The sequence below is a fragment of the Phaseolus vulgaris genome, chromosome 2 (assembly GCF_051622355.1).
Source record: "Phaseolus vulgaris cultivar YP4 chromosome 2, ASM5162235v1, whole genome shotgun sequence".
In the NCBI taxonomy this organism is placed as follows: Eukaryota; Viridiplantae; Streptophyta; class Magnoliopsida; order Fabales; family Fabaceae; genus Phaseolus; species Phaseolus vulgaris.
Genome location: NC_143499.1, coordinates 28,907,946 through 28,968,893, shown reverse-complemented (window position 1 = coordinate 28,968,893; position 60,948 = coordinate 28,907,946). Strand labels below are relative to the sequence as shown.

General features: G+C 32.7%; 5 protein-coding genes across 13 annotated transcripts; 4 read left to right on the top strand and 1 right to left on the bottom strand.

The window, feature by feature from the left end:
• The first annotated feature begins 1,352 nt into the window (after nt 1-1,352).
• Nucleotides 1,353-6,854, top strand: LOC137811275 (uncharacterized). Of its 4 annotated transcripts, none has more exons than XM_068612956.2 (10): nt 1,353-1,505; nt 1,989-2,038; nt 2,140-2,336; nt 2,691-2,808; nt 3,806-3,883; nt 3,972-4,095; nt 4,196-4,734; nt 4,843-4,979; nt 5,365-5,451; nt 6,528-6,854. In XM_068612956.2, the coding sequence occupies exons 2-10, from the start codon at nt 2,018-2,020 to the stop codon at nt 6,634-6,636; spliced, it is 1,410 nt and encodes a 469-aa protein (XP_068469057.1). In that variant the 5' UTR covers nt 1,353-1,505; nt 1,989-2,017; the 3' UTR covers nt 6,637-6,854. The 4 variants fall into 4 exon arrangements, with proteins under 4 accessions (XP_068469057.1, XP_068469056.1, XP_068469055.1 ...); XM_068612955.2 differs by having other exon boundaries at nt 3,969-4,095; XM_068612954.2 differs by having other exon boundaries at nt 1,989-2,053.
• Nucleotides 6,855-8,642: 1,788 nt separating this feature from the next.
• LOC137811273 (UDP-Glycosyltransferase superfamily protein) lies at nt 8,643-19,863 on the top strand. 6 transcript variants are annotated; one of them, XM_068612949.2, is made up of 19 exons: nt 8,643-8,906; nt 9,242-9,275; nt 9,401-9,470; nt 9,551-9,679; nt 10,404-10,608; nt 11,055-11,189; nt 11,381-11,485; nt 11,658-11,756; nt 13,425-13,554; nt 14,829-14,879; nt 15,043-15,153; nt 15,929-16,038; nt 16,286-16,454; nt 16,959-17,045; nt 17,355-17,426; nt 18,296-18,409; nt 19,170-19,231; nt 19,317-19,431; nt 19,533-19,863. In XM_068612949.2, the coding sequence occupies exons 1-19, from the start codon at nt 8,812-8,814 to the stop codon at nt 19,650-19,652; spliced, it is 2,013 nt and encodes a 670-aa protein (XP_068469050.1). In that variant the 5' UTR covers nt 8,643-8,811; the 3' UTR covers nt 19,653-19,863. The 6 variants fall into 6 exon arrangements, 5 of the variants coding, with proteins under 5 accessions (XP_068469050.1, XP_090154636.1, XP_090154637.1 ...); XM_090298510.1 differs by having other exon boundaries at nt 8,721-8,906; nt 11,087-11,189; XM_090298511.1 differs by having other exon boundaries at nt 8,725-8,906; nt 11,648-11,756.
• A 1,290-nt stretch (nt 19,864-21,153) lies between these two features.
• Nucleotides 21,154-37,469, top strand: LOC137811272 (putative sphingolipid transporter spinster homolog 2). The gene is made up of 16 exons (XM_068612947.2): nt 21,154-21,609; nt 21,803-21,934; nt 22,016-22,117; nt 23,100-23,204; nt 23,315-23,390; nt 23,494-23,568; nt 25,008-25,110; nt 25,198-25,260; nt 26,466-26,511; nt 28,020-28,111; nt 28,320-28,396; nt 29,459-29,572; nt 30,452-30,571; nt 35,464-35,592; nt 36,419-36,497; nt 37,096-37,469. Exons 1-16 carry the CDS (start codon nt 21,557-21,559, stop codon nt 37,215-37,217), a joined length of 1,488 nt encoding a protein of 495 aa, XP_068469048.1. The 5' UTR covers nt 21,154-21,556; the 3' UTR covers nt 37,218-37,469.
• A 3,680-nt stretch (nt 37,470-41,149) lies between these two features.
• Nucleotides 41,150-41,638, bottom strand: LOC137809323 (multifunctional methyltransferase subunit TRM112 homolog A). Its single transcript, XM_068610452.2, has one exon. It carries the CDS (start codon nt 41,537-41,539, stop codon nt 41,150-41,152), a length of 390 nt encoding a protein of 129 aa, XP_068466553.1. The 5' UTR covers nt 41,540-41,638.
• A 5,006-nt stretch (nt 41,639-46,644) lies between these two features.
• LOC137809322 (uncharacterized) lies at nt 46,645-47,475 on the top strand. Its single transcript, XM_068610451.1, has one exon. It carries the CDS (start codon nt 46,645-46,647, stop codon nt 47,473-47,475), a length of 831 nt encoding a protein of 276 aa, XP_068466552.1.
• Nucleotides 47,476-60,948: the final 13,473 nt, after the last annotated feature.

Here is a 60,948-nt window from a genome sequence, read left to right as displayed (position 1 = left end):
CGTTCCAGGGATGAAACTGCACGTGAGCAGGGGGCTCCCAGGACGGGTAACCCCAGAGACTAGGTGCACGAGGTGGTACCTAGGTGGTTCTCCCGTTAGAGGTTGCACTCCAGTAAGGAAGCCTCACGCGCTAGATTGCCCTAAGAGTGGGTAATAGCGGCGCTAGGGCCCACCCTTCAGGGAACCTATTTTGGGTAATGGAAACAGTGGAAACCCTAGACTATATAAAGGGTAGTAACAAACCTAGTAAGGTACGCTATTTTTTTGTGTCGCTTCACACACAATTTACACAGAGCTTTTACGCTTAACAATTTTGATGTTTCCTAACCCTAAGATTGACTTGAACGTTAGAGTGCAAACGACCTCTAGGGCACCCATTGTCTTTGTGATTTCAGGTGTTTGATTGAAAGAAAGGCACGAACGAAGGCACAAAGAATCGGACATGAGAGTGTCGTGAGACGTACGAAGGCACTTGAGTCAACCGACAGGAACAATAAATAAATGATTTCTCGCGTTTCTTTCTGCATCCATCATCAAAGTTCAAATCAAATAGGTTAAATGACCAAATATTTTATTCTAATTTTAGTTTTTTTTTTTCAAAATATATTCTTAAAAGTTTATTCTGAAAAATATATTTCAAAACGTATTATATATGTTTCAAAAAATTATTCCAGATTATTTTTTGAAAAATGTTTTCTTAAAATTTTAGACGTTTTTCAAAAAACAGTTATGAATCCTGGAAAAAATCTGGAAGTTACTTAAAAAAATGGTAAAATAGTGTTTTTGAAAATTGATCTAATTCGTTTCGGGCAGTTTCTTCTTGCTCTCCTACATTTTTCTTCCTGCACCCCCACATGTTTTGCAAAGACCAAAATGTACTTGAATTGTATTTACCTTTTTGCATTTTGGATTATGAAATTCGGTAAAATTTCAGATTGAAACTTCCAGTAAAATTTCGGGTCCACCAATCCGTAACAAAAAAATGCATTTTGGATTCAGAAATCCATAATTAAAAAAAAAGCATTCTGGATCCACCAATCCGTAACAAAATTAGGCTTCTGGATTCAGCAATCCGAAAATCAATAATTTATGCAAGATTTGCTTCTAAAACATCCCTCATCCAAAAAAAAGAAATGAATCAATTTCGGATTGATGAATCCATAGCACACTCCCAGATCCTAATTTCCGGTAACCACGGTGCCCTTTTCCAAATAAAAGATCAAGGCAAATTTTGAGATTTAGAAAATTTTGGGGGTGCAGGAAGAAAACTGTAGGGGAACAGGAAAAAGAAGCCTTCGTTTCGTGAATGGGCCCAAATACACCTGTAGCCTTTTTATACTTGGATGTGGGTTGGGTTGGGTTTGATTGAGGGGGGCGTGGAGGGAAATAGAAATTTCTGGAACGACCAAGAAAAATACCTTCCCCTTGCTTTCCCTCCCTTCCAAAATCTTCATCTGCATATTGCGCCAATTCACAGTTATCACAACACTGCACACAACAACAAGGTATGCTCTCTCTGTTTTCTCTTTCTCAACTTTTCACCATTCAATCCCCTCTCTGACATACGTAACCTCTGTTCTTTATTCCACTAATTCAATTTATGCTTATTTTGCTTACCCTCTCCCACCCAAATTCTTTTCAACTTAAAGAATTGTTTTCGTTCATGTCTTTCTGACTGTGTCAGTTTTCATATCCTTCGGCTGATCCTCCTCGTGTGTGCCAATTTGGGGGAACAATCAACCCAGTATTTTTTTTTGTTTGTTTTTAAGGTCCTGACAAATTGTTTTTTTCCGGAACCCTAATTTCTCTAAATTTTGATGCTGGAGTACTGCGTCGGTCATTTTGGTTTTTATATCCCAATTTTAACACTGTCACTTGCAGTGGCTGAGCATTTCTGCTTCGAACCTAACCTCAATTTGCATTGGTACCGAGAGATAATTCCTTCAATCATTCAATCTATGATTTAATGTCCAATTGTTTTGTTGCAGTTGGATCTCACCTTCTTCATGAAACCGCAATGCGGGGCTACGATAGAGATGTAAGTGACTTTCAGGTTTGAGATTCCCACTATTTATTGAATCAGCGTGCATACTGTTTTATGCAGCTTTTTTGCCTCCTAATAATCTTCAAGAACCACAGGATTACGATGATTATGAGGACGATGGACTGGAGGGAGGGTACGAATATAAGGAAGAACCTCCTAAGCCGACAGAGGAAGAACTACATTACCTCAAACTAAGGCAGAAGTTGAAAGAATCGATTAGAAAGCAGATGAAAAAGGAGAATAGTAGTTTCCTTTCAGATTCTACCAGAAAGAATAAACTTCCTAATGATAAGTGAGTACTGCTATCATCTCTGGCATATACATAGTCATGAATGCATAAACCACCATAAATGTAAAGGCTTTGATGAGTTGCAATTCTAATAAATTATCCTATATTAATACTGATTAAAGCTGCATAAACCACTTTAAATGTGAAGGCTTTGAAATAGTGCGATTTTTTGTGTTACCAAATTCATTTGCAACCTTCACTTACCATAGTGTGCAATTCCATTGGGGCATGCTGACATTTAGTTGATGAATTTGCTTTTTTCTTGGTGATTTTACTAAGTTTGATGAACATTGATAACATTGTAAAAACAGGAGCACTTTTAAAATATTGTCTTCAATCTTCTTCTTGTTGCTGCAGTTATGGGTCCTTCTTTGGCCCTTCTCAACCAGTTATTGCTCAGAGAGTAATCCAAGAGAGCAAGTCATTGCTAGAAAACCAGCATTTATCATCTAGGCTTTCTAACTCGTCCAACATTGTATGTATTCAGTGCCTTTGATTTTTGTATTCCTTTTTAAATATTTTTTTATGAAGTTCTGTATTTACCCAAGCAATCTTCATTTTGAGTTGTTATGATTATTGTATTGTCAAGTATTTTTAATGTGATTTCATTCGTTGGCCTATTGATTATTTGGGGTCATATGTCAACTGCACTTGTTTCCCATTCAGTAATGTAACAAAAAATTAAACCAATAAAGAAAAGGAAACAAACAGTAACACTAAAAAATGCTTCGTTGAAATATAGCATTTGATTCCTTACCTGCTCTTTCCTGCCATCACATGATTAGAGGAAAGCCTAAATGAGTTCTTGATGGGTCCTAAGAAAACAGTAAGAGAGGGAATGAAAAGGAAAAAAACAGAGTTTATTGCTCTGCCAAGGAAAGAGGTTCTTTCAAACAACTGAAACACAGTTCTCATAGAACATTTCCCTAATTCCCCTAACTCTCCTATGTAATTCTATTTAAAGGCCCCTACTCATCACCGCTGTAACAATTGTGATTGTCACTTGCCCTCTTAACCGACGACTAATACATGTCTTCTCCAGTATACGTCTAATATATGAGCCTCTTAGTTCCTAACAGCTTTGATGGTTTATATATATATATACACATATATATATATATATACATATTTTAATTTGTATTATTTAATTTGATGTATAAATTTATAACTCTGTTGATAAGTTTTTTGAGATTGACATCCAATTGTGGAACTCCCTTAAAAGTTACCAGTGAAGTGTGAAAATGGTCTGAGAATTGGCATACTCTGCTTCTTTCTGTGTATGCAAAACTCAGCTTTTTTTTTTGCTAATTTGTCCTGTATATTTTTTTAGCATTCTTCAAATTGTAGTAGTGATATATGTTTGTTTGCTTAATGCCTTTAGCTCCATGTTTTTCTCATTACTGGGAATAAGTAGCAGCTAGGTGTTCTTTGATGTCTTTTTTGTAGCTTTCTGATATTAATTCTGTCTGCAGAACAAAAGCGCAAATAAAGTATCTAATGGTGTATTGAACTCTTCAGTTCATCGTAATATTCCACCCAAAGTCAGTGAGGTATTGTGGCTATTGTATAAAGCTTCTCTCGTAGCTTTTAAGCTACAATCTTCTGAAATGATAGTGATGAATTGTTGTGCTTTAGCAGAAGCAGGTTAAAGCCCAGAAACTCAAGGTTACTAGAGATTACTCTTTTCTTTTGTCTGATGATGTAGAGCTTCCTGCTCCTAAGAAAGAACCCCCATCTCATAGAACACTTGTACATAATTCTGGTAATTTATTGCTTGGTTATGTTTTTATGTGGTGTTAGGGGGACTAGAACATGTTATACTGTTATTGGGGAAACTTACAGTGTTTGTTCTGTTGTTGAAGAGAAACGGTCAGGTGAAGTTGCTGGGAAGACTGTCAATGGTGGCAAGATTGTCCGTGGCAGTGATGAGAATCGAAAACATGTTACTGGGCCTGGCCATTTGGCTCCTAAATCAGGGTCCAATTATAAGATTAGTTCTATCAATAAGTACAGTAAGGCATCTGTGGATTCTAGAAAACAACTTAGTAACAACAGTGGGAATGGACCAGGCCGGCCTTTAAAAATGCCTATTAGTACCTCTGGGAATAAGTCATTATCCGATGCAAAAAATCCTGTAAATGGTGTGCATAAACCACTCTCCTCAAAGATGCATTCTGTAAGTGGTGCACAGAAGCCACTTTCTTCAAAGTTTCACTCTGTAAATGGTGTGCAGAAACCACTATCTTCAAAGTTGCACTCTGTAAATGGTGTGCAGAAACCACTATCTTCAAAGTTGCATTTGTCTTTGCCAAAGCAGAGTGTGGAACAAAGAAACATCCTAAGAGAACAAAATAAACCTAAAATGATATCAAAACAACCAGTGACATCAACCAAAGCTCAGGTATAATGTTATATAAATATTCACACTCATCCTGTTAAGGATTTTTGTTTCTTTGAATTTGTTCCATAGTTTTCCTTATCAACATATTTATGTTCACTTGCTTGACAGATAAATAAGCCACTTAACGTAGTTCCAAAGCGATCTAATTTGCAAGATCACCATCCTAAGAATAAGGTGAGGAAACGATGTGATGACGAGATTGAGGATGAAATGGATGTTAGTAGAATGATCAGATCGATGTTCAAGTAAGCTTTCTATTTATATGTAGATATTACTATGTTAGTAACCTTGTGTCATCATTTCTATAGGCTACATAATATGTATGTTTCCATTGTTTGTCTGAGGGGACTTACCCAGATTGGAAATGTGGCGCTGATCTATAGCTATAAAATGTTATTGTTGGAAGTTGCAGAGTCAAGTTTGTCTTATTTTTTTTAGATTCACCTCATCTTGACTTGTTATTGACTCATCCTTGGGAATGTTTAAATGCTAATACCGAATACTGTTTGACTAAATAAAAACCTTGTTTGGGAATGATCGTGCAATGTCTCTAATGCGAATTGGTGATTTAGTTGGTTGTTGGCAGTTGATGTAGAATAGTCGATAATCATTTTGTTGCATTTTTTGCAGTTACAATCCCAACAAATTTGTCGATGATGAAGACGATGATGGTATGGAGGTTGGCTTTGATGAAATCATGAAGGAGGAAAAGAGAAGGTTGGTTTCTCTAAGCTTAAATTTGAAGTAGGATATTTGCTATCATATTCAAATCATACTTTCACTTGATTATTTAGTTAAACAACCTAACCTTATGATAAAAAACGTATGGGGTGTGTTTGAGTTGTCAAAACTGAAGCACAAACATAAGAATTTAAATTTTCTACTCAATAAGCTAGGCAACTTTATTTTCAATGTCAAACACCATCCAAAAGCAGAAAAATCCATTCCTTTCTTTTTATTCTTGATAGCTTCTTATTCGCAGCTCATTTCATTACCTCTAACCGCATCTTTTATCCTCTCTTTTCCTTCTCTCCCAAAACTGTCGTGTTAGGCAATGAACGTCAAACCACATAAAATGTTGTGCTGAATTAGCTGCCTGCCTGCCTGCCTGCCTGCATGCATGCATACTTGTACTGCATGACTCTGATTTTACTGTATTTCAACGTGAATTAAAGTCAATCTTCAATTTATTTCTAAAAATGAATCTTCTCTCAAACTAATTTATGCCTATAATTGTGTAACACGTATATATTTATTTATCGGTGAATGCACATTTACTTTTTCTCTGTTGGTCGTTGCTTTTTTTTTTCCCAGTAAAGTGTATGCTAATTATAAGTATCTTTAATCCTTGTATACCTAATAAAAATTCTGGAATGAAAAAAGTGTAGTTAGAATAATGGGAATGCAAAAATATTCAATACATTCGTTAGTAGTAGAAATTGGGTCAATTATATGATTATTAATTAGGATTTGTCAACGAATACCGCCTTAAATATTAAGGAATACTTCATTCTATCAAATATTTCCCTTGCACAAACATTGAATGGTTTTTGTGTTCTCAGGTTAATAAAATATTTTAATTGAATACTTTTTACTTTTGTTTCATAACCAATGTTGTGAAGCCACTTGTTAGGATTCTTATAATCTGCTGCTGCGTAGAATCGTCTTTTCTTAGTTTTATTTTGTTGCCTTATAGATGCCCGTGATGTAATTATTTGAATTTTGTTAAATTTGTGGTTTAAAAAGGTTTTTTTTTTTCCTGGTTATTGAGTTTGTGTAATATGGTGTCGCAGTGCTAGAATCGCCAGAGAGGAGGATGAGGAGCAACTTAGGTTGATAGAAGAGGAAGAGGAAAGAGAGCGGAGACGACTATTGGCCAAGAGGCGTAAGGTTGGCCACTAGCGTTCTACAATCAAATCAAATTCCATTCCATGTCCTTATTTTGGTTCCCTTCGTCCAAGCTGTTGTTCTATCATTATATTTGCATTTAGCCAATGCATCCATGTTCATTAAATAAAAAAAAATGTGGAGGTGATGTTGTCAAAGGATTATGCTAACTGTATATTTCTTTTTTTAATAATATTAATCATACAAATTACAGTTAGTCATTTCTAAAGAAATCCCGTAGTCAATCCATTCAATTGTTGACAAGAAAAAAAGAGGAGTTTTGAGTTCAATTTCGGGAATATGCTAAAACTATATTACAAAGGGCAACTTGTCTTGATATCAACCTAGCATGTCGGATGCAACATAATTAGAAAGGAAAGCTCCAAGTCAAAGAATGAATCACATTAAGCATGAAGAAATTTGTTCGAAAACTTTATGGGGAAATTAAATTTGTTTTTGACTCGTGAAACACCACTCTTGATCAATAGCAACAATCAAATGGTTATATTATTCGAAATTTTAGTATGTTGTAGAGACAACAAAGGGGATTAAAAACCATAAAGAAATATTCTAAAATGAGAGTAGCACGTATTTAATTTGTTCTTGATTTAAAATTTCACAATTTTCCTAATTTAATTCGTGCCACAATGCAAGTATTCCACAACAGAGAAAGCCCTAAACTGTTTTTACGCAGATTAGTTGAATTTGAAAACAATTAAATTAATGTTCAAACAGAGAGTATGGAATTCAAATTTAATTGTAACACTAAATTTAAATTAAGCGTATTCAAATTTAAATAATAATTATATACATACATATTGTTTTTGTCAGTACATACATACACAATATGTTATATAATATGCTCTATCTGTCTATCGTGAATTAAAGAAAAAAATAAGAAAGGAAAGGATGATTCCAATTTGTTTAATCCCCATTAAAAAATAGAATAGCAAAACTTCTTTGAAATAATACAGTAGGAAATCATTCTTATAGCCATTTAATTATATTAAAATAGAATTTTTTTTAATAGCATAACACGAGTGACTAAATCTCTTATGTGTCAGCGAAACAAAAGTCTAGTTACAATATCATCATACTTTAGTGCTCTGTTTTAAACAAAAGAAGAATGTTGAAGAAAGCACGAAATTCAATAAATAAAAAATTAATTAAAATTAGAAAACGAAGCAAAATATTTTCAGTATTTTTTCTTTGAATAAATGCGAAGATTTGCAAAGAAAATAAAATTAGATATAATAAAATATATATTCATAATCAATTATGAATATATACTTTATTTAAATACGCTAATATTTGTATATTATTAATTTATTAATACTTATATTTATATTATAATAAAATAAATATAATTAATTATATAATATAATGTAAAAAATAATATTAATTATTAAAACAATAAAAAATATTAATAAACATAAAAAATAATAATTAATATAAATAATAAATAATAAATTTATGAAATAACAACTATAATAAATAATTAAAAAATTGTAAATAAAAATAAATAATAATAATAATAAAATTGAAATTATTAATTAATTATAAAATTTTATTTAGTAAAAAATTAATTTATAATAATGTAAATTAATTAATTATTATATATATTATTTTAAATTTTTTAAAAATTATTATATTTATTAAATCATTCACAAATATTTATAAACTTTTTTTATCATTTATCTTTATCCAAACAACCTTAATTTTTGACACTTTTTTTTCAAATTTATTCTCTCAAATCAACTTCCTAATTCCAAACAAATAATTAATACTAATACAGTAATAAATAACTTGTCCAAAAAATTGACAAAAAAACTTTTTATTTTATTTTAATCTAAAACCACCACCTTAATGATAGCAAATTGAAAAAAGGGTAAGTGATGCTGTACCCTTTTACTGTTTAGTTCAGACTTGATGAATTGATTGATCAGAGGTGTATATTTAAGTATTTTTTTTTTTAACTTCGTTAAGCAACATGTTAAGGGGTGATCAAATTCACAGGCAGCACATGAGTGGACACGTGTTTCCTAGTTGGCAAATTGTCTAGTGTTTATGGTTGTAGTTTCAAAATGCAACAATGATTTGGATGAGACACAGTTACATCATCATGGACACGGGTGGGTTCGCAATATCACTCATTGCCTCCATCTCTGATCCTCAAACTCGCATCAGAATATGGGGACATTGTTTTTCTTCCATCCAGCGATTCCTCGTCTTCCACTCTCCTCCGTGCCAAAACCCATTGCATTTCCTCCTCCTTCTTGTCTGAGGTCAGACTTTTACTCCACTCTCTCTGTCTTCACAATTTTTTATGTTTTACTATTTATATTCTTAGTGGGGTGTCCTCAAAATCCAACTTTGATGCCTCAGAGACCAAAAAGTTGTCCCTTTTGCTCTGATAGTTCATGATTTTATATAATTAATCTCAGGGATTATTCTTGCTTAACCTCTTTGCATGACTTATATGTCAGTGGCTTACATGAATATAAGTAACATTTTTTATTCTTTAAAGTTCTTTTTTATTTAAATTTAAATATTTCCCCTGTGAGTTAGCCGATTCATATACGAGTTTAGTCGGAAACTAACTTAGGAATTTGTATCTTAGGTCAGAGGGTAATAAAAATGTGGACATATCCCAGGTATGTTGCTTTTGTTTCAAAATTGTTGAGTTTTTCACATGTCCTTTTACTCTTCGTTCTCTGTTTTTCGCATGGGTTTCACTGCCTTCTTAGTTCTTAATGTTTTCCCCCCCTTTGTATGTTAGACAATATCCAATGATGGCCAGAATGTGAAACAAGATAATATTTGGCAATCGTTCAAAGAAGCTCAACAGAGTTAGTTCTTTCACCTTATTCATACTTGTGCTTTGTACAAGAGAGTTAAATAACTTCTGGTTTATTTTTTCGTTATGTAGACATACTGTTCTTGAATAAACAACGCCTTGGGGCCATTGAGGAACTTGAGAAAACAAGCAGAGAAAAGCACTCGCTACTACAAAAGATTAAGAAACTGGAAGCAGAAAAGCAGGCTGGTGCTGGTAAAGGTAAAAGGTGATGGTTTAAATATAGCACGTGCTTTTATACCTCATAATTCATATTTTTGGTCAAATAAATGCAATGTCATTTGTTGTTAGCAGCCTCTAGGTTATCTTCTGTCGTACTACTGAAACATGATTCCACATACACACATGTTCGATTGCATTTGGTTTCTTCCCTTTGCTTAAAGGACTAGTTTTTGCCTCCTATCCTGTAGGCTAATTTAGTTAAATGTAGTTGGAAAATCAAGATCTTATAAACCCATTCGAAATTCCCATTTTTTTCAGTGTGTGACTCTAGTCCCATACCTAGCAATTGATTCCTTACATCGTACCATGCTCTGCAGTCCTGGTGTCCAGGCAAAATTCCAGTTCCCTTTGATTAGTTCTAGTGCAATGCCAATGACCACCTGTGCCGCTCCTTTGCAGCTAAGGGATGCAATGGGAGGCTATGATACCAAATGGTAAGAGCCTTTTGAGAACCACACCCCAAAATCTAGTCATCATAGTTGGAGAGCCCAAGGCCTTGTAAACCCACACTAGAATCCCTTAATTATAAGACTCAAGTCCTCAGCTTGGAGTTGAATACTAAACATAATGGCTTGCAGATATTTGTGTTAACATTGTTGAATTGAGTACTGTTTTTCAAATCTATGATAAAAAATCTATTATTTATACAATTTATCGACAATTCATTGAACTGTATGTTTCTGTTTGTATTTTTGTAACCCAGATAATCTATCAACTTGTTCAGAGTTGCTGCTTCGGATAGATGCCATGGTCCTTAGCAGCATGATTAGCCCTGGAGAAGCATCTGAATTAAGAAGTTCGGTGATTAACCACAAAGTGAGTCTGGCGGATGTTTTTAATATCATCTCACGCAAAAAAGATCCTGAACTTCTAGGAGAACTTCGTCACTTTTCGCATGGACACAAAAAGTAAATCCTGCCTGCCTTTGATTATTTCCTCCTTCATACTTACAGCAGTCAATGGGTAATCCTATTTTTGTTGCGTTATGTGTCAACCGAAACTTCTGGAAACATTTCAAATTCTCAGCAATTTTATTTTACTGTGGTAGTGGCAAACAGCTTGTAGCATACTCAATTTACTGAAAGAAGTAACTAACCATGTAGAGAGACATAAATATCTGAGTGTTTAAAATTAGTAAATGCATAAGCACTAAAACATGTAATGATTAATACGATACCGAGTCAGCCTAGGTTTTTGCTGAAATTATATGCTATAGTTCTGGATCTTTATCATGTTAGTTATTTTTTTGGCTAATGACTAGTAGAATTAGTTACTATTTTCTTTTTTCACTTTTCCTGTCTCAGATGTAGTTTTTTGAAATCTGATTGTCTTTTATTCTACCAACTTCATTCAGGAGTGGTTTTCATATTGTTCACATTTGCACAGAAATGACACCAATGGTCCCTAGAGGATCGGTAGCTTCATATGTGACCGGCATATCTCGTGCACTTCAAAGAAAGGGTCATTTGGTAGAGGTTATATTGCCAAAGTAAGATATTTATGTTCCTTTATTTGTTTGTCATTTGTGTCATTCTTTCAATTAATTGTCAATCAATATGAGCATGAAACTTCTTAGTCTATTTTGTGCTCTGTAAGCATTTGGTGTCTATTTTATATGGGTAAATTAGTCTAATTAGATGTTTATAATTCCTTAATTTGGATGTATCTAATTTCATGTAGGTATGCAAGTTTAAACCTAGATGAAGTGCAAGGGTTGCGTGAAGTTAATATAGAGGCTTACTCATATTTTAATGGTCAGTTGCATGGAAATAGAATTTGGACTGGGTTAGTTTGGCTTCTTTGTCTATTTATTTACTGCAAGTCTCCATATAAAATGAATGTCAAGTAATTTTACTGGTTCTAATGAAGTATATTCGAAATACTATTTCACATCTTTTTCCTTGTTTAAAAGCTACTGATTTTCATGTATTCTATACTTACTCTTAGTGTGTGACAGTGTTGTTTATGGCATTGGAGTCACTTTGATTGAGCCAAAGTACTTCTCATCATTTTTTAACCGTGAGATGATATATGGCTATCCAGATGATTTTGAAAGGTGAGTGAAATGATATTTGTTATGATTGATTTATCTAGTTTTCATTTGTTATTGTTTAAAAGCTATAAAAAAACTTGCACTTCGAAGTTCATATAAGAAGCTAATCATATAATTTTGAAATGCTTTTGTTTAATGGGGAAATTGATAAATTGAGAATGAAAATTCAAAACTAGAAAGCTCACAATTGCAACAAAACATATATGAATTAAGTCACAAATTGCAATGCTCAAAAGAATAGAAGTTAAGTAGTGTTTGGATGGATAATTTTTAGAGGGTAATTCATTTTTAAAGAAAATTTAAAAAGTTTTATGACAAAATATATTGTTTGTACAAGAATTTTTTAAAGAAATTGAAATTCTGGGAATTTATGAGTAATTTGATTACTTAAAAGTAGAGTATTTCAAATTCTACCTAAAAAAAGTAAGAATTTGAAATTCTTTATACTCTTTCTTCTCTGAAATCATGTCTCTTTTCTTCGTATTCTTTCTTTGGCTCGACCAAGGTTGGCGCATCGTTGACAGGTTTATTTTAGGTTAAAGTTGATTATAGTTATTTTCAAGGTTATTTTTTGTCATACAGACCAGTGTGATTTCTCAATTGATGTTAGTAAAAGTGTTATTTGTTCAAATCAATGGTGTTCTTATGTTGATGTGAGTGAGAGATGTTTTTCGACTAAGACCTAGGTCAAAAATATTTTTCAACCAACGTTAATTAGGATTTTCTCAATCAACACTAGTAGGATATTTTATTTTTTGGCTAGTGTCAGCTAGGGTTTATATATGTAATCAAACTATTTTTTGGTCGATGTAAGTCAAGGTTTTTTAGTTGACATTAGTAGAGGTTATTTTCCAGTTGATATTCTTGAGATTATTTATCCACTGATGTAGGTCAATGCTATTTCTCAGTTGATGTTTGTTAGAGTTTCCTAGATCAATGTAGGTAAGACTATTTTTTAGTGGATTTCAGCTATTTTTTTTTTCAATTGAAGTTTATAGTGATTATTTTCTGTCGATGCAGGGATTGTTTTTCGATTGAAGTCACCAGTGTTATTTGGTGATAATTTTTGTATTTGGTAGTAATTGAAATACTCTATTCAAACAAGAAAAATAAAATTTAATAAATTTGAATGTGCAAACAAAAACATTTGAAAAATGAAACAATTTGAAATAAAAGCAATTCAAATTCAATGTTTTGAATTTCCTGCAAATTGTAAAATTTCCTATCCAGGATAAAGAAGGAGAATTTGAAATCCATTATGACTGACTTTTTGTGCACTCAAACTATCTTCAAAGAAATAAATAAGAAGGATACTCTCGTGGTTACTATCTCATCTGCACCTTAGTTTCCTGTTATAGGTGACAGGAAAGTAAAATCTGATCTAATTAAGTTTTCACTTCTAAGAGAACTGAATTGTATGTTATTTTTATGGCAAATATACAGCAGTCGGTATAACAAGTATAGCCATGAAAATCAGATTAAATAAATGCTAATCTGGAGATATTAAGCTATGAATTTGTGCACAATACTAAGAGAGGAATTAAGAAAAATAACCCCACCCAATTAAAATTAGGGAATATTATATTCTACACATAATTGCACGTGACACCATTTTTTTTACTCTGGTGTACTTGATTGTCAATAATCTTAATATGATTTCTTCGCCATCAGGTTCTCCTACTTTTGTCGGGCATCATTGGATTATATGGTAAAATGCGGGAAGCAGCCTGATGTATTGCATCTTCATAATTGGGAGACTGCCATAGTTGGGCCCCTTTTCTGGGATATATTTGTTAATCAGGTGTCTGTTCTTAATTTCAAATTTTAGTTAGTTTGATTGTCAAATCTTTTCTATTTATTTGAAAGTCTCTACTAATGAGAAAAAAGATGCCAAGAGTACTGACAATGATAGAAGGTGAAACAATAATTCACACTAGAGAAGAGGGAAAAAAAATTCATCTGAAAGCTATTTTGCTCAAGCTAATAATGGAACACGAACTTTAAACATTGATTATACCATTTGATTTGTGGAGAATAAACAAGGAAAGGGAAAATGGATTCTAATGGCTTCAAATAACTCCTCATTTTGACAATTGATAGTTTAAGGTCTTGTTATTTGGTTTCCCAAATGTCTCCACCTCACCTTTTTTTGGCATTACCTTGGAGATCTTATTGTAATAGTCCCACATTATTTTTAGTTATAATTTATTGTAAATTAGGACAAATTTTAGCTACTGTATTATTAGGACATTTTTATAAATCAAGAGCCTTGTACAGTTTTGTAGTGTAAATAATATTCAGAAATTGTCTAGTCTTGTCTGATTGAACTTGCTATTACTGGGAAATTGCTGCTGTGTTAAAAATGTTAGCTGCTGTTTCCATCTCAAAATTGTGCTTTGTACGCATTTATTACAACCACCTTCGTTGTAACTTTGAACACCTTCATTGTGCTATGAACAGCTTCTGGTAGCCTTTCACCTCATGCCTACCACTTTTCGTACCCTGATTCTGATCTGTTTTGATCCTTGATTTTCTCCTAGCTTCAAGTTAAATTATTTTGTAATCAAATTCGCTAGACAGATTCTAACCACTTCTGTCTATTTATACCATCATTGTATTACTCGACCAATGAATAAGATAGTTTTTCTCTTTTTGAACTACAGTATTTGTGTGATTTATTGTAAATTAGGACAGAGTTTTAGGAAAATAATTAATGTAGTAGATCCTTTTAAAATTCAACACTGAGGAAATTTTTCTAGTTTTGTTTCCAGTGATCCCTTTCTTCATCCATTGAGGAGTGGAGAGCATCTCTCTACTTTCTCTATCCTGTGGCTGATTGGAAACTGCACTTAGTGTCTTGTGTTATAACCGTCTTTACTCTTTATGGCACTTAAATTGTTCTCTTTTTAATTTGTTTTTGCATAGATTTTGTTGATATGTATGAGAGTGATTTAATTACGGAAGAATATATTGCTTTGTTGCATAATCTTTTCATTGAGACTTATTCTTTTGTTTCTGGTTCTTTACATAGAAAAAAGATCTTCTGTAATATTCTTGATGATTTGTTTTGTTTAGGGACTTGGAGGAACCAAGATATTATTTACATGCCATGGCTTCAATTCACAGGCTAGTCACAGATCTTGTCCTCTTAGATATGCACTTTGTGTTGAAGTTCTGAGCTTGACATTTCTTCCAGCTGAATTTTTCATGAAAAATTACATATCGTTTGTTATGGAGTTTATATTTGGTCTTGTCAGTCTTGTAATGATTGAATGTACGGTCTATGTAGGGTATTGAGCAACCAGATAAATTGGCCTTATGCGGGCTTGATCCTTTAAAACTTCATCGCCCTGATCGTTTACAAGACAACACTAACACACAACTTGTCAATATTTTAAAGGTGTGCTATTTACTTTTGTATTCTTTATTTTTCTCGTACTTATTGAAAAACCATTGCAGCTTTCTTTTTTAATTTTATTTTTCCCCTTATTCTTGAAGACGTGTTCAGGAAGCCCTTGGACCAGACTGGTTATTTTAGATAACCATTCAGTATGTGTCTCAGAGGAAACCTTATTTATTTATATGTATATAGTGAGCAGTGACCTAATGCTTTTATGAAATCTCAGCAACATATGCAGTCATGGATTCGATTCTTCCTAATTTTGGGAGTTGGGGAAGGGGGTTGTAATCACGAGTTTACATTTATATTTATATTTACTTGTTGAAAATTGTTGTGAAACTCCTTATCAGGCTATACATTTACCATTTGAGACTCTTAATTAGGTAGCAAATATTTACCTTGCATTGAAGAAGGAAAACAAGAGGAAAATTTTCCCCTAGGTCACTGCTGGAAGAATGAGAGCCTTGCATTTTCATACTATTGAAAAATGTGCATGCATGTCTTGTGATGCTTATGAACTCTGCTGCTTAGTCATTTGAGCATTTAATGTGAAAGTTTCAAGTAGTTATTGTCTGACCATCTTATGGAATAGAATAAATGTTTGTTCTTGGAGGTTAGTCATGTAAACACTTGACTTATTTTTTGTGTTATATCCCTCAAACTGTAATATTTATTCATTGAATAACATATGCTGTGCCACAGTCTCTCTTTTCTTTTTCGAGACTGTGTATTGTCTCATGAGTGTACAACATTGAGTCTTCTATCAAATTTGCAGGGTGGAATTATCTATTCAAATAGAGTTGTAATAATGTCGTCTATCTATCCAAAGCACATAATTGTTCATAATCTGAGTCATGAACTGGAACCTACTTTAAATGATCATAGGTAAGTATGCTATCATAACGTACTTTCAATCTTGTTTTGTGTTTGATGAGGTGTTATTTTGTCTTTCCTTGCAAATCAATATTAACCTGAAATAGTTAACATAGTAAATGGGCTGGCTGATAAATATATTAGTTAGTTTTTTAAAAGTAGTGCCCCTTGTTTAGCTTGATAATGTGTTTCCACTCTAAAGCTTCCGCCCTCTGTCTTTCCCTTTGTATTCAACAAGGAAAATTACATTTGGTTGCAGGGACAAGTTGGTCATTGCTCCTTATGGATTAAACAAATCAACTTGGGATCCTTCAACAGACTATTTTCTTCCAGAAAATTTCAATGCTGAAAATATAAATGGAAAAGCTGTTTGCAAAGTTTCATTGCTGCAGCAGCTGGGGTTATCTGAACATTCTTCTAGTATTCTTGTAAGTGGGTCACCCCTTACTTCTTATTTATTTGTGTGCCATTGTAAATATATACAAAGAGAAAAAAGTGTAACATAGTACAAACAATGTGAATGTGATAACTCTGTAATAAAGATTAAAAGATTTCCAAGGCAATCTTAATGACTAACAAATTTAAAATACTACTGGGGTTAAGTGAACTGCAAATATCTTATTTTGTTAAAAAGAAGTACTTCATCAAGATGAAGAGAATGAAATCAGAAAGCCAAAACAATAAAACTTCCAAGGAAAAAGTGAACAGCTTTTGCCTGTGTCCCTTCCTTTGCTTGTGCTTGGAAATTTCTTCATCATTCTTATTGAAATTATTCGTTTATTTACTTTTATATATTTTCATTTGATGAAATTATTGGTTAAGGCTGTTTTATTTTCCAAAGCAATATGACGAAAATTTTAACTTGTATAACTGGTATACAATGCCACTGGTTTTTACTTGACTTTTCTGCTCATAATTTAAATTTTGAACAGGTTGGATGCATTATTCCGGAAGGATGTGACCTGGATGAGAAAAGGGTGAAGGAAGTTATCTTGAATGCTAACCAACATGATGTCCAGGTTGCCATCTCTGTGGAGTTTATACTTTTCTTTGTTTTTTTTTTTCAAAAAAGTACAGTCTCATTGCTTTCAAGACTTTCTCAGTAACTGGTATTGAAAAGGAAGCTCCAAATATAGCAGTATGCATATGAATTTTTGTCTGTTTCTTACAGGAGAAACATAATCTCGGTTGTGCCTTGTGCTTTCATACTGAAGATAATCTAATAAAACCTTACGCAAATCAACCTTGTATAAAACAAATCTTGCTATGGAAAATTCTTGTTTTAGAATTTGTTGTTTAAATCAGTTTGGAATAATTATTCTTCGCAGTTCATATTTTTGGGGACCAGTGAAAGATCAGTCTTGAATCAGACACTTGAATCACTTCGGGAGGAACTCAAGGTAGTTCCCACACCACACTGTCTTGTTTTTATTTTTTATAATTCCTTATAACTAATTTTGCTTTTTATTGCAAAAGTGGGTTTGAACGTAACTTATTCTTACAAAATCGACTTATAAGGCAATGTTTGTATCCATTTATATATTATAATTTGTTCATATTTGTAGATCATCCAAAACTTTTATATGTGCTATTGTGACAAAGAGTTTAGTATTAGCAGTTTTGACTCCATTTTTACCAAACTGCCTGGGCATATCTTGTTCTTCTCATTGTTCAGCAGAGTGAACATTTCAATATAAGTTATCTAGTCATAAAGCTGCATTATTTGACAGTACGTTCTAAAAGAGATGTATCTAGTGAGAGCATGAGAGGTGAGAGGAGTTAATATTGGCTATACAATCTTATAGAGATGGTCAATAATTTTTTAACTAGTTATTATCTTAATTGTTCATTTTAAGTATATGTTCAAATGCTTTTCTCTCTCCTCAGTTGATACACTTCCATGTTCTAGAAACCTTAGTTTTTCTTTGGCCCAACATGACTGTTGTTTTGGCTTTTAAAAAAAATTCAAATTGATAGATTTCCTGGTTTTCAATGAAAAATTAGTTATTTTATTCCTAATCTGCCCCCAAATAAATTAAATCGATGTTTGTATTTGTAACATAAAAAAGTAATACATTTATTGAGCGATGATATTATTTTAGGAAAATTGTTTCAGTAACATATTTATTGTTGTTCATAATCTATGTGATGGAGTTAGCGATATTTGTTTCCTTTTTTTTTTATATATATAAAAGCTTTCATCTTAGGCATCTAATATTTGTTTCCTTTTCTGCTACTAATGATTTGCTATTCCTTTCAAAATCTTCAGGATGATAATCTTAAACTTTTGCCTACTTATGATGAAGCTCTGTTGCATTTAGTCTTTGCTGGGTCCGACATCATCTTGTGCCAATCTTTTCTTGATCCTACTGACGAAATCCCTGTAAGACCATCATCCTCTTTAGTGGTGATTTTTTCTCCACTGCTGTAGCAGCTCAAGTAAAACAAGCAGTATGAGTTAAATTTGTTAGCCCAGCTACTGGGAAGTTGCTTGTTTCTAAAATAAATTATAGTTTCTACAAGACTTTGTTTTGTAGTCTTCCTGAAAACTAAATATAGCCACTGTGGAGATTCATGATGGTTGGTATAGATGCAGAAAATCCATTCCTCCCTCTCTTTTGTTGGCTGTTTTATGCGGGAAATGTAACACACATCACTGTTTTACAGAGAAAAATCTGTTTTTTCTATTATCTTATGGACTTTTCCTTTAGTGGCAAGAACTAAGCTTAATCCGTGAGACCTAAGGACTTGTTTATTTTTGTTTTTATTTCCTGTGTTTCACTTTTAATTACAAAAAATCACCCTTTTGGTTTTAAATATAGTACAAGAAACAGTGAAAACAGTTTTAAAATTTCAAAGAATTTTTCTTCTGTTTCATGTACAAATCTTTTGCAATTGAAAATAAATTGAATAGCATGTGACAGATTTGTATTAAAAGTGAAAAAAAAAACATTTCTAAAAAAAGTAAGCAAGTCTTGTTTTCTTTCTTTTCTGATGGTTGGCTTTTGATTCGATCAACATTCACTGTGTTAAGTTATTTTGCATTCTGGTATTAAATAATGCAATCTAAGCAAAATTGGTTCAGGGTGGAGATTGTTATATATCAACTGAATCGTACAATCTTTTGTAACCTGAATGTGTAGCTCATAGCATTAAGATATGGAGCAGCTCCAATAGCACTTACCTCTGATGCTAGCACAAACAGGTAATCCATAAACATATTTTGTGCTAGATGAATTTTTTTTTTCTGTTCTTGTTTGACACTCATTTCATTTATATCTATGTGCAAGGGTGATACCTTTTGAAAGGAACTTCATAAACCAAGACCATGAGGCTACTATGTACTCAAAACTGATCAACTCTAGCTTTTCAAACATGTCTCTCCGCCTTGCTGTTGATGAAATTGTATGAAGTTTTAGTGGTTTCTCCTTATTAAGTTTTATTACTTCTAGAAAATAACAATTGATGCAGTTATGATCCATTAAATTGCTTTCCTTTGCCTGTAGAGGACTAGCACTGCAACATGGAAACAAAAAATAATGCAAGCAATGGCACATGACTTATCATGGGATGGTGAATGCTACGATCTTCATTTTGCAGCTTACTCCGCTATAAAGAATATGTGAAGTACATGTAACATTTTTTGTTTAGTATTTTGGGATATTTTGTAGGTCAATAATGAATAAGGGTACAGGGAGAGACAGAAAATATTTGACAATGAGAATGATGAAAGGGTTGGAATGGAACCATAATATTAATATTCCCCCATGGGGCATAGTAGTAAAATCTGGGTTAAATATATCTTTATTTCGTATAAATTGAGAGGCAATTTGGAAACATTTTAATATTATAAATGCTTTTTATTATTTAAAATTCATTTTTTAATCTTTTAATTACGACAATATATTTTCTGATATTTTTATACGATGTATTATATATTTTTTAAAATAATGACATTATAAAATCCTATTTAAGTAAAAATTTTACCTTACAAACATATTGTTTAAAATAATAAGAAGTTTTACATATTTGATATTCTGTAATTAATATTATGTAATTTTAGCATGTTTAAGTTAGTATATTTTATGATTTTTTATGTATTTTTGTTATCATTAAAAAATATTTTTAATATAAATACGTTTCTCTATTAACCGAGCCAATTACTTTTAAATAACTTCAATTTTAAATTATTTTATTAATCAACTTTTAATTTAAAAATAACTTTGAAATTAAAATTATCAAATTGTTTTTAGTTTTTTAAAATAACTTATTTTGATGTCTATCTTTAAAATATATTTTAGGACAAACACATATTAGGTTAAACATAAACTAAATGGGACCTTTTAAAGTATGATTTTTTTTATAAAATTAACAACCTTATCTATTGGATTAAAATATAAAAATATTGCTACCATAATTGTATTTAAATTAACTTATGTGAAAACATTGAATATAAACTAGCAAACTATATATGTCATTTTATTTATTATTTATTTTGGAATTTTAAGAGTTTTTCTAATAAAAGAGATTATTTAAAAGTTCAAACTTATTTTTTCGAATATTCGAGTTGCTAAAAGCTAAGTATATGTTCACGAAAAAAAAAATGTTCAACAAGATTACGCTAGGTTATGGATTAAAATAATTTTCATTTCGAAGACTAAAAAGTTATTAATTAGCTTAACCATTAAATTATAAAATGCACGCTATATATCAAAATCTGAAAAAAAAAATACGATTCATATTTTAATATATTTTTAAAAAAATGAACTTTTATTTATGTAAAGGAAATATCGCATGATTTTGAATTAATTTATTTGTTAGACATAGTTTATGCAAAATAAACTTTGAATACAACTACATGCGTAAAAATAAGGTTTTCTACTAAAATTTATTAAATAATGTAATAGTTTATGTAAATTAGACTAAGCAAAGATTTTAGATGTGATAGATTGAGAAGTAAAAGGTTATCCGTTACCCTGTAATAAGAAATTTAGATTTTTATCATATTTTGTTTGTATTTAAAATATCCATAATATTTTATCGAGTATTTTGTTATATAAGAAAATTACGAGGACTTTGCTGCAAAACAAAATCCAAGTATATTATGCCACCTAAATTAAGCATAGTGATACTAAATAAACAGTGAAGATTTGTACAAATATATAGTGGATTACTCTTAATCAGATGATAAATAAATTGATGAGAGTATTTTTGATTAAAAAAAGAGTCAAACTAAAGCAAAAATAATAAAATAAATAAATCGTTATAAACAAATGTTAAACAAAGATTATTATTTCCGATATTTTATTATTTTGATAAGAACGTGATGAAACGTTAGGGAAGGGAAGGATCATAGGGGCGGTTGAGTTTGGAAGAACGATTACGCAAATGAAATGAAATGAAATGAAAGGAAACTGGAGTACAGATACTTCAACTATTATTATAGACTAACTAACTACATTTATTTGTTTCACTTTTTCAATTGCAAAAGTCAGAGAAAAGGAGAAGAAGCGAGCAGAGCGAAGCGAGAATGGCATCGGAGTCAGATCAAAGTCCTAATCCTTCTTGGTTTACGCCTAAAAGGTCCTTCTTCTCACAAGCCTATTTTGCATTTCATTGCTTCTGTTTTGCAACTCAAAATTCAGAACAATACATGATTCACCGATTCATATGCCGCCGAAATTCAGTAGTGTTTTGTGCTTGGTGTTTAATCGAACTACGCAAGGCTAATTAATTAGGTAATTAAATAATTAATTAATGCATGTGATGATTTCAGGCTTCTCATGATATTTTGTATCATTAACCTGCTAAACTATGTGGATCGAGGAGCTATTGCCAGTAACGGTGTAAATGGAAGTCTTGCAACTTGTACTGACTCCGGTATTTGTACAGGTGGCAGTGGAATTCAGTAAGCTCTGTTTCTGCTAAACTCTATTTTGCTACTGATTGTCATTGTCGTCTTATTGTAGCACGATTTTCCACATTTCAGGGGGGATTTTAACTTGAACAATTTTCAAGATGGTATTCTGTCATCTGCATTTATGGTTGGACTTCTAATTGCTTCTCCAATATTTGCTTCTCTGGCCAAAAGGTAAATTGCTTCGTGTTGTATGAGCTTTTGCCTGCTTCTCATGCTATCCATGCCTATGGATTAACCATGACCTCCAGCTCGTCGCATCACAATGATTATTTGTTGTTACTATGTATGGTGTCGATGTGATAGTAATAGTTGTAGGTATTGCATTCGTATTAGCATGAGCTGAGGGCTAGCTTATAAATTCAACATCAAAATTAAAGTATCAGAAAATCCTTCACATCTTGGTGTTGTTTTTGTGACTCAATATGTGGTGAAATTTTAAGTTTCTTGTTCTAGTTTTGTAAAACAAGTTTTTTATTGTTCACGATTTAAATATTCTACTTCAGATAATATCGTAAGACTTTCTCTTATAGGAGCAATTTGTGGAGGAGAGGAATTAATTATCCCAAAATTAAGCTGTTAGGTGAAAGCCTAAGACATCATGAGTATACATAGAACAATCATAGGCTCCCGGGGATCCAAATCACGTTGAGGAACCAATCCTCCTAAATGAAAGCTTCAGGAGTCAGGGATAGGTCAAGAATAGATTTTATCTGTGTCAAAAGGGAAAGATAGAAGAAATGAAAAACCGTGACTCTTAGTATGATACTAAATTAAAAATCCCTGAGTTCATGCTGCTTATCTACACTTGTGTTGCTTGTGTTCTTATTTCTCCCTCTTTCGAAATTCATTTGACTGAACACAAGCCTGTCTTGTCAACTAGATGGTTCAAATCCTCCTAGAATATGTACAGTGCAATATAAATTGCACTTTCTTCTCACTCAATGAAATGGTGTCAGCTTTCAGCATGTTAACTGTGCTTGAATGCATGACATTTGTTAAGAAGTTATATTAAAGAAATGCATAAACAATGGGAAACTGATAATTTGAGTCGTGTTCTTCAAAAAGGATAAGGTAGCTCAAAGTAGGATTAAATATTTGCAACCTTCATGTTTCCCCTTTCATTGAATGATCTAATGCATTTTCATGTTTGCAGTCATAATCCATTTCGGCTTATTGGTGTTGGATTGTCTGTTTGGACATTTGCGATAGCTGGGTGTGGCAGTTCGTTTGATTTTTGGTCTATTGCAATATGTCGAATGTAAGGGAATGTTTCAGTACTTTCAACATTATAAAGCCTTGAACGCTTGATAATTCACCCGTTTCTCATGTCCTATTTTTGATTGGAGACTCACAGCAGTGTTTTTGCAGGCTAGTTGGGGTAGGTGAGGCTTCCTTCATAAGTCTTGCAGCACCATTCATAGATGACCATGCCCCTACTGCACAGGTTTGACCTGTTTCTTTATTCCCCTTTCAGTTCCTTCATAAATAGGTGAAACTTTTCCTTCATGAATACAGTATTGCCGATTAAGTGTTTTTATTGATGACAGAAAACAGCATGGCTTGCTACGTTTTATATGTGTATACCAGCTGGGACTGCTCTGGGCTATGTTTATGGTGGATTTGTAAGACTACATACTTCCATAGTCTAGCTGTGTTAAGATGACTTGTTTCCTTTGTTTGATGGTGTCAACTTGTGGCTTTAGATTGTACCTGATAATTGTGTTGTCATTTTCTTGGACTGCCAATTGTCCTAATAATTGTTGGAATTTTTATCTGTTTAGGTTGAGTTTGGTTTTTATTTATTTATATACGTATTCAGGTATAAAAGAGGAATACATTAAATAAGAAGATTACAGTGAGATCAGGGGATAAGAGATTTTCGTGATAAAAGAAATAAAAAGAATTAATGAAGCTAAGTTATCCAGCCTTCTAACTAAACATATCCTTGAGGAAGCCCCTCCCAAAAGACCATGAGCTTTATGTCAAAGTAGAAGCCAAACACCTAATTCTATCTCAAAGAAGTTGTTCACTCATTGAACTCTCCTTTAAGATACAAGAATTGAGTTCCAATCACATGTACCAAAGAGTGGCATAAACAGCACATTGCCACGTTAGTATTCCACACATTTTAATTTTAGTCACACTTAACAATGGATAAATTAATGCGAAAGGGGACAAGATTCTCAAGGAAACTGCAGTCTGTTTGCTTTCCAAGGCAACGTTTTTTGAAATCAACTTGCTAAGACCCAAGCCACCTTCTTTCTTGGGATGAATGCATATCCATAAGTTCACCAAGTAGTCATGTTTCATATCGGCTGAACCTAACACCCCCCCCCCCCCCCCCCCCCCCCCCCCCCTCCCCCCAGAAAAAAACTTATGACCTGGGCTGCAAAACAAAGATAAGTAGTACAGGGGAATGCTGGAGAGAAAAAATTGAATGGGAATAATCCATTGCCTAGAGAAAAATTAGCACATTTTCAGATCTCGAGGTGCTTAGAGATTTTCTTCATATTGGGTGGATTACCAGCTGAATAAACACCCAAATATTAAGAGGCTGCTTCAAGGTATGGGAATCTGCTAGGGATCCTAAGGTGGAATTACTTTGATAGTCTACATTAACACCAGCCAAACTGCTTATACACGTCAATCTTCAACCTAGAAGAAATTTAGAAAAGGTTGAAAGTGAAGGATTTAGAAAGTTTTTTCATTCTTTTCTGAAAACAAAATGGTACCATTAGTTGCATTCTTTTCAACACAAGGAAGAAAGTTAGCAGGAACCCTGCAAACAATAGTTGAATATGAAGGATTGAGTATATTTGATGGACTTCTTCAGGGGAACTAATAATGTATATCAGCCATATTCTTAAATTAAACAGCCATATTTTCTGGAAAAAATTTCTGTCTTGTTTTGCCCTTATCTAAGGTACTTGCAAGCTAAAACTTGTACTCAGCTTTTATATTCATTACATTAATTGGCTTTTGGTCACTGTTATCATATCTTGAGCATTGTTCAGTGATAATTTTAAAATGAATCAGCTTCATGTTTTCAAATAACGTGTAGGTTGGAAGCCAATTTAACTGGCGTGTAGCATTCTGGGTTGAGGCTATTTTGATGCTTCCTTTTCCCATTTTGGGTTTTGTAATAAAGCCTTTGCAGTTGAAAGGTGATTTCTTCTCTTTGATGTGTTTCAGAATAGCCTTAATTTTTTTAATCCTTGTCACTGTAATGCACTATTTGACTTTTAATGTAGGTTTTGCACCCTTGGAATCCAAACACACACCGTCTATTGAAACAAATGTTTCAGAAACTGGAGGTATTCTGATTCTTTTATCTATTACTTTGTAATTTATTATGTATATTTCATTATAATCCTTTTGAAATTTATTGGGAAAATATTATCTGCCAATATTATTTTCATAATAGCAGGTATGGAGAAAAATTCGAAGACTGGACAAATTTCATAAAGAGAAAAAAGTTTGAAAAAACAGCAATGCCAATGAATATAAGAGAATATGATGTGTTTTCTTCGTATAAAAGGAAATAAGAATCTTATATTTTTTTCTTGTCTCTAAGATACGCTAGAAGTTGTAAAAAAGTTGAACACACTTGAAGTCACTATTTTGCCGCATGTCCAGTTCAGTTAAAAGCTGTGCTGTAATGAATTATTTATTTTAGAGAAGGGGGAATTGCAGTAGTGCAACAACAAAGCCTTATTCCACCAAGGCAGGTTGAGTACATGGATTGTATAGCCTGGATATTCTATGTTTAATTACCTTTTCTTATAATTTCATAGTCTGATATATTAGTTTTTTCCTATGTGGTTTTCAAAATTCTGAATAGCACCCTTGTTCTTAAATATTGGGACCAAAGTGCTCCTCCACTCATTTGACATTTTGTGAGATATCAAAATTCTGTTAAATAGCTTAGTGAGCCAAGCAATATCCTACCTACACACTTCCAAACTTCAGCAGGATTACCAATAGGAACAAATTTACCATTATCTATTCTTTTTAAGGTTTTCTTCTACCTCTCCAATCTGAGTTCTACTGTAATAAGCCAATTTTTTTCCATCCTCTTGGATTTCTAGTTCTTCCATGCTACACATTGATCCTTATCCATCACTGAAAGACTTAATAAAATAATTCTTCCATCACTTTGATATCATGATCAGTAATCTAAACCTTTTCTTCTTGAACCTTGAAACATGATTCAAATCTATTCTTTTCCTCTCCATTTTTTCTGAGCTTATATACCTTATGTTCTTCATTCTTTATTAGAAATTATCTTTTGAAATTTTTAACTTTATTATCCACTTTTATTTCAACTTTTCATTTCAAGGAAGAAGCCATGTGTGTCACTCATATTAGGATAATTGTTAGTCATATTTTTAGTATTTATAACTTTTTCTGACTTTGTACTTCCCTTCATAACTGCTTTCCATTTATATAGAATATTTGCATTTTTGATGTAGTAAATAGTTTCTATGAGTATGCTCAATGTTAGGCATTTCTGTCATAGATGATGGCATGCTTGCTGAAGATCAAGCCTTGCTAAGAGGATCCAAGTAAGTGGCACTTTTGCTTTTGATTTTCTGAATTTTGAAGACCTTCTCTTTGGTATTTGTTGTTTAGTTTGTCTTTGTTTCCTATTTCTAATGCCAATCTGAAGAAAATTTAGAAATTAGTCTTGGGACTCAACTCAACTCCACAAAATCAGTTTCTAAGGTGAAGAGTCTCTAAACTTTATAAGCTCCATTTGAAACATATCTTTAGTTGCCATGAGACTAAATCGTCATCCTTGAGGTTGCACATAAGGCAACCCTCAAAGATGTTGCAACTTAGGCGCACTAGGGGTGACTCCAATTAAGGCATCTTTCCAACAAAAATCCAAAAGTCTAACTATGAAATTTGTCTTAAGTGCCTTAAAGAGAGCAAGAAAAAATAAAGTCGTAGAAAAAATTCAACTACCATTTACCATAGATTGTCTGAGAATGTGCAGGAGTAGACAAGGTCACTTGAAGCAATCATCAAACTACTTGGTCTATTTAATCTGCTGGGAATTTTTAATATCCTTAATGGGAATGCTTTCAGTTCATGCAGAGCAGTTTTGGTACTATTACAGATTGACAGCCTTGTCTAGAACCAGGGTGGTAGGATGACAAAGATAGAACACAAACAGACAAAAAAGCTGAGACAAAAACATACTAACCCATGGACTATACATAATGGAATACAGGAAAGGCAATTCCTGTACTTGGCGTCTTGTTTCCTTTTTCTAAAATCACAATGCTTTGTTTAATTTAACTAAAGAGAGAGAAGAAAATCATCATTTGTTAGTAAAATAAGTTAATTAGTCCAGTTTGTACACCTATCGTCTTTTACGATTTTCAGCTATTGCTAACAATAGCTAAATGGTGCCTAGCGGTAGCTTATATTAGTTAAACAGTGCCAAGCGGCAGCACATAATAGTTAAACGGTGTTAAGCATTGTGCGGTGCGTATAAATAAATACATTGCTGTACTCTTATACATAATGGAATACAGGAAAGGCAATTCCTGTACTTGGCGTCTTGTTTCCTTTTTCTAAAATCACAATGCTTTGTTTAATTTAACTAAAGAAGAGAGAAGAAAATCATCATTTGTTAGTAAAATAAGTTAATTAGTCCAGTTTGTACACCTATCGTCTTTTACGATTTTCAGCTATTGCTAACAATAGCTAAATGGGGCCTAGCGGTAGCTTATATTAGTTAAACAGGGCCAAGCGGCAGCACATAATAGTTAAACGGTGTTAAGCGTTGTGCGGTGCGTATAAATAAATACATTGCTGTACTCTTATTATTGGGTGTATTGTGAAATTAATAAAATCATTTAATTCTTGAGTTCAGTTTCTCTAAGACCATTAAATATTATTACACTCCTATACATATATATTATGGTGAAAAGGCAGCTCACATAAAGTTCTTGTACACTTGAAATTTCCTTATGATTATCGTCAGAGTAGATTGCTAAAGTTGTTGCTTCACCTAATATCTGATATTTGAGTAAAACATTACTTTTCTCTTTATGATTGTCAGGTCAACATCCAAATTGTGGGATCAATTCACCAACTTTTCAAAAGATATGCAGGAGCTCTTGCATGACCAAGTGTATGTTGTAAATGTTCTAGGTACGTCTTTTCCCTACCTACATATAAGTACTTTTCTTTCATTTGTTTCCTGAATATGTTGTTGTTTAAGAAAATTGGAACATTGTTATAATAGTTGAATGTAATGCACAATAAATATAATGAATTTCAGTTTTGAGAATTTAATTTGTATTTTCAATTCCAAACTATGGTATTTTGTTTTTTTACATGAGAATTTAAATATTGTCAGGGTACATAGCGTACAACTTTGTTATTGGAGCTTATTCATATTGGGGGCCAAAGGCAGGATACAACATTTACCATATGGTATTCTCATATATTACCCAATAAATTTATGACTTCTTCACGTTAAATGTTAGAAAATAATATTACCAAAGGTGTTATTTTGAATATTTTATTGAAAATTTGTTTTTGAAACAGCCTTTTGGTTAATGAACCTCACCTATTGGGACAAAACTTGGTTGTTATATTTCACTTATATACAATATTTTAGTCATAACATTGGTCAATGTAGAATCTTCAATTCCATATGTTGAGGACTGAACATCTACAATGTAAAGTTTGCAAGATTGGACATTTGTGAGTGGTTTGACTTGATAGTGGGTGACCTAATAAACTTGGCAACAATCACTTCGATACCTTTTTAATTTGGTTATATCACTACACTAGTCAATGTCGGATCCCCAACCCTTTCATGCTAATGATTGGACATTTGAGAGGTGGTCCAATAAGGATTTGATAGCAAGTAGCCATTAGTTGATGTAAAATATCCAACACTTATTGTTGGAAAGCAACTTAATTGTGGTCACTTCTAGGTCATCTTAATTGCAGCCTCTTTTGGATTTGCCTTAATTGCAACCCCCAGGGTGGTGGTTACTACGTTGACTAGAGATATGGCTCAAGGAGAGCTTATAATAGAGCTTGGTTAATTCTAATCTTACGATTTGATTCTGTGGGATTGAACCCTAAACCCAAATTCTAAGATGTTGCTAGAGTCAAATCCTACATGCATTGTTGTGTCATTTGCATTTGTCATGTTCCATTCCAGAAGCCTTGGTGTGAGGGAGAGTATTGGAAAACTCCTTTAATTGTGATCGTCCAAGGCCTGCCTTAGTTATTGTCTCACTGGGGATTGCGTTAATCAATTTGTCAAGGGTTGTGGTTTGACTAGAGATATGATAAAGAGAATTTATAAAGTTTGGACAATCCTCACCTTACAAATTGGTTGCGTGAGATAGGTCCTAAATCCAAATTCTAAGACTTATTAACGTTATTTTGTTACATTCACTGTAGTAAGTTTTGTATTGCACTTGGGCCTAGTCCTTTGTGGAAATGTTCTTCTTTGATGGTGCTTTTTTTTTTTGACAGAGTAATGCTGACTTGTTGTTTGGAGGCGTGACAATTGTTTGTGGGATTTTGGGGACATTAGCTGGAGGCTTGTTTCTTGACAAGATATCTTCAACCATCTCTAATGCTTTCAAGGTAAACTCAGTTTATTTACATTTACTTATAGTGTGGAATGAGTCAAATGACATAATTCCATTTGTTGTACACTTTTTGACTGGAAAACATATCTTTACGTATTTAAAGGTGTTGGATTTCTTGGATTTGGATGAAAGCTTGACCTAGGTGCAAGATATTCAATTTCATTAGTGATATAGTATAAATAGTCTAGAAGTTGAAGGTTATTTGTTCCACAGCCGCTGACTAAATCTATGTAGAGAAAATAGAATACATGATTGCTCGAATTTCATATAACTGTTTTTGTATTTTCTTTTACAATGGACATGAGTCTTTGGCACCCATTTTGTACTGATATAAATATTAAAATTGGAGCAGAGATCATAACAAGTTTGTATTCCTGTTTTCTGTATGGACAAGTTCAAGGTCTTCATCTTTCATGAGAAATTTTATTTTAAGTTGAAAGAAATAGATGAAATATACTTCTGAGATGATTTACAAATGTGATTACAGTCTCAATTTATACGCTGTTTACAACCTAAGTAAGGAAAGAAATAATAGGTAATGAAAGCAAGAAATAATAGGTGATTAAAGCTGTACAAATCAAATCACTAACAAATCTGTCCTAATAAGTAGAGAATGAAATCTGCACTTAATTACAGAATTATTCTCCTGATTATGCAACATTTTATATTATTGATCTATTCTCAAATCTGTAATGGTTCAATTCTATTTTATATAGAAGTGGTTAAGAATTTTACAGTTGCATGTCCCGGTCTTCTTTTCCCTCTTCTTGAATTTGACTCTGTTCTGTCTTTGTAAGGGTGTATCTACACTTCATGAAATATTTTTGATATGTTGTTTCATTTCTTCTTTGGGTTCCCTGGGTTGCCATTGCAGCTTCTTTCTGGAGCAACATTTCTAGGTGCAATCTTCTGCTTCATTGCTTTCCTTTTCAAGAGCTTGCCTGGTTTCATAGTCTTCTTCTCTATTGGTGAACTACTGATTTTTGTCACTCAGGTAATTTTATGAAACAGTCAGATTAAATTTTCATCTCTTAAAAGTAGGAATGGCAAATGGATTGATTTATCCACTAACCATCCAAATTTAATGGATTGGATCACCGTTTGTTAATGGATAGATATTGAACCATCCAACATATTTTTGCAATCTATTGGATCAAGTAAGTCCAAAATCAGTGGTTGGAAGTATTTAAGGGACGAGTTTTGGACTTAAATAGTGTTTGGGTGCAAGAATGTATAAATAAAGGACTTTCTTTAAAAAAAATATAACACACTCTAAATGGATGGATTGGATATCTATTCATGAAAAGTAGTTAATGGGATTGGTTTGATGGTAGTTTTTAATTAAAGAAGTTATGTATGGACTGATTAATAGTGTTTGGTTTGTAAATGTTTAGTTTCCATTTTCTGTTGAAATTATGGGAATTAAACATTTTCAAACCGAACATTCTAATTGATTCAATATGACATTTCCAGATTTCCTTTATTGGTAAAATGTTTTTTGAGAGAAATCTGCTCATTTAATATAGTCTCTGTTGCATAATCAGGAGAATTATGTTATAATTAAGTGCAGATTCCATTTTATATTTATTAGGACAGATTTGGTAGTGATTTGATTTTATTTGATTTGTACAGCTTTAAACACTCATTATTTCTGGCTTTCATTGTCTATTATTTCTTTCTTTAATTAGGTTGTAAAACAGTCTATAAATAGAGACTGTAATCACATTTGTAAGAGATCTCAGAAATATATTTCATCTATTTCTTCCCACTTGGTATCAGAGCTCCTGATCTAGGAGACTCTGCTTCCGCAATTTTTTTTTTTAGCCTTCATTGCTGTAATCATTTTCCTTGACAGCCTTCATTGCTGTAATCATTTTTCTTGACAGCCTTCATTGCTGCAATTATTTTTTTTTGTTGGACAGCCTTCATTGCTGCAACTTTTTATTTTCCTTATCCTTTCTCCATTGATCACCACCACCACCTTGCACCATTGACCGTTACTGCCACCGCCATTGACCACCGCCGACCACCACCACCGACCACCACTTCCGTCGCTCGCCAGAACTGCCACTGCTCGCCGGAAACCGCCACCGGAAAATTTTTCCGGCGGATTTTTTTTTTTGTGCGTGAACAGGATCAAATTTTGCCAATCTGAAAAAAGTTGGTTTTGAACTCTCATGGACTCCCTTAGTAAGCCATCTAGCTATTGTTCCTTTACTATGAGTGGTAAGAGTTCTAGTTTTTTATCCTTTAATGCTTCTAGTACTGAAAATATCTGGATTATAGACTCTGGTGCTACTGATCATATGACACTTCATTCCTCTTTTTTTTCATCCTACACTACTTTATCCGGTAAGCCATATATTACTGTTGCTAATGGTTCCACTACCCCCATTAATGGTTGTGGTAACATTCACCTTCAACCTTCATTTCCTTTAAAAAATGTGCTTCATGTTCCCAAACTATCCAATAACCTCTTGTCTATTCAAAAGATTACCCAAGATTTAAATTGCGCAGTGGTATTTTTCCCTTCCCATTGTGTTTTTCAGGATCTTGCCACGGGGAAGACTATTGGAATTGCTAAAGAGCAGGGCGGGTTATATTATTTACAACATGAAGAAAGTAAAAAGGGTGCTAGACTACAGGCACACACTTCTAATTTTCAGCAAGGTCGTGAATCTTGGTCATCCTCTCAAATATGGCTTCAACACAGACGTCTTGGTCATCCTCCATTTAGTACCCTAAAGTCCTTATTTCCTGTTTTATTTACAAAAGTGTCTGCTGAGTCATTTCATTGTGATGTTTGTCAGTTTGCTAAACACCATCGGACAACTTTTCCTCCCAATGGTAATAAAAGTTCTAAACCTTTTGATCTTATTCATTCAGATGTATGGGGACCTTCACCTATTCCTAATATCTCGGGTGCAAAATGGTTTGTTTCATTTATTGATGATTGTACTCGGGTTACTTGGATATTCCTCATGAAAGATAAGTCTGAAGTTTTTCACTTGTTTGTAAAGTTTTATAGAATGATTCAAACACAATTTGAAAGTCCAATTAAGAGATTGCTTTCTGATAATGGAAGAGAATATGTGAACCAAAACCTTTCCAAGTTCCTTGAGGAAAATGGAGTTGTTCATGAATTAACCTGTGTGGACACTCCTCAACAAAATGGGGTTGCTGAAAGGAAAAATCGTCATCTCCTTGAGGTTACTCGAGCTTTACTTTTCCAAACATCTGTTCCTAGATCTTACTGGGGGGAAGCAGTCCTGACTGCCACTTATTTGATTAATAGATTACCCTCTCGGGTTTTAGAGGGTGTTACTCCTATTCAGGTTATGACCACATTCTATCCTTCTATTCCCATGTTGAATAGTCTTCAGAATCGTGTCTTTGGTTGTCCTGCTTTTGTCCATGTTCATAGTCCTTATCGGGGTAAGTTAGATCCTCGTGCCATCAAATGTGTCTTCATCGGTTATGCCCCCAACAAAAAGGGGTACAAATGTTATCATCCTCAAAGTCGTAAAGTGTATATTTCCAAAGATGTCACCTTCCATGAAACAGAGTCTTTCTTTCCTAGTTCTCAGCTTCAGGGGGAGAGTATTCAAGAAGCTGAGGACCTTGAGTTGCCACCTTTTCCTTTGTTGCAGGATTTCGTTCTTAGGGAGGATGACAAAGACCCTGCACCAACATCATTACCAGAGAAGAATAATGAAGACAAATATTTTGGAAAACAATATCAGCGAAGGCAACAAGAACCCGTCCTGGTCGAACAGCAACTTCAATTGTCTGAACCGGAGGTAAGAACTCATACCAGTGAGACTCTTGAGGACACCTTAAATACTGCTTTTGAACCTAACCTAAATGATTTACCTATTGCCTTGAGAAAAGAAAAAAGATCTTGTGCCAAATATCCTATATCCCAATTTGTGTCTACAGAAAAACTTTCTATGCAGCACCAGAGTTTTCTTTCAGCTAATGATTCTATCAAAATCCCTTCATCGGTACAAGAAGCCTTAAAAGATGAGAACTGGATTCGAGCCATGAATGAAGAAATGAGCGCGTTAGAAAGGAATGAGACTTGGGAGATTGTAGAGAGACCAAAAGATAAGAAAGCAGTGGGTTGTAGGTGGATATACACAGTTAAGTATAAGTCTGATGGCACACTCGATCGGTATAAAGCAAGGTTGGTTGCAAAAGGGTACACTCAAACCTATGGGATCGATTATGAGGAGACTTTTGCTCCAGTGGCAAAAATGAATACCGTCAGGATTATTCTCTCCCTGGCAGCACACTTTGGTTGGGCAATGCATCAATTTGATGTTAAAAATGCCTTCTTGCATGGAAGCTTGGAGGAAGAAGTATACATGGAGATTCCACCTGGTTATGGTATTGTTAATGAAGGGAATAAGGCGTGCAGACTTAAGAAGGCCCTATATGGTCTTAAACAATCACCTCGTGCTTGGTTTGGAAGGTTTACTCAAGCTATGGTATCTTTGGGGTACCGACAAAGCCAAGGTGACCATACTCTGTTTATAAAACATTCTCAGAATGGTAAACTCACTCTACTTTTGGTCTATGTAGATGATATGATTATTACAGGTGATGATGAGATTGAAAAACAAAATTTGAGGGAGAGACTAGCTGCTCAATTTGAAATGAAGGATCTTGGGAAGCTGAAGTACTTCCTTGGGATAGAGGTTGCTTACTCGAGACAGGGCATCTTTATTTCTCAAAGGAAATACATCCTTGATCTTCTCAAAGAGATTGGTAAGTTGGGTTGTAAGCCCACTGGAGTGCCAATAGAGCAAAATCATAGGATTGGGAATGATGAGGAAAACCCAAAAGTGGAGAAGACACAATATCAAAGACTTGTGGGAAAACTCATTTATCTTTCACACACTAGGCCAGATATAGCCTATGCAGTTAGTGTGGTTAGTCAATTTATGCATGATCCAAGAGAAAGACACTTGCAGGCAGTAGATAAAATTATTCAGTACTTAAAAGCCTCTCCAGGAAAAGGATTGCTATTCAAAAAGGGGGAAAACTTATCCATGAAAGTATATACTGATGCTGACTATGCAGGATCGATTGTTGATAGGAGATCCACCACAGGGTACTGCATGTTCTTGGGTGGAAATCTGGTGACATGGAGGAGCAAGAAGCAAAATGTAGTTGCAAGATCAAGTGCAGAGGCAGAATTTAGAGCCATGGCTCAAGGGGTGTGTGAACTCTTATGGATGAAGATTATACTTGATGACCTAAAAATAAAATATGAAGCTCCTATGGGTTTGGCATGTGATAATAAGTCCGCTATCAGTATTGCACACAATCCGGTTCAACATGATCGAACAAAGCACGTAGAGATAGACCGACACTTTATTAAAGAGAAGTTGGATGATGGTCTTATAGCCACTGAGTACATCCCTTCAAGACTCCAATTGGCAGATATGTTTACTAAGGGACTTTCCACAAAACAATTCGAAGATCTTACTTGCAAGTTGGGAATGATAGATATACATTCACCAACTTGAGGGGGAGTGTTGCATAATCAGGAGAATTATGTTATAATTAAGTGCAGATTCCATTTTATATTTATTAGGACAGATTTGGCAGTGATTTGATTTTATTTGATTTGTACAGCTTTAAACACTCATTATTTCTGGCTTTCATTGTCTATTATTTCTTTCTTTAATTAGGTTGTAAAACAGTCTATAAATAGAGACTGTAATCACATTTGTAAGAGATCTCAGAAATATATTTCATCTATTTCTTCCCACTGTCTCAATTTATTTTCTTTAATTATATTCTTATTTTATTAATATAGTCTCAATTTTTTGGCGTCATTGGTTTGATATTTGGTTGGTTATGGTACTATATTTGTAGGCTCCTGTAAATTATGTCTCTCTCCGATGTGTAAAACCTAGTTTGAGGCCACTGTCTATGGCTATATCTACAGTTTCAATCCATGTCTTTGGGGATGTGCCTTCCTCACCACTTGTCGGAGTCCTGCAGGTAACACCCAAGATTTTCGTGATGTTATAGCTGTGTTTTGCTTTACTCTTATAATTGGATATTGTAATAAATTTTATTAGATGATTATTTGCTCCATGAAAGTAGTGTGCTAGTGAAGTTCATCTTATCCACTATGCTCTTTTTCAGAAAGCTGGCTATGATCTGTTGTAAAAAGTAAGTTTGCATCATCAATCAACTTGAGATTCTGGGAGAAAATATTTTAGACTGGCTCCTGCGAAACGAGCACTCTGCAGAATAATACTTATACACAAGCTGATTATATAGATAATGAATTAATGAAGAGAATTTACAAGATAAAAATAATGGGCTAAGCTAACGTTTTTAATCCTACTTCCTATGTTACAATGCACCTAGCCTAGCTTTCTTTGTAAGTGGGATAATCATTCAATTAATGTATTTCTCAGCAAATCACAAGAAAAGTACATGTTCACTTGATTTTATTTATTATATAGCACTGTTCTTTTTTAACTGTCTTAGTGGTGAGTACACCCTCCCCAGTCCTCACATTATGAGAATTTCATTGGGTTACCCTTTGTTCTTTCTAGTTTCCTCTTTCTCAACTTGTCTCTCCTTGTTGATGTGAAGAAGTTTCTAGTTTTCATCTGTTAGAAGATAACTAGTATGCCACTTCATTGTCTATTACAAAAATGTACTGAGAACAACACATTTCTGTTTTACATTTTGATGTCTCCATTGTCCAGAGTTGCTGACTTTATATTCTTGGCATATTTTTTATCCTTTTTCATGCAAATAATATAGTTTAAAGCGTTGTTTTGACTCTAAGCAAATTGGTTTTCCTGGGCAGGATCATATTAACGACTGGAGGAAAACATCACTTTGTTTAACATCCATTTTCTTTCTTGCTGCTGTTATATGGTTCATAGGTAAATGGCATGCTGATATGGTTTCACTTTGCTATTCTTAATACTTTCTGGTATCCATTTAAGTTTATTATAGTTTTGGATTAATTTCTTCACAATACATGAAGGACACTTAGATGTTGTGCATGTGTATTATCTTTCTAATTGAAAATAAAATGATAATATCCAGTAGGAAGATGCTGAAAATTCTCAACTACAACCTCTAGTCCCTCTACATTCTCAAGGACCAGTAGAATTAATCATTCCTTTTCTTCAACATTTGGGGAACTATAAATCATAAATGAAAATAAATGCCAAATTTAGCTATTTTTTTACGCTGTAATTAACCTTTAAGTGTTAACTTTGTGTTAAATGTAATTAACATGTTGCAGTAAAGATTCATGGTGATGAAAACTACCTTAGTGAGTGATTATTCTGGTCGATACCCTTCCTTATATATAAATTTATGTTTGAGTGATGATGCCTAAGAATTGTTAGTGGACCTACGCACCAATTATTTAACAATAGCATCTAATCGCTTGAAGAAAAAGAAAGTTATGCTGTTGAAAGTAGACATATGGTTGGACTGTAGTTAATTAATAAATCCTATTAAATATTACAGGAATCTTTATGAAAAATGTTGACTTATATGACAAAGAAGACGAGGACCGATCTGTCCCATCTAGAAGAGGGAAACTGACACCGTTGCTTGAAGGGAGCAGAGATACATCCAGTGAAATCTAGTTTCTCTTTCAATAGTGCTAATACTATGTTTCAAGTGTATATTAACTACAACTTAAAAGTCGATAGGTAGCCTCTTTACTACCACGAATCATGTGGAAAAGGGTGGATGATGGTTTGATACTATGTCATGTTATCAGTGAGATAGATGGCAATACTCTTGGAAAAATTTTACGGGTCAATTTGTTGCTATATGTAAATTTGTAATTATCCAGTCTTTCCATGAAAAATAAACCAGCAAGGGATATTTTGTTATGGGCGTGTGTACTTCACTAAAGCAGGTTATAGCTTTTATGTTTTTTTTTATCTGTTCCTCTCAGATTTTAGGAAGGTGAGTTATCGGTATCAATATGAATATATATATATATATATATATTCTATTTCTTTAATCATGAGCGGGACATTTTTAAAGATCATGTGATACATTTAATAACGAATACAATAGCGAAAGATGGTGAAAAGTTTGACAGAGAATGGAAATTGTAATGGAAATTTTTTCTTACAGAAAATGTCCACTACCTAACATGTTAGCCAGATTTCTAGTTGTCCGTGGAAGATGACTGATTTATTTTTTTTCGATTCCATTTTGTAGTGGAGTGTTTACTTATATTAGTCTCAGCAGTATTTTAGGAATCAAATTTGAGGAATTCATGATTCATATATTCTGTTATCAAACTTAATTGTTTTGATTTTTTTTGTTTCAAAATTGTTTTTGGACATATGAAGAGTATTGTGTTAGTATATTAAGATTCAATTATTGAAATTAACAATTCTTCTATTGCTATTTATGTATATAATTTGTTTCCTTATTTCATTCCCAATTTTATTTTAAAGATTTGTATATCTATGTGAAACATTTATTTATCTTATAAGTTAGTTATTACCTTGTTCATTTAATAATTAATGAAATTGTTAGAAGCCATAAAATTTCTATTATCAACAATTTGACGTACATGATATAATAAGAAATAATCATAAACCTAGTATGTCATGATAAAAGATAATTATAATAAGGTTACACACTTGTAAGACTTACCTAAAATTGAATTCAATCTAATACTTACTACTAACATTTTCTCTTTATATTATTCAAGAAGATTAAAGGTTACAATAATTTGACTATAAAGACAACCATTTTTTGATAAAGTAGCATTATTCCTTCTTATAAACTATATACTATATAGTTAGAAACTAAGATCTTAAAAAATCACTGCTGAGTATTGGATAAATGATAGTTATGTGAGTATTGAATAAATGATAGTTAGGTAAGTATTGGATCAATGATAATTATGTGAGTATTGATATATGATAGTTATCCAAATGGTGAGGAATGTCAAAATTTACAATGGGTTGACCCAAACAAGAACTCTAATAATGACAAGATATGTTTCTTTTAAAAAAAATTATATAAAAGTTTCTTAAAAAATCATTTCAAACATTACTTTATTATTTAATTCTAATAAAGTAAACACCTTACTGAATAAAAAAAGAGTAATAGATTATTATTTTTTACCAATAATAAAAATGAATGATGTTGAGAAAGTATTGATTTGTGTTTTTTACTTGTAAAACAACTATTTTTCAATTTTTAGAGTTATTTTTCAATTATTTATATATATTATACTGTATAACTTTTATTAGTATAATACACAAACATATATTATGAAGAACTTTTTTGGGTAGGTTTTGATATTTTTTATTTTATTTTATGTTATCTTCTGAAGTATTTATTGATTTAGGATAAAGAAATCATTTTAATACGTTTGAGAGAGAATCTACAAATATCCAACCCGCTCCACTTGAAATTCATTCATAAAATCACGAAGACTCAAATGTAAATGTAATAGTTAACATTGTTGTCACTTTATTAGTCTTTATTGATCTTTAATTTTGTTTTTATTTTTTTGCGTCTTTTGTGTAATTTTAATCTTTATGTAGTATTTAGCTATACAGATATACCAAAAGAGGATGCATGATCGAATAATGTAAAACAAATTGATTTGATGGAAATAGACTTAAGATTCGTTTTGCAGTTTTCAATTCAATTATATATTTCTGATCGGCTGATACTTTTTTAATTACTTTTTAATTCATGGCCAGTGTTCAAGATTGCTGGTTAATTTCAGTTTCATTCACATGATGTTGATGTTAAAAATGGAGATTTAACTAGGTAATTCATCAAAATTGAAAACCGCTAAATAAGGGGATAATTGGAGGTGTAAAAGGTAGTAATATGGTGCAGGTTCTCAAATACATCAAAATAAAATACTTGTTTTGATTATATAATTACATTATCACAAAATCATACGTCTTATTCCTTTTATTTTTTCATTGGATAAAAAGCTTATACTAATAAACGAGTTTTTAGATGGGTTTTAGGTTCTTTTGCAAACTATTTTGTGTGCTTGGCTGGGGATTTTATTTACAAGTTTTTAATACTTCTGACTATTCTTGATTACGTTGTCCATTCTATCATGCATGAGTTTTTTTTTTAATTCTCTTGCAATTGCTATTCAATATAAAAACTCTTTTTTATTATTTTCATCATATAATAATAATAATAATAATAATATTATTATTATTATTATTTATTTTTAATGAGATGTTAAAAGTTTATTGTTCAAATTTTTTATGTTTATATCTTATCATTTATTCATCAACTCATAAACAAACTTACTATTTTTAAAGGATAATCCAAATTCTGTCAGATTAATTTGTTGGATATCAATTCCTATTTGTGATGAACTGTGGAGTTTTAATTCTTAATAAAAGAAAAACTACTTTCTTAGAGAAATTGTGAGGGTGAAAATTCTTTTTCCCTTCTCTTGTTCCTTAAGACTTGATCAATTATATAGACTGAATTATTTTTCATCAAAATTAGAAATGAAATAATCATAATATAATAATTTAATTGTTTGATTATAAAACAGTTATCAAACTTATTAATTGATTATATTTGTTGAAATCATATTTTTAGAGATACAAGTTAAGTAGGAGATAGTCTTGCCAAATATTAATTATCATTATCTTTAAACTCATCTTTTACTAGTTTGCTCCCACCTTATTCTTATTTGCTTTTATGTGTTGATAAAGTTGGAAATATGTACTCTTGCTGTATTTTTTATTCATAAATAAAAATAAATTTAAAAAAATTTGCCTTCTTCATTCCTATTATAAAATACAATAATTTTATTTCTAGCATACATTATATATATATATATATATATGTACATATTTATTGAACAAAAAACATAATACAAATATTAGTTAATTTACACTGTTAATTTAAAATTTAATAAAAAACTTGCATTAATAAAAATTCTCTGTACTTATTTATTTCGAGTTTTTATATATAAATAAAAGTTAGGTAAGAAAACATCAATGATAGACTTATGAAATTTAATATTTATTTAAACACGATGACAATGATAATTATATTTATAAAATTTTAAATAATAATGTTACTATTCAAGTTTATGTAAATAATAATGTTTTTGTATCATAATTTTTTGTGGTGGAGAACAATCGATTTTTTAAGTTTATAGTGTTTTGATAATAGTATTTTAGAACTAATTATTAAATAACTATTTTAAACTTATAGACTTTTATTATTTTTAAAAAATTATTTAAATTTGTATTTATCGTTTATTTCATTCTTGTTTTTGTAGTACTCATCATGTGTCAACAAAAAAAAGGTAAACTTGACAGTCACAACTTTTAAAGTCTGCAGTTCCATTACCCGCATTCTTAACTAGCCTCCAAACAACTAGTGACACTAAACATATAAGGGTGATGAATAATACGAAAAGAGAAAAGTTTCTTTCAACAGCCTCTTTAATAAAAAAAACATATATTTAACAAACAATTATAATAATATAATAATACTTTAAATTAAAAAAAAAATATTAAGATATGTGTTTCAACTGTTCACAGTGTCAACATATGATTATTGATAACAAAACTTCTTCTTGGGGAAGAAGCATATTTGGAATACCCTTGTTGACAGGAAAGCGTCGCCCAGTTTCAGGGCAAACAAGAGCTCCTTCCTCAAGGTGGAGTTCCAAGAGAGCATGGTGAAACCTGTTCAGAAATTCATCAGAGTTCAGCATGGAAGAGTCTGCCTTCTCAGGTAGTTCAGTGTATCCCATGGCTCGTGATGCATCAACGAAAGCCTTCCAATGAACCTTCTGAAACATCTTTTTCAGAAATTCCCTATTCATTTCCACACTCTTTTCTGCTACTTTCTCTGCTTCAATGCGCAGTGGGAACCCATTCACCACACCCTTTATGTTCGATGACAGCATGTTATGTGTTAGCAGTCTCATCTTTACTAACAACTCACCACCACTTCAAACTTAGCCCTAACAATGGCAGCAAACGATGTGGAGCGTGAAGTTAGCTTTAGCAACTGCAAAGTCACAACGCTCCAATGTTCTGTGTGTGGCAAGGTTCTCTATTTCATTCTTATTAAATAGACCAAGCAATTTTAATAGTTTGTTGAAAACTGGAGTCATCTTATAATATAAATAAATAGATGTTATTCTCTAATAAGAATTGACTAATTTATCTTATTAATAAGATTTGACTAATTTATCTTATTGTTATGTTTTTTAACTAATTTGGTGTATTCTTTTTATTTAAGAAATTAAGATTTCCATAGATTAAAGAGGTGATAATTGATATGATTGGGATTTATGAAATTAAATTTGTTTTTAAATAAGTTATATGATAGACAACTTTCTAAAACTCGATCCCAATATTTTCATATTTTAGTTTATTATATCCTTTTAATTTGTCCTCCAATTGACTGTTATCTTTATTTTTATTTTTTTATATCTTATTTTATTTTTTAATCTTTATGTTTTATAATTTATTTTAATTTTATTTTTATCTCTTATCTTTGTTATTAATATCTCTTAATTTTATTTTTCTTTATCTTTTATTTTTTCTTTATCTTTTATATTTTAATTTTATATAAATTAACAGGTGAGTAATTGGTTAGTTTATTAGGAATAAATTATTAAAGTTAACAATTATTCAATTTCTATTTATCTAATTCCTTATTTCATTATAAATTTTAAAGATTTGTATATATGTGTGAAATATTTAGTTCGAATCTTATAAGTTAGTTAGAATTATATAAATTAGTTATTATTTATTTATTTTAATAATTAATGAATTTGCTAGGACATAAAATTTAACAACTTCTTCTATTATCTCTAATATATTTATCAATATCAACAAATAATATTTACTTAACAATAATTTATATACAAACTGTGATAAGATATAATCATAATCCTGATAGAAAATAAGACTACAAAAAAGTTTATATAAGAAATTTAGTACTAACAAAAAAATTCATTTAAACTTGAATTGAATCCTTTACTCATCATTAACCCTTCTCCATATACTCAAGAAGATTCATGTGACCCTTCTCCATATACTCAAGAAGATTCATGTGACTATAAAGATGATTATCTTTTTAATAAAAAATTATTCGTTCCTATAAATTATGGAGGTATAAATTAAAATCTTTCAAAAATCACGAGCAACTACATGTGAATATTGGATAAATGATAATTGTTCCATCAACAATTTTAATAATATCAAGATAGGTTCCTTTTCAATATTTTTTAGCTTCTATGCCAGATTGAGTGTTATGAGATGTACTTTTATAATACACATTCTGAAATATATTTATAAATTTAAAAATATATTTTGGAGTGTAACACGTCTTAGAATGTATTTGTGGATCTAAAAATTTAGTCTGTACATTTCATAAAGTATTATTGGATTGTGCAATCTTCATTATATTAATATATTTCAATTATACATTTCATATGATATTTTCGGGATTTAGAAATACATACCAAATGAACAATTCGTAATTTATTTTTTCAAGAACACAATTATCATTTCATTCTCTCATAAGGGGGTGTAGATTTAAAAACTTGTGGAGATTTAAAATCTCGTGGGTGCATAGTGCAATACTTTTTTTTGTCATGACCATTTATCATAGGACATTACATTCTGCATCCCCTCTATTGATGTTGCAATCTTGTAAAAATTGAATTTTCAATTTTACCCTTCAGAAATATGTATTATGGTTCTGCAATTTAAAATATATTTTTGAAATAATGCACATTCCTTTTTGAATTTAGAAACAAATTCTAGATGTAAATTTTTAAATGTATTAATACATTCCATAATACATTTATAAAATCTGAAAATACATTTCAATTTCAAGATGTGCATTCTAAAAAGAATTACCATATTAGACTATTTAAAAGGTATTCCATAGATAAGAAATATATGTAATCTAGAATATATGTGGGAACAAGTATATGATTTTCCCTCATAGATACCAATGTTTTAAAACATAAGGATGATAAAATGCAATATCCTCTCTCAAATAACCATTATAAATTATTATAAAAAATATTCAAGTTAATAATAATCTGTATTTAATTACCATTATAAAATATTATGAAAAACTCAAGTTGATAATAACCCGTATTTACTATTTATTGAAAATACAGAAGTTGTCAAGTTACTAACCCGTATTTGATTATTAAGAAAATGCTTTTGAGGAATCTTCATAAAGGACATTTCCTATTCCTTGTTCTTTTTGTCTTTTTCAGTTTCATACCTTGTCATTTTGTCAAATGATGTACATTCATGATCGCATTGGTCATTTTATTGAGTTTTTTATACATCATTTCTTATTTGATGGAAAAAAGTGGTGAATGGGTAATTCTATTAGTTATCCTTGCAATACGAATGAAAAATAAAAATAAATAAAATCATTAATGTATCATATAGTACAGGCTCCTTTTAAACGTTGTTCACCAAAAATGTAAATAAATTTGAAACAGTAATTTTTTTCTTTTTTGTTTCTTACAAAAGCACAATTTTTTTTGTTTTTACTTAAATCTTAGATTACACATCAAATATATTTATTACAATATATAAGAGAAATAATATTATTATTATCATATATATATATATATATATATAAATATATATATATACCATTAACTACATTTTCAAATTCAATATTTTGACTTCAATTATTATTCTGTTTAAAATAATATATACATCAAGTATAAGTACATTTTTTCCCTTTTCATACAAATCTACATTATATATTGTTTCTGTAACATTTTTCATTCAAATTATAGATTATACATAACATTCAGTGATAAAAAATAATTAGTTGCTATAGTGACTAAATTAGAAACTATTTTAAAGACTAAAAAATTTTTTGTTTTTAAATTAGTTTATATTATTGTTAGATGATATCTAATTAACAAAAGGTTTTTTTACTACCAAATTTAGAAACTAAATAATTGGTAGTTAAAATCTTTTTGCTAATTAGATACCAATTTAAAAATCATTTAACAATAATAAAAACTAATTTAAAAACTAATTTTTTTAGTTTCTAAAATGGTCTCTAATTTAGTTACTATAACAACTTTTTTTTTCTCTAAAATTGGTTTCTATTTAATATTTGTCTTGTAGCTATATAAAAAATAATATATGTATATATACATTTTAAATACATAAAATTAAAATTAATATGAATATTAAATTTAACCTAGTAAAATAAGATGTATAACAAAAAATACACGCTCAAATAGTATAATAAAATTATCATCATCACTGATAAAAGATTAAATTACAAATTAGATAATATTGATAAAATATTAAATTGGTAACTTATATAAAATAGATTCCAAGATCTATTAATCATGTTCATGGTCAATAAAATAAAATTGGTTAAAAATTAAATGTTTAAATGTAATAAATATCCAGTTATAATAATCAGACTCAGTCAAATATATAAACAAAATAAAAATATCGAAAAAATTATTATCTGACGAAAGATTAAATGGGAAAATAAGATTAAAAAAAGATGGCAAAATCTATCAATGTTCAAATTCAATAAAATAAAATCGGTAAAAATATTTAAGTGGCCAATAAGATTAAGTATCTTTTCATCATACCCAGAATAAATAAAATATTATTAAAATTAATGAGACAATATTAATAATATAAAATAGCTAAAAATAATTTTTTTATTTTTTCGGAGTTAATGAGACAATATTATTGATGAAATTAATTATATTCATAAATAAGATACTATAGATAGCGAGATATATTAATTACATTCATATACAATAAAACAAAACAAAATATGTATTTATCATATTTAGAATCAATAAAATATTCATGGAAACAAATTTATCATACTCACAATTAATAAGATAATACCGGTAAAGATAAAATTAATAAATAAGTTAAAATAAATAATGCGATCTATTTATTATTTCCACAAGTAATAAGATAATATCTTTAAAAATTATTTTGATAAATAAGATTAAATAGATAGCAAGTACAATGAATCATGTTCAGATAAACTGTATTACTAAAAGATAGTATTACTAAAAGATTAGATTAGTAAATAATATAAAAATACGTAGAAATATTTTTTTGTTATAGTTTTAGAGTCAATAGGACAATATTAATATAATTAAATTAGTATTTATAAGAATATATAATGAGAATTATCTCATTGATCTAGTCATTTTTTATTTTATTTTGTACAGGATAATACTTTAAAGGCACAATAAATTTTTTTAAAATGAAGATACACATTTAAAAAGGAACTATAATATAGTGGAATAAAAGAAGAAAAAGAAAAATAATTAAAAGTGGCAATAAAATCTTTCACTGGGGAGATGGAAAAAACAAGTAACCATCCCGATAGTAATTAGGCTAATGTTTAGGGTGATTGATTTTATATAATTCAAACTTTTTTGTTACAACACAAGTTGATTAACACGTATAATGAATAAGTATTTAATAATTTTATTTTTATATAATAAAATTTATATATATATATATACTTAAAATAATTATAAAATTAAAATTGAAAAATGGTGATAAAACATATTTTTATGTGTACCAGTAAAAGATAAAATAGTTAGTGAGATATATATTCGAATATAATAAAATATGATAGGTGAAAATAATTATACCTGTAAATATAATAAAATATTTATCTATCGAATTCGAAGTCTGAAAAAATAATATTTATAAAATATTAAATTACTAAAAAAAGTAATCTGGTAAATAAAATTAAATATATAGAAATATTTAATTAGTATATCCTATATATTGATGAGATTAGTGCATAAGATAAATAAATAAGATAAACCCTAAATCATAATCTTATAATCTTGTTGAAAGTCAAAAAGTTAAATTGATAAAAAGATTTTATTGATATACAAAAGATCTCATATAAATATTTTAAACTATGAGATTGTCTCTTCTATATAATACACACACTAAATCATTCCATCATTTTATAACATACAAATTTTTATTTTGAGAGTTCAAATTTGAATCGCAATACAACACAGATATGATTACTTCAAAATTGGTGAAGAAGACACAATGTAACAAGAGGCAATATGATGACACTAGCGAGTCTGCTCCTTTGATTCCAATGGAACCACTTCCAAGAGACAACAAGAGGCAACTCACCGACACTAATCAGTCTTCTTTGATTCCAATAAAATCAATTCCACAAGACTTGTTGATCAATGTGGTTGCAAGGATAAGCTCTGAATCTTACATTGATCATTACAACATGAAAGTATGCTGCAGAGATTTTTTTCATGCTTCAAAAGACAACTACATGTGGCAACAAGTTTCTTTGGAAAAGTTCCCCTTAATTCCATGGTCACATAAAGAAGCTTTTGATTCTTTTATGCAAAATTGTAAAGAAGGTGGAAATATAGAAGCTTTGTATAGAGTGGGATTGCAAGAATTGAAGAGTTTCGTTGGAAATATAGAGAAAGGCATGAAAGACTTGAAGATGGCTGAAGAAAAGGGTCACTTGGAAGCAAAATATACATATGCTTTGATTTTATTATGCTCTTACGACGGTAATTTGAGAAAAGAAGGAGTTGAGTATATGCAATTTTTGAGAAATGCGAAGTGTGTTGTAAATTGCAGAAATAAGGTAAGAACATTATTGGAAGGACTATGGAAAAGACCTTATGGAACAATAATGCGCAATCCAACTCCTTTATGTTACGAGAAGCCATGCAAATGTTGGAATCTAAAGAAAGGGACTTGGCAATTGGTAGATAATGAGGATGATGATGATAGTATTCAAAATTCATGTGAGAATTGTAGGTGGGATGTTGAGTTAGATTTTTTTTATGATGTTTTATTTTATCCTTTTTAGTTTTACCAATCTTCAAATGATAAGATTTTTCACGTTAATACTAGTGAAGATACATTCTGTAATGTTTTGTTTTGATGGTTGAAATCTTTTACTTCTAAACATGATTAGTCTCCTATAATTTTTTTCATTTAAAAAAATAATGTACAAGCAAAAGATAATTAGTGATACATTACTTAAAATATGAAAGGGAGAAAATATTCATCTAATTAAATTTATGATTTTTCTTGAATTAACTAATCAATATATAATTTTAATTATTTTTTGTGCGAAGACTATTAATTTTTACCAACTAAAACTTGCAATTTTTATTCGTTAGTTACTAATTAATGACTAGTAGAAAAGTATAAAATTGTATATTGTAATATTTACTGTTAATATCAAAATTGACTAAATGGTGAATCTTGATTTTCTTGTGAATCACATTTCATATTTATTTATAATAATTATAGAGCAGACTCTTTAGAAAAAAAAAATGTTATTCACCAAATTTTGTAAATAAATTTGAAATAATAACTTTACAGTAATTTTTGTCTTTCCACAACACTTCTTTTCAAAATATTATCTACCTAATTATGTACCATTATTATAAAAAAAATCATTTGATTTCATGATAATTTGAGGTTGAATAACCTTTTAAAAGAGTAATATTTAAGGGTACTTGATTGAATTTTGAATTTTTAGTTTCTTGGTGGAAATCTGAAATCGGGAAATGAAGCAAGATTTTTAAGGAATGATTTTTATTCAAATTTCTGAAAAACAATTTCATTAATGCGGTGAAAAACTGATTCTTTTTAGTGAAAGTAACTTTTTTTTCTGAAAAAGAAAATTATATTGTATTTATTACATTGTGTGGTAATTTTTTTTTTCAGCAAAGAATTAATAAAATTAAATTGAGGGACACTTTAGGGGTGTCCCAACTCTTTTAAAAAAAAACTAAAAGCCAAAAATCAAATCTAACATATAGATTAAACTAACCTAGACAAACAAACATGCCTAGGCATCCAGAATAAACAGACCCAGCAACATACAAGACTAACTCCTCTCAAAAAAATCTCAAACCACTCCTCCTAAAGGTATGAAAGTTGCCCCGCATTACCTTCAAAAAATCGCTCGTACACCTATACCACCCTCTTTTAACTGATCCTAAAAAGCATATACTCACCCCAACTCAAGATTTAACTATATATTACAAGGCACCTTCACATTTCCAGATTCAGAAAAAGCCTGCTACTTGGCTGCAATATCGGGCTCGAGACTTCCTAAGCGGAAAGTCCAACATCCTGTTTCGGTCAGATGAAAAAAATGCTGCAATGCCTAACACTAGACTAACACAGTTGGTTGACCATAACACCCTGCAGAGCCATCCAACTACTTAGAGAAAATTCTGATGTACCACAGTAGCATCACAACATGCTTTTGCAATGATCTTTCATGAACACTCCACTTTCCAAAAATTCTTCTTTAAAACCTCTGCTTAATTCTACTTCCAACTTTTCTTCGGCATCATTCCAATATCTCCCAGAGAAAACTCTTTCTTCCAAACCTAATATGACGTTATATACATGGGAACTCCGCATACCTTCAAAGTGCTTTACTCTCATCCTGCTCCTTAACCGAAATATATCCCTGCTCCCCACGGCTTAACCTGCATAAAAAAGAAACAACCTTCCCCTCCACACAAAGCCAAAACACATAAACCAGAACAACAAAATATGTATGAATTGAACACACCAATAAACAAGTAAAAAGCTGCACTTACCTTGTTACCATATTGACACAGGTTAATGGTGATAAAATCCAGTCTGAAAATGAGAATGTGACTTTCTTATCTTTATGTTTCATCCAAACCCATGATTGTACTTGTGCCATAGTAAAGATTTCCTCTGCATCTACCTTTGCTTGGTTAAAAGTGACCCTATTTCTATGCTTCCATATACTCCATACAATTGAAACCCAAAGGCTCTTCCATAATCTATTGCCTTCCTTGTTAAAACAAATACTAGAAAATTGTTCAAAATGATGATACAACTCATTGTGGTTCACCGAACTAATTCCCATCCAGCTAAAGCACATATTCCATACTTTACTTGATTCCCTACATGAAAGGAGAATGTGTGTGGTTGTCTCCTCTTCCTTTTCGCATAAAGCACATAAAGTGTCACTTAGAGACACACCCCTTTTACTCAGATTATGTTTTGTCGCGATCCTATTCAAGAGTGCTCTCCAAACATAAAACATAGCTGAGGGCAAAACCTTCAGACTCCAAAGAGAACCGAACACTGATTCCCCCCAGGCCTGTAATTAACTAACTTATTATAAGCAGATTTAACCGAGAAAGTGTATGATGGAGGGTCGTTCCATATCCTTACATCCTCCTTTTCAGGTTGAATTATCACCAATGATATTAAAGACATAAAATCCTCCACCATAGTCTTCTCCCACTCAAACCATTCCCTTCTCCAACTGAACTTCCACTCCCATCTGTCTGTGTTCCAACTGCCAAAACTTTCAATACTCTTATCTTTAAGCTCAGAATTGTTGTATATTCTTTCGTACCTTGCTTTGAGTTGACCAATTGCTAACCATTTGTCTTCCCAAAATTTGATCTTTTCTCCTGATCCTATTTTCCAAGTTGTATTCTGATTAAACCAGTTGTCGTCTTGGTATGAGAGACCTACTTTGCATAAGTCAATCCACCATCTTGATGTAAGCCTACTTCGTTTCAGTGCATGTAAGTTCGACAACCCCCTCAAATCGTATTTAGATTCCAACACCTCCTTCCAGAGTCCGCACTCTGTGGAATGTAATCTCCATAACCACTTTGCCAAGAGAGCCTTATTAAACAAGTCGATACGTCTAATTCCTAGGCCTCCCTCCTCTTTCGCTTTACAAATATTTTCCCAGCTCGTCCAAGCGATTTTCCTCTCTTCCGATCCCCACCCCCATAAAAACTTCCTCTGTAATTTAATAATTTCCTTACACACTCCAGTTGGGGCTTTAAAGAAGGATAAAAAAAAGAGTGGTACGACATTGATAACAGATTTTATAAGACAGACTCTTCCCGCAAACGACAGATTCCTACCCTTCCATACGAACAATTTCTTTCTTATCTTGGATAACACTGGTTCCCAAAAGGCACACCTAGCTGGGTTGCCGCCAATAGGTAGGCCTAAGTATGTGAACGGTATATCCATTAGACTGCAATGGAGTATTTCTGAATACATTTTCACCTCGTACCTATCTACTCCGATTGCCCCAATCTTGCTCTTATGAAAGTTTACTTTAAGACCCGAGCTTAATTCAAAACATCTTAAAATAGCCTTGATGCACATAATATTCTGCACATTTGATTCACATACGAAAAGGGTATCATCCGCAAATTGTAGTAAATTCACCTCCACCTTTTTATCCCCTATTTTAACACCTGAGAGCAAGTTTTTTCTTGTCGCTTGTTTTACTAACCCAGCTAAGCCTTGAGCGACAATCAGAAACAAGAACGGTGCCAACGGATCACCTTGTCTAAGATCTCTAGTTGGTTTGAATTCCTTTGTCGGACTACCATTTACCAAGACCGAAACTGTAGCTGATTCAAGACAGGCTCTGATCCACTGGACCCATTTCCCACAAAACCCTAGTCTTCCCATCATATAAAATAAGAACTCCCAACTTACCGAATCATACGCCTTCTCAAAGTCAAGTTTCACAATCACCCCGCTTTTCCTCCTTTTTTTCAATTCGTCCACAACCTCATTCATTACGAGGACACTGTCTAACAAGCCTCTATTAGACAGAAAAGCTGATTGCGAACCATCTATCACATTCCCAATGACCTTTTTAATCCTATTTGCTAGCACTTTTGTCAGAATTTTGTACAAACAACCAACAAGAGATATAGGTCTGTACTCTTCAAGGGATTGAAGATTCTCTGACTTTGGGATCAACGTTATGAAAGATGCATTACAACCCTTTGGGATCGTCCCTTCTTTATGAAAGAATTTTACGGCCCCCAACATGTCTTTTTCTAATAAACTCCAATTATTTTTAATGAAGCTGAAAGTTACACCATCTGGGCCAGGACTTTTTTGACTATCACAATTCCAGATGGCTTCCTTTATTTCTTTATCATCAAACGGATCTGTCAAGAACCTATTTTCAGATTCAGATATCTCCTTGAAAACCACATTATCCAACCTAACTCCAATATCTTCGGTAGCCGACATCTTCGTTTTGTAGAAATCCAACACCATCTCTTTTACCTTGTTTGGTTCTTCCACCCAGTTCCCAGATAGTTTACAATTAACTCCTTTTATCTCATTCCTCATTCTCCTCCATTTTATCGAGGCATGAAAGAATTTGGAGTTTGAATCCCCCTGCTTAATCCATAATGCTCTTGATTTTTGATGTAGAAGGGATTCGTTTCTCTCATTTATGACTTGTAATTGGCTCAGAAGCTCTCTTCTTTCTATGATCCTGTTTTCATCCAAACCGTCTTCATCGTCTCTCGAATCCAGCTCTTGTATTTTCCTCAAAATCTCATATTTTATCTTATCAGTATACCCAAAAACATCTTTATTCCAACCTTTGAGGTCGCTCTTCAACATTTTCAGTTTCTCTTTTAGCACCAAGATTTCGTTACCTTGAACTAAGTAACTGTCCCACTTACTTCTAACAAAATCTTCAAACTCTTTATTTTCCTGCCAAATGTCAAGAAACCTAAAAGGTTTTGGACCCCAATCTGCCACGTTTGATTTTAGCACTAGCGCGCAATGATCAGATATTTGTCTCTCTGTAATGTATTGCTTACTCCCTGACCAATGTTGTAGCCATTCAAAAGACACCAGATACCTGTCAAGCCTACTCTTTGCTTTACCATTAGGTCTATACCAAGTGTATTTTCTTCCAATATAGGGTATATCAACTAGCTCCATATTATCAATAAAGTTATTAAAACCTTCCATTTCTCTCTTATTGCCTCTTACATTATTAACCCCCTTTCGTTCCCTTACATTTCTTATGGAGTTGAAGTCCCCCAATATACACCAAGAATTACACAGGTCCCTTTGTCTAATTTCCAATAACTCTTTCCACATTTGCAATAACAACAAAGATATTTTTCTCCTTAAACCATCCAGAAAACACTATGAACCGTCTATTGATTATGTTACTGTTACACTGGAAGAACATTTTGTGTCAAATCATAAGAATACCCCCTGACCCATTAGATGGTTCGCTATATAAGAAATCAATGTCATTGTCACCCCATAACTTACAACATAAATTTAAGTTGAAATTATTCATTCTTACTTCTTGCAAACACAACATTTTAATCCCTTCCTTTCTAATCGTTTCCTTAACATACCTCCACTTTACAGCGCTCCCAAACCTTCTCACGTTTAAAGAAAGAATTCTCATTAACAACCTATAGCCTCCCCCGCTTCCCTTTTGAGTTTCATAAACCTGTCTCTTTTTTCTAGTTCTTCTAGGCTTACCATAACTTTTCCTTCTTCCCCACATGTAGCCCCTAGTTGTTTACCCAATTCCCAAACTCTAATTGTTTCAAGACTCCCATGTTTCAACCAAAATAAACGATTACAATTATTAATGGCCGAATCAGAAGCAGAATTACTAATTTGAGATAGTACTGACCTTATGTTCTTACGTTCTTCCCGCTTGCTACTTTTGCTTGATTCGCCCACCCAGAACACTCTCCTTTCCATTGTTGCAGAAGAATTAGTAGTGATCGAATTATTGACTTGCTTTCTTTGGTTGTCCCCTGCATCCAAGATCAGTTGGGTCCCCTTGTTCCTTTGCTTGCCGAAAGGAAAGTATGGGTCTTTGATTCTGCTTGATTTTGAATCCAATTGGGTTTGCCTAAGTTTATGTTTGTTCTTCGTGACAACAAAGGCCTGTTGCTTAGAAAATTGGTTAGCCTCCCCCTCTTGTGACTCTCCTAATGAATCCTCCACCCTCGATACTGACTTAGATGAATCGAGAGTCCCCCCTTTATTCTCTTCCGCCATCGTCGATGCTTGAACGGTTGAAACTTCTGCTCCTTTCATTTCCACTCTTTTCGTGCTAAGAGGATTTCTCCTACTCTCCCCGGTATCCCCCGACGACCTAGAGGGGATTGCTGTGATTACTTCATTTGTAAATATCTCATGGTGTGGTGAGGCTTTGTCTTCCCCAAGTTGGCCTCCCTGTTCTGATTCGTTGAGATCCTGGGAGTTTTCGGAGATGGTCAGGCTTCCAAGCGGCCCAATCCAGAGCTGCTCCTCTCCATGGACAACTGGGTCACTTAGCCGCTTAGCCTCGTTAAGGTTTTTACCTATGCACCCCCCTTCCTTCACCACATATGATGCATGGGTCTCCCCTTCTTGGGCCATTTCTGGAGGCCCAAACCGCTTGTCCACGTCAGCCCTACTTGGAGCCGTTGGAGTTCTAGACTCTAGGTCATCCTTTCCAATGATTGTGCTAAAGATAGGTGCAGAAGAAGGACCTATGGGTCTATCCAAAAGGGGGTCGCCACAACCAGTCGGTACGATAGGCTCCGATCTCCGGTGACCTTGTGTCGACGGTGGCTGGGCTTTACATATTTCCGCCAACAAATTCTCCTCTACCACCTTTCTACCATGCTCAAATTCCCTACTCCCCGAACGCACTGATGCATGCATTTGACGCGATTGAGTCCACCTCTGTTTCCATGCTTTCAGATTCTTCACTCCAATGGCATTGACACAGTTTATAGTCTGGGACCGTGCATTCTTCTTCCACCGAAACCTGGTACAGCACCTCGTTAATTTTCATATAACTAGTGATCTTCGCCTCGCAACCCACCGAAACTCTGATTTTGAACCTTGCATACTCGAGCTCTTCCAGAGCCATAGTCGCCTCGTCAACCTCAATAAGTGTTCCCAGTAGCGCTGCGATGTGCTTGAAACAATCAGTATTCCATAACTTCAAAGGAAGTCCTCTACATCTCACCCAAACCAACTTATCTACCGCTACGAATTGTTCTTCCCAAGGGATAATTGTGTCAAACATTTCTTCAAACCAAGCTTTATTCTCCTCTATGCCTTCTTTGATCTTCAACTCATTTTCCCCCTTCAGTAGCACGTGGAAACCCCCCAGAAATTTGACCTTAATGTAACCTAGGCCTCCCAAAATGAAGCTTTCATTTAGGCTAGATACCTTACTTAAATCCGAGACTCTCCCAATATAACACTTATTTAGCCAATCACTGGGAGTCTCCTCTGCTCTAAAATGAATTGCATGCAGGTTATCTCTGTTCTGCGTTTGTGCTCTATCTCTATGACCATACCTTACAGTGTTTGCGTACGTGCTTAACCCTTTTGCCCTCCATTCTTTTTTAACATTTTTCTCAGACTCTATTGCCTTCTCCTTCAACTTAACATTCCACTCCTTTCTTGTATCTGCCGCCCTACTGTATTTTGGTCTATTAACAGACAACTTGATGTGAATGCAATAGCAAGAATACATGATTCTTTGACATTCTTAGGAGCAACTTGAGTTGGTCATGAAATGGCACTTTACTTAGAATTGGATCAATGTTCTAATTCAAGAACTCACCAAGACTTTGCACCAAACCAAAGCTCATATGGAAGTCCATATATTGTCAAATGGAATCAAACACAAGGAATGAAGAACAAGAATTGAAAAGCTGGACAAAATTGAAATGCTAAGCTACTGAACCGAACAACATCAAAGAAACAAAGCTGGAAACACAAATTTAAACGGTGCAAATGAAAGGAAAGACTAGGAAATTAAAAACTACCGAATGAAAATTGAAGAAAAGGAAGAAGAACACTTATAGAAGAAGCTTGCTGGATTTTGAGAATTGGAGAAGCCATTCACGCCACTTGGTTCCTTGTTCCAAGATAAGTGATGGAGTGCCGCCACTTGAAGCTCACCATTGCTCACAAAATAAGGCAAAGGAAGAAGAAGACCTAAGACTCACAATTTCTCTCCAAATTTGAGTATAGTCTCTCTACTATAAAATTCCAATCTGAATTGTGAAGGACCTAAGCCCTCCTTTTATAGGAGTAAGGGCTGGTCATTTACATAGCTTATTCCCTAAGCTACCCAAAAAGCTCCTAAGATCACACCCCCCTTACTAAGCTCACTCCCCAAGCTTCTAGAATTTGCTAAACTAAAGCCTAAAGATGCTTTTACAAAAGAGGTGTCTCATGTTTTTCTCTAAGCACCTTTCTAAACATTATTCTATATTATTTACAATTTAAAAGAAACTATAAAGAGAGATATTTAATATGAAGCCTATTATTTGAGAGTTTGTAGACTTCTTTATCTTTAGGCTTGATCTTCTCTTTGACTTCTTTTAATTTGTGAGAAGACTAGAAGGAAGAACTTCAAATGTGTAGGTGAAAATCTTCTTCCTTCATTAATAAAATCCTCTCCTAGTGGATATCCATCATACTCCCCGAGTTGGAGAGAATTCGTCCACGAATTCAGTACTCCTGCATAAAACAAAGTCAGTTTGCTATTATATAAGAGAAGACAAGAAGAAATGGGCAAACATGACTTATCACTTTGAAATGTTGGGAGTTCAGAAAAAGATGGTCTATACACAAACCATGTTGGAAAAGATTGTTTAGGAATGATATTATTTGGTAAAATAGGAGATATGAAAAAATCATCCTTAACATTCTTTATCCAATATGGTGTGGAAGTAGGAACCTTAGGTAATGAAAATGACAAAGAAGAAGAAGACCTTGTAGGCGTAGCACGAGCCAACAAAAGTGATTTAGTTGAGAAGGTATTAAGACTCGGGTTATCATGTACTTCAATTTCCTTTTCATTTTCTTTTTGAGTTTTTTGGGATTGGTCCTATATGCTAGACGATGTGGTAAAGAAACCCTGGGCATTAAGTCTATTTGGTGTTCAATCCCTTTTAGAGGTGGTAATCCTTTAAGAGGATCTTGAATCGCATCTTCATAGTCCTTTACCAAATTGTCCAAACATGTGGGACTATCCTTAGCCGACTCACTGTCAATAGTCCTAGGAATAGCTAAAAAAATAGGCTTTTGAGTAACTATTACCCTTTTAACTTGTTGTGTGGACATGAGAAGGCTTCTCTTGGAACTTTTTATATCATTTTCTTTCTCTCTTTTTTCTCTCATTTTAACTTGGTCCTCATGTACTTCCTTTGGAGAGAGAGATTTAAGAGTGACTTTGTGCCCATGGAAGTGAAAAGAAATTTTGTTGGTAAAGCCATCATGAAAAACTTTTCTATCAAATTGCCATGGCCTACCTAAAAGAATATGTGTGGCTTCCATTGGGACAACATCACACAAGACCTCATCTTTATATTTACCAATAGAAAATGTAATGAGGACTTGCTTGTTAACAACAATCTCACCTACCTCACTTAACCATTGTAATTTGTAGGGCTTGGCATGAGAGATGGTAGGTAATCCAAGTTTGTCTACCACTCTTGTGCTTGCCACATTTGCACAACTCCCCCCATCCACAATCAAAGAGCATACTCTATCATGAATAAGACACCTTGAATGAAAAATATTTTCTCTTTGAGTTTCATCAAAAGGTTTTAACACTTGTCCAAGCATGCGTCTTATTACTAATAGGTCACCGTCATGTGGGCTTTCACTTTCACTCTCACTTGGGGATCTAGAAGGTGAGGAATGTCTAGAAGATTCGGACCCATGCTCACTACTATCTACCCCATCATGCATATACATAGCTCGTTTAGAAGGGCAATTAGAAGCAATATGTCCATAGCTTAAGCATTTAAAACACTTCTTACTAGACGAATTATGTGGTGATTTAGGCCGAGAATTGGAAGTGGAAGGCTTAGACTCTCTAGGTTTGAAAGTAGAGTCCTTTGAAGGGATATTTGAAAAAGAGTTATTTTTATTTTTCCAAGAAGAGTGGTAGTAGTTATCCTTAGAAGAATTTTTGAAAGCATTTTTCCTTGCAAGTTGATTTTCAATTTTGCTAGCAAGGTGCACCACATTTTCCAAAGAAGAATATTCTTGTAACTCTACCACGTCTTGAATGTCCCTTCGAAGGCCACTCACAAACCTAGCTATCTTAGCTTCCTCACTCTCATCCATATTAACTCGAATTAAAAGCGTGTCTAGTTGTTTAAAGTAATCATCCACACTTAGCGCGCCTTGATGAAACCGTTGGAGTTTCAACATAAGGTCTTTCCTAAAGTGTGGGGGTACGAATCTAGCGCGTAAACATGCTTTCAAATCGTTCCAAGAGACCACGGGCGACCTCTTGTGTAGGTCAATGTCCATGAGGTATTGATGCCACCATTGCATGGCATAGTCCAAAAATTCTAAAGAAGCTAACTTAACCCTATGCTCATCCCTAACCCCATTTACATAAAAAATTTGGTCCACCTTAGCCTCCCATCCTAAGTATACATTGGGATCACTTTCACCACTAAAACTAGGAAGTTTTACATTAGGAGAACAAGGGCCAGCCACATGTTGGCGCCTCTCTTCATGGTGATGATGTCTTGGCCTTGGATTATCTTCATCATAACCATGGGAGTGCCTTGAAGAATGCCGACTAGGAGGAGGAGTTCTTCTCTCACGGTTTTGATGCATTTCTTCTCGGTTTAACTCCAAACTTTGGAGTCGTGCTTCCATCTTCCTTATCACCTCAAGATAGTGAGCATTGGATTGCTTGGCATTCTTTAAGTCTTCATAAAGGGCTGCCTTTTGTGGTGAACACGGTTTGGAGGACTCTCCACTAGAAAAATGAGCCATAAGCAGAAAATACACAAAAAAAACAGAAAACAAAACAGTGAAAGAAACTTGTTAGACAATTAAAAGTGAAATATAGGTTGCTGGAAAATGCCCAAGGAAGCACTCAAACCACTCCAAGAAAATATTCTGTCCTCAACCAAGCCTTTCTTGTGGAATGGAGTAGCTTCAAGTGAAATATGTCACAGCAAACCAACTTACTTAAGAACAAGTCTCCACACAACTTTAAGAAGAACAAAAAGACAAGCAAGAAAAGGTGTAAACAATAAAAGCTAAACCAAAAACAGAGAGCAATGTATGACAAACTAGAAAGAATATGAATGAAAGACAAACAAGAAAATAAGGAACTCAATGAATAAAGAAGGCACACAAAAAGAGTCCTAAGGAAAAGTGCTAGAGTAGATTGAAGAAAACAGAAAACAGCTACTGGAAAAAAAAAATTTAATGCAAACTGTGCTATGTTTACAGATTTAACTGTACTGATTGAAAGCGAACTGGAATGTGAAAAATTAACCACAGAAACTTCAATGTCTTAACTCAATAATGGCACTGGAATGAGGTAAAAACAGTAAGCCAATTGAGAGAAATAAATTTTTCAAAATCGCTGCCAGATTACCGTATTCTTTTCGGCAGTATTGTACACTTTTCGTATTTTATTTATCATTTTTTGTGTACTTGGAATTTTTGAGTGATTCTTTTTTCTATGCTTTTGTAACACTTTGAAGTATGTAAATCCAAATTTTCACAAATTTCCAGTGAGCCAATTAATTGCAGTAAATTGAAAACAGTAGCACGTTTGTAAGAAAACAGAGTATCCTATTCAGGAAAGAAAAACAGTAAGATGAACTAGCAAAGACATAATGGAATTTGTGTAAAGGAACTTGTATAGAATGAAGATACAAGCATGAACTCAAATCTAAAAATGAAAATGCACAAAGGATCAAGCAAATAAACTCAAAAACAGAAAGTAAACCAAAGCAAGAAACAATCAAAGCAATAAAAGTACTACTAGAAGTAATGACAATTATGGATTAACATGACAAAACTTGACAAGATTACAAAATTAAAAGACATATTACAAGATGTAACAACAAGTGAAAGGAAGCTTAAGGTCAGCTCTAGGAAGGAGAATGTCATTCCACAAGAGCAGCCATACTCATATGAACAATGAGTGATAGAATCCTTTTCACAAACACATGGTGTTACAAAAGAAAACAGCAAGAAAAACTCAAAATAAATCCTAAAACAGAATGGTAAACAACTTGAATTTAAAAGCTCTTGAAATGTAAAGTGCAATACAACTCAAAATTTAAGCAAGAAACAAGCCTAGACTCTAGATACCACATGATGTGAATGTAACTACAAGAGAACACATGATTCTTTGACATTCTTAGGAGCAACTTGAGTTGGTCATGAAATGGCACTTTACTTAGAATTGGATCAATGTTCTAATTCAAGAACTCACCAAGACTTTGCACCAAACCAAAGCTCATATGGAAGTCCATATATTGTCAAATGGAATCAAACACAGGGAATGAAGAACAAGAATTGAAAAGCTGGACAGAATTGAAATGCTAAGCTACTGAACCGAACAACATCAAAGAAACAAAGCTGGAAACACAAATTTAAACGGTGCAAATGAAAGGAAAGACTAGGAAATTAAAAACTACCGAATGAAAATTGAAGAAAAGGAAGAAGAACACTTATAGAAGAAGCTTGCTGGATTTTGAGAATTGGAGAAGCCATTCACGCCACTTGGTTCCTTGTTCCAAGATAAGTGATGGAGTGCCGCCACTTGAAGCTCACCATTGCTCACAAAATAAGGCAAAGGAAGAAGAAGACCTAAGACTCACAATTTCTCTCCAAATTTGAGTATAGTCTCTCTACTATAAAATTCCAATCTGAATTGTGAAGGACCTAAGCCCTCCTTTTATAGGAGTAAGGGCTGGTCATTTACATAGCTTATTCCCTAAGCTACCCAAAAAGCTCCTAAGATCACACCCCTTTACTAAGCTCACTCCCCAAGCTTCTAGAATTTGCTAAACTAAAGCCTAAAGATGCTTTTACAAAAGAGGTGTCTCATGTTTCCCTCTAAGCACCTTTCTAAACATTATTCTATATTATTTACAATTTAAAAGAAACTATAAAGAGAGATATTTAATATGAAGCCTATTATTTGAGAGTTTGTAGACTTCTTTATCTTTAGGCTTGATCTTCTCTTTGACTTCTTTTAATTTGTGAGAAGACTAGAAGGAAAAACTTCAAATGTGTAGGTGAAAATCCTCTTCCTTCATTAATAAAATCCTCTCCTAGTGGATATCCATCACAACTTCCAGCTCCCAATCCATATTGTGTTTAGATGATATTCCAACTCCCTGATGTTCTGTACTCCCTGAAATCTAACAAAACCAAATCTTTGCTTCTTGATGTTTAATCTATGAGATATAAAGACATCGCTCACCCTTCCCCATCTTCTAAAAATTTTCCACAAATCCGATTCTTTAAGATCGAAGGGAAAGTTTGAGAAGAAGAAAGATGTTCCTCCTTGGTTCATACTTGTTTTCCGGTAGTGGCTGCTGTTACTTTAAATGTTTCTCTCCGAGATACAACGTTAGTTAAAATCACATCTACTCAAAATCTCTTTGTTTCTGTGACATGTATCTATCTATCTATCTCTTGCTTCTTCTCTTTCATACGTATA

What these genes read in the sequence shown, in the direction of transcription:
- LOC137811275 (XM_068612953.2), top strand. Translation starts at nt 2,018, where the DNA reads ATGCGGGGCTACGATAGAGATGTAAGTGACTTTCAG. An exon ending in TGACATCAACCAAAGCTCAG is followed by an intron (nt 4,735 to 4,842) that starts GTATAATGTTAT and finishes CTTGCTTGACAG; the next exon opens with ATAAATAAGCCACTTAACGT. An exon ending in ATGAAGGAGGAAAAGAGAAG is followed by an intron (nt 5,452 to 6,527) that starts GTTGGTTTCTCT and finishes ATGGTGTCGCAG; the next exon opens with TGCTAGAATCGCCAGAGAGG.
- LOC137811273 (XM_068612949.2), top strand. Translation starts at nt 8,812, where the DNA reads ATGGGGACATTGTTTTTCTTCCATCCAGCGATTCCTCGTCTTCCACTC. An exon ending in GTTCAAAGAAGCTCAACAGA is followed by an intron (nt 9,471 to 9,550) that starts GTTAGTTCTTTC and finishes TTCGTTATGTAG; the next exon opens with ACATACTGTTCTTGAATAAA. An exon ending in GCCATGGCTTCAATTCACAG is followed by an intron (nt 14,880 to 15,042) that starts GCTAGTCACAGA and finishes CGGTCTATGTAG; the next exon opens with GGTATTGAGCAACCAGATAA.
- LOC137811272 (XM_068612947.2), top strand. Translation starts at nt 21,557, where the DNA reads ATGGCATCGGAGTCAGATCAAAGTCCTAATCCTTCTTGGTTTACGCCT. An exon ending in TCTTGGTTTACGCCTAAAAG is followed by an intron (nt 21,610 to 21,802) that starts GTCCTTCTTCTC and finishes TGATGATTTCAG; the next exon opens with GCTTCTCATGATATTTTGTA. An exon ending in TTTGCTTCTCTGGCCAAAAG is followed by an intron (nt 22,118 to 23,099) that starts GTAAATTGCTTC and finishes TCATGTTTGCAG; the next exon opens with TCATAATCCATTTCGGCTTA.
- LOC137809323 (XM_068610452.2), bottom strand. Translation starts at nt 41,539, where the DNA reads ATGAGACTGCTAACACATAACATGCTGTCATCGAACATAAAGGGTGTG.
- LOC137809322 (XM_068610451.1), top strand. Translation starts at nt 46,645, where the DNA reads ATGATTACTTCAAAATTGGTGAAGAAGACACAATGTAACAAGAGGCAA.